This window comes from Salvelinus alpinus, chromosome 10 (assembly GCF_045679555.1).
Source record: "Salvelinus alpinus chromosome 10, SLU_Salpinus.1, whole genome shotgun sequence".
Taxonomy (NCBI): Eukaryota; Metazoa; Chordata; class Actinopteri; order Salmoniformes; family Salmonidae; genus Salvelinus; species Salvelinus alpinus.
Genome location: NC_092095.1, coordinates 50410814 through 50482902, shown reverse-complemented (window position 1 = coordinate 50482902; position 72089 = coordinate 50410814). Strand labels below are relative to the sequence as shown.

Below are 72089 nucleotides of genomic sequence, written 5' to 3'. Positions count from 1 at the left end.
TAACTGGCTATACTTAAAAGTAACATGATGATTGTGTCTATATAGTTGTACCATGATATTTGCATTGCTACTAAGTAAACCTGCAATTGATCCCCACTATTGCACCCGCTATTCCACTCCTCATCCCGAGTTGGGTTGTCATCCCAATGCCCGGCAGACCACACCCGACCCCCTGGATCCCATAGCCCCGGAGTGACCGGGATCCATCCTTCAAAAAGAACCAACCACCAAATGCATTTCCATCTCCCTCACCTCGATTTGTATTATATATAGCCATTAAATATATATATATATGTGTGTGTATATATATATACTGTTGAAATCGGAAGTTTACATACACTTAGGTTGGAGTCATTAAAACTAGTTTTTCAACCAATTTCTTGATAACAAACTATAGTTTTGGCAAGTCGGTTAGGACATCTACTTTGTGCATGACACAAATAATTTTTCCAACAATTATTTCAGACAGATTATTTCTCTTTTAATTCAGTGTATCACAATTCCAGTGGGTCAAAAGTTTACAAACACTAAGTTGACTGTGCCTAGGCCTACCTGCCTCTTTGCTTGACATCATGATAAAATCCAAAGAAATCAGCCAAGACCTCAGAAAAACAATTGTAGACCTCCACAAGTCTGGTTCATCCATGGAAGCAATTTTCCAAATGCCTGAAGGTACCACGTTCATCTGTACAAACAATAGTACGCAAGGATAAACACCATGGGACCACGCAGCCATAATACCGCTCAGGAAGGAGACGCGTTCTGTCTCCTAGAGATCAACATACTGTGGTGCGAAAATTGCAAATCAATCCCAGAACAACAGCAAAGGACCTTGTGAAGATGCTGGAGGAAACGGGTACAAAAGTATCTACATCCACAGTAAAACGAGTCCTGTATTGACATAACCTGAAAGGCCGCTCAGCAAGGAAGACGCCACTGCTCCAAAACCGCCATAAAAAAGCCAGACTACGGTTTGCAACAGCACATGGGGACAAAGATCATACTTTTTGGAGAAATGTCCTCTGTTCTGATGAAACAAAAATATAACTATTTGGCCATAATGACCATCGTTATATTTGTAGGAAAAAGGGGGAGGCTTGCAAGCCCAAGAACACCATCCCAAACGTGAAGCACGGGGGTGGCAGCATCATGTTGTGGGGGTGCTTTGCTGCAGGAGGGACTGGTGCACTTGCCATCTATTGTGTAATCATGAGGCATGAAAATTATGTGGATATATTGAAGCAACATCTCAAGACATCAGTCAGGAAGTTAAAGCTTGGTTGCAAATGGGTCTTCCAAGTGGACAATGATCCCAATGTAACGCTTGTCGTGGTTGGAATAAGAGGAGGACCAATGCGCAGCGTGGTAAGTGTCCATATTGTTTTAATACGAAATAATGAACACTGAACAAAAACAATAAAACGACAAACGAACACTCCTGTACGGTGAAACAAAACACAGAACAGAAAATATAATCACCCACAAAACACAATGAAAAACAGGCTACCTAAATATGGCTCCCAATCAGAGACAACGACTGACACCTGCCTCTGATTGAGAACCATACTAGGCCAAACACTTAGAAATAGAACAATAGAACAAAACATAGAAAAAACAACATAGAATGCCCACCACAACTCACGCTCTGACCAAACTAAAATAAAGACATAAAAAAGGAACTAAGGTCAGAACGTGACACCCAAGCATACTTCCAAAGTTGTGGCAAAATGGCTTAAGGACAACAAAGTCAACGTATTGGAGTGGCCATCACAAGCCCTGACCTCAATCTTATAGAAAATGTGTGGGCAGAATGGGACAAATTTCACCCAACTTATTGTGGGATGCTTGTGGAAGGCTACCCGAAACGTTTGACCCAAGATAAACAATTTAAAGGCAATGCTACCAAATACTAATTTGAGTGTACGTAAACTTCTGACCCTCTGGGAATATGATAAAATAAATAAAAGCTGAAATAAATCATTCTCTCTACTATTATTCTGACATCTCACATTCTTAAAATAAAGTGGTAATCCTAACTGACACAGGGACTTTTTACTAGGATTAAATGTCAGGAATTGTGAAAAACTGAGTTTAAATGTATTTGGCTAAGGTGTATGTATACTTCCAACTTATACATTTATTTTAAAAATCCTATTTCTAATTTTCCATAATTAGCTAGGATTTTTACATCTCTCCAGTCTCGCCAATACCAAAATGACATTATGGCAAGCAATTATTATATGAGCAAACAATTATTGTGAATCATCCTATATTTTCCCTGACATCTTTTACTCCCTAGCAACATTTGTGGGGTACACACACACTCATATACACTCATACACACTCAACCACCTTCCCCCACAACAACCATAGACTCACATTCTCAACAGTTGCACCATCCCAGAGCCCAACTCAAGAAAGGCATTGATTTACGAATGCATATACTGTTGCAGCTGTATGAGAAGGCCTGCAAAACTGTGCAAAAAAAAATGGGCAGAAATGGGGCGATTTTATTAACCGTTGTCACATCCTAGATGATGGAGGTCAAATATACCCTCTTCCCCTGAAACACCCAAAATCTGGTCCCCCGTATTGACCATATTCCCAAGCATCTCCATGCAGTCAGACTTCTGATTTTGTGCCACCAGAGCCACAATAATATACCTCCCTCTGAATGTGCGAGTGTGACCCCCCCATGGGTTACTGCAGCTAGTGTTGCCAGCACTGCCACTGCCTGGGTTGGGGCACCCCACCGGAATCCCTAGGTAGGTACAAGGTCGTCAAGGTTCTCATTAGCAGCTTTGAGTATTTCCTTGTATATTATGCTCTGCCTTCAGGGGGCGTTGGCTTTGCAGGCATCTAATCAACAATGGCATTATTTTGAATTAACTCTTCCAACTATTGACCTTTTTTACAACTGCCACCAGTTTGGTGCCAAAACATTAACAACAAAGACATATTGGCATAGTGAAATTAAATAAAAGTGTGTAAAAAATATATAAATGATATTTCATGCTGAAACCTTCATATTAAACACCAATGATATTCATTAAGTTGATGGTTTATATTTAGGATAATGTTTTACAGCTTTGTCAATATTGTTTATAATCTTATTTTGTTATTTTCTATATTGTCACATGATAAGGCCACACAGAGGGCCGGAGTTAATTACAGACACCTGTGAAAATCTGAAGTACCCAAAACGTCCATTAAATGTAATCTAGACAAAATCCTCCCAAAAAACCAACATTCTGGTAGTTTACTGATAAACTTTCCAGTAATATACCCTCCCTTTGCAATGTGTGTGTGTGTGTGTGTGTGTGTGTGTGTGTGTGTGTGTGTGTGTGTGTGTGTGTGTGTGTGTGTGTGTGTGTGTGTGTGTGTGTGTGTGTGTGTGTGTGTGTGTGTGTGTGTGTGTGTGTGTGTTCGTGGACATGTTTAACTATTTAACTACAAGGTCAAATGCTATTTCTAGGGGGTTTAGGGTTAAGGTTAGAATTAGTGTTAGGGTTAGAATTAAGTTAAATATTAAGGTTAGGCGCTAGGGTTAGTTGTAGGGTTAGGGTTAGGAGCTATGGTTAGGTTTAGGGTTAGGATAAAGTTTAGGTTTTTGGGTTAGGGTTAGGGTTAGGGTTAAGGTTAGGGTTAGGGTTAGGGTAAGAGTACGGGTTAGGATTAGGGTTAGGTTTAGGGTTAGGGGTTAGGGAAAAATAGGATTTTGAATGGGACTGAATTGTATGTCCCCACAAGGTTAGCTGTACAAGACTGAGTGTGTGCGTGCGTGCGTGTGTGTGCACTCGTGTGTGTATCCTGTGTACTGAAGTGGCAGACAGACAGTCATTATTGTGAGTGCTAGCCAGAATTCCAGGATGTGGGGGGCAGAGGGAGTGTGATCCTGAATTTGAACTGGGCTCAATTTAAATTGATTTGTGAGTATTCACTGAGTGCAAGTGTAGGTTACAGGGAATGGCCTTCAGAAATGTGATGTCAGATGAAGTAAAACAAGCCATGTCCCACACGTGAGGGTTAAAGGACCACGTTTGCATCCCAAATGGCCCCCTATTTCCTATATAGTACACTTCTTATGACCAGAGCCCTATGGGGGATAGGATGCACTTTGGGATCCATACCCCGAGTGTGTCCAAAAAGGTGCAGTTAGACCAGTGATATGATTAGTTAGAAGCCTACAGGTTAATAATACACTTCTTCACTGATCTGTCTTAGGGCCTGCCATTAACTCTGTGTAAATATATTTCACTGGTCTCAAAATCAAATCAAATCAAATTTTATTGGTCACATACACATGGTTAGCAGATGTTAATGTGAGTGTAGCGAAATGCTTGTGCTTTTAGTTCCGACAGTGCAGTAATATCTAACAAGTAATCTACCTAACTACCTAATACACACAAATCTAAAGGGGTGAATGAGAATATGTACATACAAATATATGGATGACCGATGGCCGAGCGGCATAGGCAAGGTGTAATAGATGGTATAAAATACAGTATATACATATGAGATGAGTAATGTAAGATATGTAAACAATATTAAAGTGGCATTGTTTAAAGTGACCAGTGATCCATTTATTAAAGTGGACAGTGATTGGGTCTCAATGTAGGCAGCAACCTTTCTGAGTTAGTGATTGCTGTTTAGCAGTCTGATGGCCTTGAGATAGAAGCTGTTTTTCAGTCTCTCGGTCCCAGCTTTGATTCATCTGTACTGACCTCGCCATCTGGATGGTAGCGGTGTGAACAGGCAGTGGCTCAGATGGTTGTTGTCCTTGATGCTCTTTTTGGCCTTCCTGTGACATTGGGTGTTGTAGGTGTCATGGAGGGCAGGTAGTTTGACCCTGGTGATGCTTTGTGCAGACCGCACCACCCTCTGGAGAGCCTTGCGGTTGAGGGCGATGCAGTTGCCGTACCAAGCTGTGATACAGCCCGACAGGATGCTCTCGATTGTGCATCTGTAAAAGTTTGTCAGGGTTTTAGTTGACAAGCCTAATTTCTTCAGCCTCCTGAGGTTGAAGAGGCGCTGTTGCTCCTTCTTTACCACACTGTCTGTGTGGGTGGACCATTTCAGTTTGTCTCTGATGTGTACGCAGAGGAACTTAAAACTCTCCACTGCTGTCCCTTCGAACTGGATGGGGGGTGCTCCCTCTGCTGTTTCCTGAAGTCCACGATCACCTCCTTTGTTTTGTTGACGTTGAGTGAGAGGTTGTTTTCCTGACACCACACTTCGAGTGCCCTCACCTCCTCCCTGTAGACTGTCTCATCGTTGTTGGTAATCAAGCCCACTTCTGTTGTGTCATCTGCAAACTTGATGAATGAGTTGGAGGCGTGCATGGCCAAGCAGTCATGGGTGAACAGGAAGTACAGGAGTAGGCAGAGCACGCACCCCTGTGGGCCCCAGTGTTGAGGGTCAACGAAGTGGAGATGTTGTTTCCTACCTTCACCACCTGGGGGCGGCTCGTCAGAAAGTCCAGGACCCAATTGCACAGGGCGGGGTTGAGACACAGGGGGTACTATGGTGTTGAATGCTGAGCTGTAGTCTATGAACAGCATTCTTCCTCTTGTCCAGACGGGATAGGGCAGTGTGCATGGTGATGGCGATTGCTTCGTCTGTGGACCTGTTGGGGCGGTATGCAAACTGAAGTGGGTCTAGGGTAGCCGGCAAGGTGGAGGTGATATGATCCTTGACTAGTCTCTCAAAGCACTTCATGATGACAGCATGAAATGACAGCGGTAGTCATTTAGTTCAGTTATCTTTGCCTTCTTGGGTACAGGAACAATGGTGGCTATCTCACACAAAAAAAAGGCGGTGAAGAGAGAAAGTTCGCTGACTGGTTCAATCACAGTAGTTAAGGTGAGGCATTCCACTGACCTATTTGCATAAATTAACTTTTCTTCGATCATCGTTTGCAGGATTTGTCCGTGCTCAAGAGGGGAAGAAAAAACTTCCTCTGCAGCATTTTTTGTCAAGCCCCGAAATCAAAGACTCAGCAGCGGTTTACAAAAATCAATAATACTTTAAATACCAAATTCTTGCCACGGGTTGTGTCCGAAATGGCAACCTATTCCCTATATATAGTGCACTACTTTTGACCAGAATCCTATGTGCCCTGGTAAAGAGTAGTGCACTACAAAGGGAATAGTGTGTCATTTGGTGCACTCTGATTCCTAATTAGGATGACAGTGTTACCCTATCCCACTCAATAATGTGTCTAAGTGTGGATACAAATGTGCGGTGGTGTGTGAGATCGTTTGGGTCTAATGAGACTGGAACATATAGTAACTAAAAGGACCAAAGGTAGGATCTGATTGATAAATATCATGGCCTCAGGTCAGGTAAAAACCACCCAAATCACTAATAATGATACTGCACATTTCGACAGCTCTGTCAGATCAGTCTCATAATATACTAGAATATAACAGACGTTGTGGGGTTAAACAATAATTACTGTAACTACCAGCCAAGTCCATCTTACTTGCTGTCTTCTTGCTAGCAATGTTATTCTCAGTATAATGGAACATGGCGTGAATCTTGTGTTGTGAGTGGGGGTGGTCGCTAAATGGCTAACTCGTTCCATGACTGGTGCTAGAGATTAGAGAATTCAGACCCATCCCCAGATCAAAGCTGAAGCTTTATCTCTGATCCCAGATCTGGGCTCAACCCTTCTCCCTAACCCTCGTCAATGAGATAGGGATCTTAAATGCTGTCTGAGTGTTCTCCTTTTATCTGGAACAGCCACTAATATTCCTCATTACTCCAGCAGTCTGGCGAGAAGAAAAAGAGAAATGGATTGGAGGGGACTGACCCTTCCGGAATTCCTTTTGAACCATTTTGCCTTTTGTTTTCAATGATTAAACAAGTCAAAGATGACATCAGGGTCAGAGATATGTGGTGTATCGTGACTGCATGATGAGCTTGGTGGTGGGCTAGAGAGCCCCGTAACAGTAGCCTGGTGGTACCTTGCTGCGGTAGCCTAGACATAGACAAAACTGCTTGACTCAGGGAAGTAGTAGGCCAGAGGAGTACAACATGCTGGCGGTGGCAAAGGAGGCGGGGAGAAGAGGTCGAAAGAAAGAACTTAACACATCTGTTCCAAATGTTTTCTTTGTGAGCGAGCTCACTCCCGGGGGACTCTGAGAGACTCTCACCTTGGCGCGTCCCAGGGGGGTGTTGGGGAGCATCACTTCGACAGGTGCAAAAGCTTGTTTCACACCACAGTGCACACCTAATAGGCATACTGGAGTTGGGTGTGTGCTGTGCTAAGCTGGACCTGAACTGATGGCAGGCAAAATGTAGTACAGTCCCCATCCCCCATTCCACTCCACACCACGGCTGAACAACAGATGGTAGCCTATGGGAACCGAACCTGCAATTCACCGTTCATCAGAGGATACAGGGCAGAGCAGGCAGGCCAGCCAGCCCATCCTTTAAAAAACCTAGATTGAAGCTCTTAAACTATAATAAACTGCAAAATTAAAAAACCCAGGCTACCTCATGGACTGGAACTGTTGTTGTTTGGCATTCAAAGAAACTAATTTGTTCTATCATAAGTAAATAATTTATTAACCATAAATAAATAAATCATTTATTATCCTCTACGAGAGCGTCTAAATTGCTACAGTCTATCTCCTACCATGACTTAAACAAACCCTTGCAACTAGGAGTAAGAAAGTAAAAAAATGTATACAATATTGCCTAAAATGGAGCGTTAAAATGGAGCATTTGCTTCCTAAGTTAGGAAAGGAAGAAAAGCCATATATCTGATGCCACTAGGCCTGTGTTTGCTGGAGCATATATAACTACTGCGAGGCTGAGCCCTGGCACCTAGCTGCTTGCCTTTGAGTGAGAAACCCATGAAAATGTAGCTATCTTCTGGGGGGAAATTTTTTTTCAAGGTGCTAAAGCATTACTAGACAGGTGTCAGGGTGGCACTCTGAGCTCAAATCTTCAACGCTAATGTCTTCAAAAACAACAAGCTGGTCTTGTGGGTCCTTTGGAGGCTGCAGCCTGTTTATCCCATGTTGGTTCCAAAATAACCCAGCAGAGGTTTGGTCGGTAATAGCTGCAATCAATAATTGAAGGTACATCTCCCTCTGTGTGAGCACCAGGCTCTGGCACACCAGCACAGAGGCAGACAACACGATTACTGACTGCGTCACAAGACTTGTTTTCTATCTGCTGCAGCGAAAGAAAGTAGGACAGAGAAAACAACAGCGATTTATGCCGTCATGGCTGTGCCGTATTTGGCATATATAGCTGATGTATCACTTATAATTTGAGCTCGCTAATTTTGGTGACGAGGGATCTCTTGTAATTAATCTCAGTTACAGGAGATACGCTCTGATAAGAAGTGATGAGTTAACTGTTCGCAAACATCAGGCTTTATGTAGTGAATATGAAACCGAGCTATCACAGGTCACTGGACCGGAGAGAGAGATATTAACTGTAATTTAACAACACTATGTCTCTATGATGAGTTGTCAAAATGAAGAACATGTGAATTGTAAACAGTTTTTTCAAACGGTACAATTTCAATGGCTGTTTGTACTACTCTGCTAACAATATAGTTGACTTACCTAAGGCACCCAGATAACTGACAATGGCTCAACCCAACATACCGTAGACCTTGTCCTTGGTAACCTGAAAGAACAATGATAGGTAAATAGAAGAGCATGTAAACGCTTAGAAAAAAAGGTTCTATCTAGAACCAAAAAGGATGAATCGGCTGTCCCCATAGGAGAACCCTTTGAAGAACCCCTTTTGAGTTCCATGTAGAACCCTTTCCACAGAGGGTTCTACATTGGGACCCAAAAGAGTTCTACCTGGAACCAAAAAGGGTTCTCCTATGGGGACACAGGCAGAACCCTTTTGGAACCCTTCTTTCTAGGAGTGTAGAACAACAATATATGTTTTTGAATTGTCTCTCCAAAGATGATGCGGGATTCTGCCTGCACTTCTCATCGGTTTGCCTGTGTTGCCGTGACTACGAGAGTATGTAGTCCAAACATGGCCGGCTTATGTAAAAGAGGATAGATAGAAGCTGTAAAAACTGGACACACACACTGTCACACATGCACGCACGCACGCACACGCGCACACACACACACACACACCCAAAGACTCTTCAGACACACAGACGCACACACACTTTTCAGCCCCCCCTCAAGGTCATCCTCAGCAATAGCTTAGCACTCATAAAAACAGAACACGTCAACTCGGATGCACCCATTTCAGCATCAGCAGCAGAGCTCTGATAATCACGGCCCTGGGTATTCTCTTATATTCTGACTGACTGTCCACCATCCATTTGCACACCATTTGTAGTCAATACGCATCCGAAGCTCACTCTACTCGAAAGACCTTTCTGAATGTCTGTGCTTCTTTAGCCAGTCAATGACAGGTGGGCGTACTTTTCCGTGACACTAATGGGTTGTGATGTTCTAAAAATGATCTACAGCTTGCATGAGTCACTCTCAGAGAAGGGGAACGAAGAAGAAAAAAAAATCTAATTTATATGGAACGCATAAACAAACTAAAATGAGAGGACTAACATTTTTTACATTTTAGTTGTTTTGCAGATGCTCTTATCCAGAGCGACATGCAGTAGTGAGTGCATACATTTTTATATTTGTTTGTACTGGTCCCCCGTGGGAATCGATCCCACAACCCTGGTGTTGCATTTGCCATCCTCTACCAACTGAGCCACACAGGACATATTAACATCCTGACTCCTATCCCCCCTCTCTGCAACAGCTGTAGTGAGAGGACTAGCTAACATCCAAATCAAATCAAATCAAATTTTATTTGTCACATACACATGGTTAGCAGATGTTAATGCGAGTGTAGCGAAATGCTTGTGCTTCTAGTTCCGACAATGCAGTAATAACCAACGAGTAATCTAACCTAACAATTCCACAACTACTACCTTATACACACTTATACAAGTGTAAAGGGATAAAGAATATGTACATAAAGATATATGAATGAGTGACGGTACAGAACGGCATAGGCAAGATGCAGTAGATGGTATCGAGTACAGTATATACATATGAGATGAGTAATGTAGGGTATGTAAACATAAAAGTGCATAGTTTAAAGTGGCTAGTGATACATGTATTACATAAAGATGGCAAGATGCAGTAGATGATATAGAGTACAGTATATACATATACATTATATTAAGTGGCATTGTTTAAAGTGGCTAGTGATACATTTTTGATCAATTTCCATTATTAAAGTGAGCTGGAGTTGTGTCAGTATGTTGGCAGCAGCCACTCGATGTTAGTGGTGACTGTTTAACAGTCTGATGGCCTTGAGATAGAAGCGGTTTTTCAGTCTCTCGGTCCCTGCTTTGATGCACCTGTACTGACCTCACCTTCTGGATGATAGCGGGGTGAACAGGCAGTGGCTCAGGTGGTTGTTGTCCTTGATGATCTTTATGGCCTTCCTGTGACATCGGGTGGTGTAGGTGTCCTGGAGGGCAGGTAGTTTGCCCCCAGTGATGCGTTGTGCAGACCTCACTACCCTCTGGAGTGCCTTACGGTTGTGAGCGGAGAAGTTGCCGTTCCAGGCGGTGATACAGCCAGACAGGATGCTCTCGATTGTGCATCTGTAGAAGTTTGTGAGTGCTTTTGGTGACAAGCCGAATTTCTTCAGCCTCCTGAGGTTGAGGAGGCGCTGCTGTGCCTTCTTCACAACGCTGTCTGTGTGGGTGGACCAATTCAGTTTGTCCGTGATGTGTACGCCGAGGAACTTAAAACTTACTACCCTCTCCACTACTGTCCCGTCGATGTGGATAGGGGGGTGCTCCCTCAGCTGTTTCCTGAAGTCCACAATCATCTCTTTTGTTTTGTTGACGTTGAGTGTGAGGTTATTTTCCTGACACCACACTCCGAGGGCCCTCACCTCCTCCCTGTAGGCCGTCTCGTCGTTGTTGGTAATCAAGCCTACCACTGTAATGTCATCCGCAAACTTGATAATTGAGTTGGAGGCGTGCATGGCCACGCAGTCGTGGGTGAACAGGGAGTACAGGAGAGGGCTCAGAACGCACCCTTGTGGGGTCCCAGTGTTGAGTATCAGCGGGGTGGAGATGTTGTTACCTACCCTCACCCACCCTCTCCGATCTCTAATTCCCTCTTTTCTATAGCAGTCATTTATCCACCAAGGCAGTCAGCCATCATGCAGTATTGAACTGTCATTTGGTAAATACAGGTTGATATACCCTGTTGGGAGAGTATTGTCTTGTATAGTTTTTAGATTTTGTATAGTTTAGTCAAATTTGATGATCCACTAATAGCTTATATAACCACTGTTTCAAGTTAATATGTACCTTTTGTGACTGTTTTCAATAAAGATGAGATTACATCCAAAAGTGCAATGGAACCCACTCTCTCCCACAGTGATGTGCAACAAGCAAGGTTTTATTCTAACCAGTTGCTCTACTACAGGAACGCCTAAAAGTGACTTTAGAGAGACAGTCAATTCCCCCAATGGGGTAGTTTTGGGAACACCACAGTAATCAATGCATTTACTTTAGGGCATGTAATCAGGTATTAAGATTCAGCTTGTAAAATGTATGTTTTATTCTATTTTAAACCCCCTCTTGCCAGCTGTAGTCTCCGGATGATTAGGACCAGAATAACTATGCTAATTGTTCAATAAGCGCACTTTGCTCCGCTTCAAAGCAGAAGATTTTTGCATAACATTTCCCTGCAAGTTCAAAGCGATCGCTATGCCGAACAAATGGCCTTGACTATGGGGGCTGGTTTAAACGACGCACCGAAGAGAGGGAGAGCGGTTGTGAGTTGGCCGTGTAAATGCGTAATTAAAACAAGGTTATCATAGAGTAGAACATTTCGTTATATATGTTGTAAAAGCCCATACTATGTGCTTTCTAACTGATCTTAATTCGGTTTTCGTGTCAAGTGTTTAAGCGCTATCTCATGTTGTATGTCAAAATATGGGAGGCCTATTAGCGCCATATTGGTGAGCAGGACTTTCATTCAAAAGCCCTGCTTTTCCATATAGTCAGGTACTTTCAATGTGTGTCACCAGACCAGTCCTTCAAACCTTTCCAGTGCGGCGGATTCCCTGGAGGGAAAGGCCTTTCCTTTCCTAAAAGGTTGTTTGAACAGAGTCCCTAAACTTAGCTGTATGTGGTGGGCCTGGCATTTTGCTGAGAAAAAAAAACGCATCCAAGATTGTACCTATAATGTTGATTGTACAGGGTCCCTAATCTATCGTTCCAGGATGACATGTCACATCAACTCCTCAACGTTCTCCTGGCCAAGTTTCAATCAGTCCAAACAGTCTTCTGTCATAGAGCATTACAACGTGCTTTCTCCGATCCCCAGAGTCTGACAGACAGACAGCTACATGAAGCAGCCCAGAAAGGAAACAGGATTTGGGACTGACAGACACGGCTGAGGCCCTACCTAAGAAGCAGTAACCCCTCCGAGGGCCGAGTGGAGTGGCAGTCAGTCGGCAAGGTCATGATAGCAAAAGGGGGCTGCGTGCCTCCCAGCACTGCATTAATCCATCCACAATGTCACCGCACTGCCTCACCGAGTCACTGCCACCTCGATCACCGCAACCCCTCCTGACATTTTCGCTGTGTGTGAAGCTCAGTTGTATCGCACATCTGTCATACATTTGATCAATTATTTGTTTGGTTTATTACTGTATCATTTCAATGAGAAGACTTGAATCGATTTTACTGAATATTGTTTCATATATATATGTCCACGTTGTCTTGGCTTTACAGACTGTGGGAAGGCAGGCTTGATCTTATTGCTAAACAAATCAGTTTCACTGAAGGTTATTTGGATGTAAAGAGAATCTAATGTTATCCAGGATTGCTTCGATTTGGGGATTTATCTTGCATTGTATAATATGTATCTGGTATAACTTTACAGTGGTTGGTGGCAAAATCGTTTGCATTTTCTGGAACAAATCAGCAATGAATGTGGTATGCGGTATGTGATCCTGGACGTGGTGGATGTGGAATGTTGTGATAAAGAGAGCCGCATACTAGACAGGTCGTTCCATGAAAAGAGTGCTTTTTTGTGTCCATAGATTTTTTGAAGTAGAAATTGTGCACCAATATGAAGTGCCATTTAATATAGACAACATGGATAATTCAATAAATCAGATTTATAATATGAGAAAACAATTCAGCATTTTGACGTCTAGGAAGATTTGAACCAATTTAACCCCAACATGTCACCTTCATTGTAAAGCCCTAGTTATTTTGTTGCTTTGACGGTCATTTCTGAAGATCATTTATTTAATGTGATTAGTGATTTTTTTACTTTATTTAACTAGGCAAGTCAGTTAAGAACAATTTCTGATTTACAATGACGGCCTACCAGTGAACAGTGGGTTAACTGCCTTGTTCAGGGGCAGAACAAGTGATTTTTAGCTTGTCAGCTCGGGATTCGATCCAACACCCTCTCGGATACCGGCCCAACGCTTTAACCACTAGGCTACCTGCTGCCCCGATTAATTTAAATCTGTCCCAAATGTTAAGGTCAACACTGTTATGTGAACTGAACTCAGCAGGGGTTCAAACTGTAGAACCTAGTTCCTACATTTCAATATAAAAATTGATTTTATCAAACAAAACTATGCTACCTTTTATCTCTGGGACCCTCAGGATGACAAAATAGAGCAAGATTACTGAATGTAAGTACAGAGGTGAATGTATCAAACCAGTTTCCGTGATAAAAGCATTTTGTTGTTGTGCACTCTCCTCAAAAAATAAAATTGTCTTTTATCAGTGTAATAGCTACTGTAAATTCAACAGTACAGTTAGATTAACACGAATTTAAGCTTTCTGCCCATATAAGACATGTCTATGTCCTGGAAAGTTGGCTGTTACTTACAACGTCATTCCAAACACATTAGCGCACGTTAGCAACAACCGTCCCGGTTTAGGGTCACCGATCCCGTAGATGTGAAGAACACTTGCTCTTTCCATGACTGACCAAGCTATGATCCCTTATTGATGTCACGTGTTAAATCCACTTCAATCCTTGACACGATTGAGAAATGGATTGTGCATGCGTGCCATTCAGGAGGGTGAATGGGCAAGACAAAAGATTTAAGTGCTTATGAACAGGGTATGGTAGTAGGTACAGTTGAAGTCGGAAGTTTACATACACTTACGTTGGAGTCATAAAAACTTGTTTTTCAACCACTCCACAAATATCTTGTAAGCAAACTATAGTTTTGGCAACTCGGTTGGGACATCTACTTTGTGAATGACACAAGTCATTTTTCCAACAACTGTTTACAGACAGATTATTTCACTTATAATTCACTGTATCACAATTCCAGTGGGTCCGAAGTTTACATACACTAAGTTCACTGTGCCTTTAAACAGCTTGGAAAATACCAGACAATTATGTCATGGCTTTAGAAGCTTCTGATAGGCTAATTGACATAATTTGAGTCATTTGGAGGAGTACCTTTGGATGTATTTCAAGGCCTACCGTCAAACTCAGGGCCTCTTTGCTTGACATCATGGGAAAATCAAAATAAATCAACCAAGACCTCAGAAAAACAATTGTAGACCTCCACAAGTCTGGTTCATCGTTGGGAGCAATTTCCAAATGCCTGAAGGTACCACATTCATCTGTACAATCAATAGTACGCAAGGATAAACACCATGGGACCACGCAGCCATCATACCGCTCAGGAAGAAGACGTGCTCTGTCTCCTAGAGATGAACGTACTTTGGTGCGAAAAGTGCAAATCAATCCCAGAACAACAGCAAAGGACCTTGTGAAGATGCTGGAGGAAACAGGTACAAAAGTATCTGTATCCACAGTAAAACGAGTCCTATATCGACATAACCTGAAAGGCCGATCAGCAAGGAAGAAGACACTGCTCCAAAACCACCATAAAAAAGCCAGACTACGGTTTGCAACTGCACATGGGGAAAAAGATCGCAATTTTTGGGGAAATGTCCTCTGGTCTGATGAAACAAAAATACAACTGTTTGGCCATAATGGCCATCGTTATGTTTGGAGGAAAAGGGGGAGGCTTGCAAGCTGAAGAACGCCATCCCAACCATGAAGCACGGGGGTACAGCATCATGTTATGGGGGTGCTTTGCTGTAGGAGGGACTGGTGCACTTCACACAATAGATGGCATCATGAGGCAGGAAAATTATGTGGATATATTGTAGAAACATCTCAAGACATCAGTCAGGAAGTTAAAGCTTGGTCGCAAATGGGTCTTCCAAATGGCCAATTACCCCAAGCATACTTCCAAAGTTGTGGCAAAATGGCTGAAGGACAACAAAGTCCAGGCATTGGAGTGGCCATCACAAAGCCCTGACCTCAACCCTATAGAAAATGTGTAGGCAGAACTGAAAAAGCACGTGCGAGCAAGGAGGCCTACAAACCTGATTCAGTCACACCAGCTCTGTCAGGAGGAATGGGCCAATATTCACCCAACTTATTGTGGGAAGCTTATGGAAGGCTACCCGAAACGTTTGACCCAAGTTAAACAATTTAAAGGCAATGCTACCAAATACTAATTGAGTGTATGTAAATTTATGACCCACTGGGAACGAGATGAAAAAAATTAAAGCTGAAATAAATCCTTCTCTCTACTATTATTCTGACATTTCACATTCTTAAAATAAAGTGCTGATCCTAACTGACCTAAGACAGGGGATTTTTACTAGGATTAAATGTCAGGAATTGTGAAAAACTGAGTTTAAATGTATTTGGCTAAGGTGTATGCAAACTTCCGACTTCAACTGTAACTGGCGCACAGGTTTGTGTCAAGATCTGCTGCTGGGTTTTTCACACTCAACAGTTCCCTGTGTGTATCAAGAATGGTCCACCACCCAAAGGACATCCAGCCAACTTGACACAACTGTGGGAAGCATTGGAGTCAACATTGGTCAGCATCCCTGTGGAACGCTTTCTGCACCTTGTAGAGTCAATGCCACGACAAATTGAGGCTGTTCTGAAGGCAAAAAGAAATAGGGATGTGTTCTTTGTACACTCACTGTAGATCTGGCTATAATGGTACGTAGCGCATCACTCTTACTTTGGTACCTCTTGCACACTCTCTCTATCTCTCAATTTCTCTCTCTCTAGCGCCCTCTCGCTCTCTCTTTCGCTCTCTTTAACTCTCTCCAGCGCCCTCATCTCTCTCTATATATCTCCCTCATCTTTCTCCATGTCTTGCTCTCTCTCTCTCTCTTCTCTCTCTATGTCTTGCTATTTCACTCCCACTTCTCTCTCACTTGCTTCAATGTTTAATGTTTAATTTAAACCATCACTGCAAAGTAAAATCAACAGGGGGCTTGCATGCTGTGTGGAGCAGTGACAGTTCCACAGTGCCCCCAACTGGTTATCTGGGGAAGTGTCTCATTGATGGACGCAGCATTACAGAAGTTTCAAAGGCAACAGGCTGTTTATTAAAGCAGACCGAGCTCAGCCATATAGCCAAAGGTGTTTTGCTATGTTTAGCTAAAATACAGAACCTCAGAAGCTATTACGTAAGCCTTCCTTTATAACACACTCCGTCCATTTCCCAGACAGCTAGCATATACATGTACTGTCAGTCAGGAACAGGGTTGGGTAGGTTACTTTCTAAATGTAATAATTTACAGTTACTAGTTACCTGTCCAACATTTTTACCAAACTCAGTAAGGTAATCTGATTACTTTCAGCTACTTTCAAATGACCTTCCTGTTAAGAGGCATTAGAAGAAGACAAAAAGGATACATCAAATGTATTTGGTGTGTCATCATAGTGGTCTCTGACTTGTTGTCAGGCTCGCTCAGGTGAAACAAACCTAAACTTGCGTCTTTTTCAATGCTGAATTGAATGACATTGAGAAAACAGAAAGGTGTCATGTGTTTTTTTAGCAAACATCCTTTCTGAATTTAAAAGCAATCCAAGAATGAATCATCTAGTTTTTTAAAAAGTATCTGTAATCGGATTACAATATTTTAGCTGGTAACATAACTGTTTACAGTTACTGTTTTCTGTAATCATATTACATGCAACGGATTACATGTAATCAATTACTCCCCGACCCTTGTCAGGAAACCACAGAGACAGACAGAGAGAAAGAGAGATCCTTTTCTTGGTCATGGTTAGAGGGAAAGAGAAAGACTGGTTAGGCTACTGCTGCGTGGAATTTTTTTGTATTTTTTTTTATTTCACCTTTATTTAACCAGGTAGGCTAGTTGAGAACAAGTTCTCATTTGCAACTGCGACCTGGCCAAGATAAAGCATAGCAGTGTGAACAGACAACACAGAGTTACACATGGAGTAAACAATAAACAAGTCAATAACATGGTAGAAAAAAAGAGAATCTATATACAATGTGTGCAAAAGGCATGAGGTAGGCAATAAATCGAATAATTACAATTTAGCAGATTAACACTGGAGTGATAAATCATCAGATGATCATGTGCAAGAAGAGATACTGGTACTGGTGTGCAAAAGAGCAGAAAAGTAAATAAATAAAAGCAGTATGGGGGGTGAGGTAGGTAAATTGGGTGGGTAGTTTACAGATGGACTATGTACAGCTGCAGCGATCGGTTAGCTGCTCGGATAGCAGATTTTTAAAGTTCTTGAGGGAGATAAAAGTCTCCAACTTCAGAGATTTTTGCAATTCGTTCCAGTCGCAGGCAGCAGAGAACTGGAAGGAAAGGCGTCCAAATGAGGTTTTAGCTTTAGGGATGATCAGTGAGATACACCTGCTGGAGCGCGTGCTGCGGGTGGGTGTAGCCATCGAGACCAGTGAACTGAGATAAGGCGGCACTTTACCTAGCATAGCCTTGTAGATGACCTGGAGCCAGTGGGTCTGACGACGAACATGTAGCGAGGGCCAGCCGACTAGGGCATACAGGTCGCAGTGGTGGGTCGTATAAGGTGCTTTAGTAACAAAACGAATGGCACTGTGATAAACTGCATCCAGTTTGCTGAGTAGAGTGTTGGAAGCTATTTTGTAGATGACATCGCCGAAGTCGAGGATCGGCAGGATAGTCAGTTTTACTAGGGTAAGTTTGGCGGCGTGAGTGAAGGAGGCTTTGTTGCGGAATAGAAAGCCGATTCTTGATTTGATTTTGGATTGGAGATGTTTGATATGAGTCTGGAAGGAGAGTTTGCAGTCTAGCCAGACACCTAGGTACTTATAGATGTCCACATATTCTAGGTCGGAACCGTCCAGGGTGGTGATGCTAGTCGGGCGTGCGGGTGCAGGCAGCGAACGGTTGAAAAGCATGCATTTGGTTTTACTAGCGTTTAAGAGCAGTTGGAGGCCACGGAAGGAGTGTTGTATGGCATTGAAGCTCGTTTGGAGGTTAGATAGCACAGTGTCCAAGGAAGGGCCGGAAGTATATAGAATGGTGTCGTCTGCGTAGAGGTGGATCAGGGAATCGCCCGCAGCAAGAGCAACATCATTGATGTATACAGAGAAAAGAGTCGGCCCGAGAATTGAACCCTGTGGTACCCCCATAGAGACTGCCAGAGGACCGGACAACATGCCCTCCGATTTGACACACTGAACTCTGTCTGCAAAGTAGTTGGTGAACCAGGCAAGGCAGTCATTAGAAAAACCGAGGCTACTGAGTCTGCCGATAAGAATATGGTGATTGACAGAGTCGAAAGCCTTGGCCAGGTCGATGAAGACGGCTGCACAGTAATGTCTTTTATCGATGGCGGTTATGATGTCGTTTAGTACCTTGAGCGTGGCTGAGGTGCACCCGTGACCGGCTCGGAAACCGGATTGCACAGCGGAGAAGGTACGGTGGGATTCGAGATGGTCAGTGATCTGTTTGTTGACTTGGCTTTCGAAGACCTTAGATAGGCAGGGCAGGATGGATATAGGTCTGTAACAGTTTGGGTCCAGGGTGTCTCCCCCTTTGAAGAGGGGGATGACCGCGGCAGCTTTCCAATCCTTGGGGATCTCAGATGATACGAAGGAGAGGTTGAACAGGCTGGTAATAGGGGGTGCGACAATGGCGGCGGACAGTTTCAGAAATAGGGGGTCCAGATTGTCAAGCCCAGCTGATTTGTATGGGTCCAGGTTTTCCAGCTCTTTCAGAACATCTGCTATCTGGATTTGGGTAAAGGAGAAGCTGGGGAGGCTTGGGCGAGTAGCAGCGGGGGGGGCGGGGCTGTTGGCCAAGGTTGGAGTCGCCAGGAAGAAGGCATGGCCAGCCATTGAGAAATGCTTGTTGAAGTCTTCGATTATCACGGATTTATCGGTGGTGACCGTGTTACCTAGCCTCAGTGCAGTGGGCAGCTGGGAGGAGGTGCTCTTGTTCTCCATGGACTTTACAGTATCCCAGAACTTTTTGGAGTTAGAGCTACAGGATGCGAATTTCTGCTTGAAAAAGCTGGCCTTTGCTTTCCTGACTGACTGCGTGTATTGGTTCCTGACTTCCCTGAACAGTTGCATATCGCGGGGGCTCTTCGATGCTATTGCAGTTCGCCACAGGATGTTTTTGTGCTGGTCGAGGGCAGTCAGGTCTGGAGTGAACCAAGGGCTATATCTGTTCTTGGTTCTGCATTTTTTGAACGGAGCATGCTTGTCTAATATGGTGAGGAAGTAACATTTAAAGAATGACCAGGCATCCTCAACTGACGGGATGAGGTCAATATCCTTCCAGGGTACCCGGGCCAGGTCGATTAGAAAGGCCTGCTCGCAGAAGTGTTTTAGGGAGCGTTTGACAGTGATGAGGGGTGGTCGTTTGACCGCAGACCCGTGGCGGATACAGGCAATGAGGCAGTGATCGCTGAGATCTTGATTGAAGACAACAGAGGTGTATTTGGAGGGCAGGTTGGTCAGGATAATGTCTATTAGGGTGCCCATGTTTACGGATTTAGGGTTGTACCTGGTGGGTTCCTTGATGATTTGTGTGAGATTGAGGGCATCAAGCTTGGATTGTAGGACTGCCGGGGTGTTAAGCATATCCCAGTTTAGGTCACCTAACAGAACAAACTCTGAAGCTAGATGGGGAGCGATCAATTCACAGATGGTGTCCAGGGCACAGCTGGGAGCTGAGGGGGGTCGGTAGCAGGCGGCAACAGTGAGAGACTTATTTCTGGAGAGATTAATTTTTAAAATTAGAAGTTCGAACTGTTTGGGCATAGACCTGGAAAGTATGACAGAACTTTGCAGGCTATCTCTGCAGTAGATTGCAACTCCTCCCCCTTTGGCAGTTCTATCTTGACGGAAAGTGTTATAGTTGGGTATGGAAATCTCAGAATTTTTGGTGGCCTTCCTAAGCCAGGATTCGGACACGGCAAGGACATCAGGATTGGCAGAGTGTGCTAAAGCGGTGAGTAAGGCAAACTTAGGGAGGAGGCTTCTGATGTTGACATGCATGAGGCCAAGGCTTTTTCGATCGCAGAAGTCAACAAATGAGGGTGACTGGGGACATGCAGGGCCTGGGTTTACCTCCACATCACCCGAGGAACAGAGGAGTAGTAGGATGAGGGTGCGGCTAAAGGCTATCAAAACTGGTCGCCTAGAGCGTTGGGGACAAAGAATAAAAGGAGCAGATTTATGGGCGTGGTAGAATAGATTCTGGGCATAATGTGCAGACAGGGGTATGGAGGGGCGCGGGTACAGCGGAGGCAAGCCCAGGCACTGGGTGATGATAAGAGAGGTTGTATCTCTGGACATGCTGGTCTCAATGGGTGAGGTCACCGCATGTGTGGGGGGTGGGACAAAGGGGGTATCAGAGGTACGGAGAGTGGAACTACAGGGTCCATTGCAAACCAAAACAATGACAATGAAAACTAGCCTGAACAACAGTATGCAAGGCATATTGATATTTGAGAGAGACATACAATAAGGCATAAAGTGATTGCAGGTCTTGATTGGGAGAGCTAGCTAAAACAACAGGTAAGATAACAGCAGCAATAACAGGGTGCTAGTCTGACACAGCAACAACAGGTAAAAATGGCGATGACTAGGCAGAGAGGGTCGGATTAACTACACACAGATCCTGAGTTAAAGCACAGAGCCGACAGATAAGACACAAATAAACAGAATGGAGTACCGTGAATTAATGGACAGTCAAGCATGCATCAGCTATGTAGCCAAGTGATCATAGTGTCCAGGGGGCAGCCGTAGATGGAGCAGAGGAGGCCTCCACTAAGCTAGCACGCGGCGTGTAAAGTTAGTAGCCCGGGGGGGTGGTCTGCTCAGACGGAGGGGGTCTGCTCAGACGTGGTTGTGTCGACAGAGAATCCAAGCCAGATGGCGATGGCGAAAGAGAGGTTGTGAATTGTAGAATAGTGTTTGCTAACTGGTGCTAGCTTCGTGGCAGTGGCAGTGGCACTAGCTCTTCAGCTAGCCGGCAGATGGGCCTAGCTCGAGGCTAGCTCAAGGCTAACTGGTGCTTGCTTCGGGACAGAGGTGTTAGCCAGTAGTAGCCACTCGGTTGCAGCTAGCTAGCTGTGATGATACGGTGTAATTGTCCAGAGCTTGCGTCAGGAATCCGGTGATGTGGTAGAGAAAAAGCAGTCCTATATGCTCTGGGTTGATATCGCGCTTGCAGCTAGCCGGCAGATGGGCCTAGCTCGAGGCTAGCTCAAGGCTAACTGGTGCTTGCTTCGGGACAGAGGTGTTAGCCAGTAGTAGCCACTCGGTTGCAGCTAGCTAGCTGTGATGATACGGTGTAATTGTCCAAAGCTTGCGTCAGGAATCCGGTGATGTGGTAGAGAAAAAGCATTCCTATATGCTCTGGGTTGATATCGCGCTGCAGCTAGCCGGCAGATGGGCCTAGCTCGAGGCTAGCTCAAGGCTAACTGGTGCTTGCTTCGGGACAGAGGTGTTAGCCAGTAGTAGCCACTCGGTTGCAGCTAGCTAGCTGTGATAATACGGTGTAATTGTCCAGAGCTTGCGTCAGGAATCCGGTGATGTGGTAGAGAAAAAGCAGTCCTATATGCTCTGGGTTGATATCGCGCTTGCAGACTGGCAGGTATCGGCCCGGTATTGAAGCTGGCTGTGTCCGAGTTAAGGGCGAAGACCGCGGCAGTGGCTAACTGACTACTAGCTAGTAGCTAGTTATCTGGCTAGCTTCTGATTGTGGTTACGGTTCTAAAGTATATAAAAAATAGCAGGTCCGTACCACATTGGGTGAGGCGGAATGTAGGAATGTATATTCAGTTCCTAGATGGAAAGTGAAATTAAAATAAATACGAAATGTATACGAAAAATACGAATACTATTTACACGGGACAAGACAGGACAAAGACACATCCGACTGCTACGCCATCTTGGATTACATACAATGTACCCCTTTTTTGTAATGATGTCAGTGCCTTTGTGGTCTAATGAGACAGGTACAGCTTGACAAAAAAGTATTTTTCACTGTTACATTTTCTGGAGATTGTATCTTATTTAAAAAAATGTAACTTATTATATGTATCTTATTTTAAATGTACCCCTTTTTTCAAACCCAGCGTCGTCTGGGTTTGGCCGGTGCAGGCCGTCATTGTAAATAAGAATTTGTTCTTAACTGACTTGCAGTTAACGCAATATATGTCACAACAGGTCTAAATACATGTGTCATGATGGTGTTATGACCATATTATGACATGGTTATGACCGTGTCATAACGTGTTATGGCGCTGGGTGTCAAGTAAAGTGTTACCCAGCTGGTAAATGCAGATGTGTATAACTAACATTATGTCCTCAAGGGTTGGTGTATAATTTCATTTCAATTCCGTTAATTTAGGAAGTGAGTTGAAACTACAATTTAAAAATATACATTCAATTCTTGAATTGTCCTTTCACTTTAACTGAATTGAAATGTAATTAACCCCAATCCCTGCATGGTGACAACTGAGTACAACGACACTAGGATCGAGCACCAGATACACCAGACACATCAAGTTGTCACTGTCTTTTCATTGACAGATGAGGACAGGATAAAAACACGTCAGACCTGCTTCAGATCTTACTCATCTTCAGCTGGCTCTGACAGCTTCCTGTATCGAGCTGTATTCTCCCGGATTACCGTCATCCCCCCCCCCCCCCGCCCCCAGAACACTTGGATATCTTTATCGTCGCACTCTCATCTGAGCAGCTCAGTTTTCTCTCTCACAGCATTTTACTCGTGTGGAGAGTAGACACTGTAGTAAGAGTAAAATGGGGAACAGTGTGAACAACATAATCACCACGTTACTTGAAACGAGATCCCCCAGAGAGAGGCCTGGAGATTGTGTTGTTCTATACTACAAAACACTCAACTGTAAATGAGATTGAGGTTACAACTCGAGTATAAGATTCTGTTTCGTTACAGAAAGCCCATGCTAATTACCGAGAGGGCAGTTTAGGTCTCTCTCTCTCCTTTACGGAGAACCAGAAAAGGAGTTTGTTTGTGCACAGTTTAACTGTATAATCAAATCAAATCAAATCAAATTTTATTAGTCACATACACATGGTTAGCAGATGTTAATGCGAGTGTAGCGAAATGCTTGTGCTTCTAGTTCCGACAATGCAGTAATAACCAACAGTAATCTAACCTAACAATTCCACACTACTACCTTACACACACACACAAGTGTAAGGGATAAAGAATATGTACATAAAGATATATGGATGAGTGGTGGTACAGAACGGCATGGCAGATGCAGTAGATGGTATAGAGTACGGTATATACATATGAGATGAGTACTGTAGGGTATGTAAACATAAAGTGGCATAGTTTAAAGTGGCTAGTGGTACATGTATTGCATAAAGATGGCAAGATGCAGTAGATGATATAGAGTACAGTATATATACATATGAGATGGGTAATGTAGGGTATGTAAACATTGTATTAAGTGGCATTGCTTAAAGTGGCTAGTGGTACATTTTTACATAATTTCCATCAATTCCCATTTTTAAAGTGGCTGGAGTTGAGTCAGTATGTTGGCAGCGGCCGCTAAATGTTAGTGGTGGCTGTTTAACAGTCTGATGGCCTTGAGATAGAAGCTGTTTTTCAGTCTCTCGGTCCCTGCTTTGATGCACCTGTACTGACCTCGCCTTCTGGATGATAGCGGGGTGAACAGGCAGTGGCTTGGGTGGTTGTTGTCCTTGATGATCTTTATGGCCTTCCTGTGACATCGGGTGGTGTAGGTGTCCTGGAGGGCAGGTAGTTTGCCCCTGGTGATGCGTTCTGCAGACCTCACTACCCTCTGGAGAGCCTTACGGTTGTGGGCGGAGCAGTTGCCGTACCAGGCGGTGATACAGCCCGACAGGATGCTCTCGATTGTGCATCTGTAGAAGTTTGTGAGTGCTTTTGGTGACAAGCCGAATTTCTTCAGCCTCCTGAGGTTGAAGAGGCGCTGCTGCGCCTTCTTCACAACGCTGTCTGTGTGGGTGGACCAGTTCAGTTTGTCCGTGATGTGTACACCGAGGAACTTAAAACTTTCCACCTTCTCCACTACTGACCCGTCGATGTGGATAGGGGGGTGCTCCCTCTGCTGTTTCCTGAAGTCCACAATCATCTCCTTTGTTTTGTTGACGTTGAGTATGAGGTTATTTTCCTGACACCACACTCCGAGGGCCCTCACCTCCTCCCTGTAGGCCGTCTCGTCGTTGTTGGTGATCAAGCCTACCACTGTAGTGTCATCCGCAAACTTGATGATTGAGTTGGAGGCGTGCATGGCCACGCAGTCGTGGGTGAACAGGGAGTACAGGAGAGGGCTCAGAACGCACCCTTGTGGGGCCCCAGTGTTGAGGATCAGCGGGGTGGAGATGTTGTTACCTACCCTCACCACCTGGGGGCGGCCCGTCAGGAAGTCCAGGACCCAGTTGCACAGGGCGGGGTCGAGACCCAGGGTCTCGAGCTTGATGACGAGTTTGGAGGGTACTATGGTGTTAAATGCTGAGCTGTAATCGATGAACAGCATTCTCACATGGGTATTCCTCTTGTCCAGATGGGTTAGGGCAGTGTGCAGTGTGGTTGCGATTGCGTCGTCTGTGGACCTATTGGGTCGGTAAGCAAATTGGAGTGGGTCTAGGGTGTCCGGTAGGGTGGAGGTGATATGGTCCTTGACTAGTCTCTCAAAGCACTTCATGATGACGGAAGTGAGTGCTACGGGGCGGTAGTCGTTTAGCTCAGTTACCTTAGCTTTCTTGGGAACAGGAACAATGGTGGCCCTCTTGAAGCATGTGGGAACAGCAGACTGGGATAAGGATTGATTGAATATGTCCGTAAACACACCAGCCAGCTGGTCTGCGCATGCTCTGAGGACGCGGCTGGGAATGCCGTCTGGGCCTGCAGCCTTGCGAGGGTTAACACGTTTAAATGTTTTACTCACCTCGGCTGCAGTGAAGGAGAGCCCGCAGGTTTTGGTAGGGGGCCGTGTCAGTGGCACTGTATTGTCCTCAAAGCGGGCAAAAAAGTTGTTTAGCCTGTCTGGGAGCAAGACATCCTGGTCCTCGACGGGGCTGGTTTTCTTTTTGTAATCCGTGATTGACTGTAGACCCTGCCACATACCTCTTGTGTCTGAGCTGTTGAATTTCGACTCGATTTTGTCTCTGTACTGAGACTTGGCCTGTTTGATTGCCTTGCGGAGAGAATAGCTACACTGTTTGTATTCGGTCATGCTTCCGGTCACCTTGCCCTGGTTAAAAGCAGTGGTTCGCGCTTTCAGTTTCACGCGAATGCTGCCGTCAATCCACGGTTTCTGGTTTGGGAATGTTTTTATCGTTGCTGTGGGTACGACATCGTCAATGCACTTCCTAATGAACTCGCTCACCGAATCAGCATATTCGTCAATATTGTTGTTGGACGCGATGCGGAACATATTCCAATCTGCGTGATCGAAGCAGTCTTGAAGCGTGGATTCAGATTGGTCGGACCAGCGTTGAACAGACCTGAGCGCGGGAGCTTGTTGTTTGAGTTTTTGTTTGTAGGCTGGAATCAACAAAATGGAGTCGTGGTCAGCTTTTCCGAAAGGGGGGCGGGGGAGGGCCTTATAAGCGTCGCGGAAATTAGTGTAACAATGGTCTAGTGTTTTTCCAGCCCTGGTAGCACAATCGATATGCTGATAGAATTTAGGGAGTTTTGTTTTTAGATTAGCCTTGTTAAAATCCCCAGCTACGATGAATGCAGCCTCAGGGTGTGTGGTTTCCAGTTTACAAAGAGTCAGATAAAGTTCGTTCAGGGCCATCGATGTGTCTGCTTGGGGGGGAATGTATACGGCTGTGATTATGATTGACGAGAATTCCCTTGGTAGATAATGCGGTCGACATTTGATTGTGAGGAGTTCTAGATCAGGTGAACAGAACGACTTGAGTTCTTGTGTGTTGTTATGATGATCACACCACTTCTCGTTAATCATAAGGCATACCCCCCCGCCCCTCTTCTTACCGGAAAGATGTTTGTTTCTGTCGGCGCGATGCATGGAGAAACCAGCTGGCTGCACCGACTCCGTTAGCGTCCCTTGAGTTAGCCATGTTTCCGTGAAGCAGAGCACGTTGCAATCCCTGATGTCTCTCTGGAATGCTACCCGTGCTCGGATTTCATCAACCTTATTGTCAAGAGACTGGACATTGGCGAGTAGTATGCTAGGGAGTGGAGCGCGATGTGCCCGTCTCCGAAGCCTGACCACGAGACCGCCACGTTTTCCCCTTTTCCGGCGACGCACAGGGTCGCCGGCTGGGATCAGATCCATTGTATTGTGTGGAAGGCAAGACACTGGATCCGTTTCGGGAAAGTCATATTCCTGGTAGGAACGATGATGAGTTGACGTTAATCGTATATTCAGTAGTTCCTCCCGACTGTATGTAATGAAACCTAAGATTACCCGGGGTACCGATGTAAGAAATAACACGTAAAAAAACAAAATACTGCATATTTTCCAAGGAACGCGAAGCGAGGCAGCCATCTCTTTCCGGCGCCTGCGTATTTTAGCCTACTAAGGGCTTGTAAGTAAGCATTTCACGGTAAGGTCTACACATGTTGTATTCGGCGCATGTGACAAATACATTTCAATTTCATTTTATTTGACTACTGTTCCCATTGTCAAACAGTTTATTACTTGGTATCTCAATGACATGGCAGCTCAATGGGAGCTGATAACCAATGCAGCTGACAAATAGATTTTGTACAAACAGGTCCATTTTATCGATGAGTGTCTCTTCCATGGGAGATTAAGGATTAAAAAAAAGAACATCAAGGCCCTACCTAACCCATAACGCTCCCTATCACTTAGAACAAGCATCAGAGGCTGAGTGGAATTCAATACTCTAGAATAAGGAAGTCACACAAAGCAGCAGGACATACACACAAGTCATGCGTCATCCTGCTCCCGTCTTAGCTTTGCAATCACATTTTGTCTCGGTGGACGCTGGTCAGTGGAAAGTCTTTCAGGGCACTGTGGGATCTACCTCTTATCAGTTAGACTTGCCACAAAATAATGGAGGGAAAAAGCTCTCTGTTTGAGATTGATAAAGGCAGGAAAACCGTTTACCCATCAAAAGCGCAGGCTTATCAGTAACGCCGGTCTCGAGGGGTCGTCTGCTCTGCACTTGTGTGCTCTGAAGAGTATATCTGTCTGTGTCTGCGTCCAAATTGGCACCATATTCTATAGACCCTGGTCAAAAGTAGTGCACTAAATAGCGAATAGGGACACTGTCTCCGGAGCCTTCTATCCCAGCTTTATGACTCTGTTTATTGATGCATCTTGGATTTTTTCATTAAAACCAGAAGTATCTTGTTTGAAGATATGCCTATCAATTCTGTTTGCTCATAGTGTTTTATGACCATCTGGCCTCAGAGACATGCTAATATTTTTCACAGACAATCTGTTTTTTCTTTGTTTGTGTGTGCGCATGCATGAGTGTGTGTGTGCATCTGTCTATCTGTGTCTGTCTGTCTGTTTGTGGGTGCCGGTGCATGCATGCAAGCGTGCATACGTGTGTTTGCCATAAGGTCAGATGGTCTCCATTTTCTCATGTCACAATACTGTGGTGCAAAGTGAAGTCTGACATTTTCTACAATACCTCAGTGTCTTTCCCCATTTCAAACACCAGCCAAACAGGTGTGGTGCTCTCTCTATGCAGCCCTGACAGCCCAGTCATGTTGTGTCTACAGAGTGACAGAAACACAGGTCGTCATTGTGTAACATGCTGCAATTTGAGTTCCTGGTAGCAGTGAGCCTGTCAGTGTTTCCAACTATGTCCTGTAGCCTATGTCACTGTGTTGGTGTTTGTCAGCAGTCTTTTGCAGACAGAGAGCAGAGGTGCCACTGCCACCCACATAGTGGGCACGGCAGGGGGAGAGGAGTGTGGAGGTGTGGTACTGTAGTAACCAAGCATACGTAAGGGAAGAACTGAGACAAAATGTTAATGATTTTGCATTGTGTTTTGATTAAAGGAACGGGTATGTTCTATTGTCTCCTGCTCTTATAGCATATGAATATCAAATCAAAATCAAATCAAATGTATTTATATAGCCCTTCTTACATCAGCTGATATCTCAAAGTGCTGTACAGAAACCCAGCCTAAAACCCCAAACAGCAAGCAATGCAGGTGTAGAATCACGGTGGCTAGGAAAAACTCCCTAGAAAGGCCAAAACCTAGGAAGAAACCTAGAGAGGAACCAGGCTATGAAGGGTGGCCAGTCCTCTTCTGGCTGTGCCGGGTGGAGATTATAACAGAACATGGCCAAGATGTTCAAATGTTCATAAATAACCAGCATGGTAAAATAATAATAATCACAGTAGTTGTCGAGGGTGCAACAGGTAAGCACCTCAGGAGTAAATGTCAGTTGGCTTTTCATGAGAGTATCTCTACCGCTCCTGCTGTCTCTAGAGAGTTGAAAACAGCAGGTCTGGGACAGGTAGCACGTCCGGTGAACAGGTCAGGGTTCCATAGCCGCAGGCAGAACAGTTGAAACTGGAGCAGCAGCACGGCCAGGTGGACTGGGGACAGCAAGGAGTCATCATGCCAGGTAGTCCTGAGGCATGGTCCTAGGGCTCAGGTCCTCCGAGAGAGAGAAAGAAAGAAAGAGAGAAAGAGAGAAAGAAAGAAAGATAGAATTAGAGAGAGCATACTTAAATTCACACAGGACAAGACAGGAGAAATACTCCAGATATAACAGACTGACCCTAGCCCCCCGACACATAAACTACTGCAGCATAAATACTGGAGGCTGAAACAGGAGGGGTCAGGAGACACTGTGGCCCCATCCGATGATACCCCCAGACAGGGCCAAACAGGCAGGATATAACCCCACCCACTTTGCCAAAGCACAGCCCCCACACCACTAGAGGGATATCTTCAACCACCAACTTACCATCCTGAGACAAGGCAGAGTATAGCCAACAAAGATCTCCGCCACGGCACAACCCGTGGAAGTTGGAATGCAGTGTGTTTGATCCGTTTTCAGTGAAGAGGCTATGTTACGCAAATGTCATCAGCCTACATTGTAAAGTGCATTTGGAAGGTCAAAAGCTAATGTGGCCAGACTTGTGGCCTGGACTTCAACCTTCAATACTAGTGCTCATCCTAAACCCTTGGTTATAAGCAAATGTTGAACTCTACGTGAGCCAGTGCAGTAAAGTCAACATCTTTACCTTCTGCAAACAGCGAGCACCCAGCACCAGTCCATTGGCAAATGTTTATTACCCATTAACCTTGAATGGTAGAAGACCTTTTGGCTGTAACGTACATATCAGCCTCCCTGCCTACTCTTAATGTATTACAAGTTAAAGGAGTTAATGATGCAAGGTGATGCTATGTATGACACACACACACACACGCGAACATGAGGGATCTGACGTTGCATATTACACATAATCACATGAATAAGATGTCTTCCGAAGCTTGAAATACACCATATGGGAATCTTTCCTTCTGACTAGAGCATATACAGTCAGAGAGAGTGCATGAAGCTTTATCCATTCTATCAGTTCCAGCCACTGGTTGCAGCAACCAATCATACCCTCAGGAGGTCTATGGGGAGATAAGAAGACAGACTGGTTTGGTACGCATTGTTTCTACAGACAGACTGGTGTGTTATGGGAGGGCAGGCAAGGTGAACTGGAGGTAGAAGTGTTGCAGGTAACTCTACCACTGTGGCCAATACAGACACACAGTTGGACACATGACAGAGTTTTGACTCAGATCAATGCTTGATTATATTGGATGAAAAGAGCAGTACATTGCTGCAGTTTCTAAATTTCCAGCTAGCATAACTAAACTAACAGATGGCTTCTTCCAGACACAACCAAGTCTGAACAATCCAGGAGACACACTCATAAGACGCTTTATCTCTCTCTCTCTCACACACACATTCACAATCACACACACAAAGACTCACACACAAAGACTCACACACATAGACTCACACACAAAGACTCACACACAAAGACTCACACACATAGACACACACATGGACTCACACACAAAGACTCACACACAAAGACTCACACACAAAGACTCACACACAAAGACTCACACACAAAGACTCACACACAAAGACTCACACGCATAGACTCACAGACTTACAGCAAGCTAGTTTAAGATGACAAATGACACAGTCGATTGGCTATATTATCAGTGACTCCAGTAGATCGGAGAGGGATTTGAGAGAGGAGGGATAATTGCAGTCATTTTAAAAACTGGTGGCTGTCCTAAAAATCCCTTTAGGAATATTATAGTTAATCTTATGGGTATTTTTGAGAGCCATCCACCACTTTCAATACAAACGCACAAGTTGTTCTTAGTGCTAGTGTTGGTCAGAGTAGGACTGCTGATCTAGGATCAGGTCCCCATGTTCATGCAATCTTATTAGTTATGAAAAACTGATCCCAAATCAGCACTCTTACTCTAAGATGATTCATATATGCAGCCCCTGCCTTTTGCTTTGGAAAAAAGCTCTGTTCCCTGCAGGATATTAGGCCCTGAAGAGTAGGGAGATCCCAGCTCTCACTAGTTACCTTAGATGCAGCTCACTACTATTGACTGTAACAGACTGTTGTCCACATGTGTTCCATCGGGTGAAGATAACTCAAACAACTACAGTTATTGGGCGAAGTGGTTCTCCTCTGCTTCCTTGTGCTTGCAGGAGTCTTTTTACAAACCTCAATCGTGACACTACGGTAGACAATTTTCCCGCTGGTTAGCACCCTTTCTAGACATGCAAGGTAGTTCCTTTACCCTATTTTTCATTTTTCCACCAGTTTTTGATCCTATAAAGTTGTATACTGTGTTTTTTTATCTATCAAATTCCTGTCCATGCTTGCGTGTATGAAGGCTACCTACTGTAACATTCCGCTCTCCATTCCAAAGCCCAGTCGAAGTGTCATCGTTGTTATACAATAGCACAGTGTGCTGTCTTGCTATGCACTGTATATTTCCAGTCCCTGAAGGGTGAAAATCACTCTACAATAGCTATGATGACAGGGTCTCTCTGTTAGCTCCAGCATGACCTCACCACGCCCTTTTTACGATGCAATCGTTGTTACATTGTTGCTTTTACTACACCAACGCAAACACACTGGGGAATACACTCATGTCTATTGTCCTCTTTCGTTCTGAGTTTGGAGTAGTATGAGGTAGAAAAGCCTGTAGGCTGTCAGAAAATAGGTCTGTCAGAGAGCCAGTAGTTTAATGTGTTGGACAAAGATGACAACTGTTCGTGTCTCATGTGCCAAGTTACCTGGGTGTTACCCTTATGCTGTTGCGGGGTATACTAAATTAATATAACTTCTTACGCTGATCTGTGGTCAGTTTAGCATTTTCCCGATTAATGCTTAAGGTTGGGATTGGGGGAGAGAAAGCTGATCTGAGCTGTGTTGATTCTTAGTGGGGTTTTTTGTGCTTTTTTCTTTGTTTGTTTTGTGTGTTTTATGTATTAGTACTATTATTGTAGAGGCCACTGAGGTTGGCCTATCATTATGACATCATCTAGAATGTTGGCATATTGATATTTGCTTAAGACCGTGCTTTTCAGAAACGCTTTCAAGAACCTCTGCTAATTCTGTTCTCCTGTCCTCCGGATCTGGTGACACCTGTATACAGCTTTGATTGTTGTCTGTGTTCTATGTTCTGTGTTCTGCGAAAAGAGCTATACAAATGAAATGAATTATTATGATTCTTCTTTGCAAATCCAGAACTGCGATGATGTCACAGATATAAATCTATCCTGGTTTACCTCCATGACATGACCTTTTAAATTGGCAAGGGATGGTGTAAACATTCCAATGTTACTGCTACCAAAACTATCTACTACTATTTGCGAACGCCTGCGAAATATTCAAACACAATTTTATTGGTCACTTGCTTCGTAAACAACAGGTGCAGACTAAGAGTGAAATGCTTACTTTTGGGCCCTTCCCAACAATGCAGAGAGATTTTTTTTATATAATAGAAAAATAATAACACAAGGAATAAATACACAATGAGTAACGATAACTTGGATATATACACAGGGTACCAGTACAGAGTCGATGAGCAGGTAGATTGAGGTAGATACAGTATGTACTGTATAGCTAGGGATAATGTCACGTTCTGACCTTTATTTCCTTTGTTTTTGTCTTTATTTAGTATGGTCAGGGCGTGAGTTGGGGTGGGCAGTCTATGTTTGTTTATCTATGTTTTTCTATTTCTGTGTTTGGCCTGATATGGTTCTCAATCAGAGGCAGGTGTTAGTCATTGTCTCTGATTGGGAACCATATTTAGGTAGCCTGTTTTGTGTTGGGTTTTGTGGGTGGTTGTTTTCTGTCTTTGTGTGTCTGCACCAGACAGTACTGTTTCGGTTTTTCACATTTGTTGTTTTTGTATTTTGAGTGTTCACCTTCATTAAACAAGATGAACAATTACCACGCTGCACCTTGGTCCTCTTCTTCTCCTCCAGACGACAACCGTTACAGATAAAGTGACTAGGCAACAGGAAAAATAATAAACAGAATACTATTTAGCCTACTCAATTTATTATTTTACTCTACTCTCTTTTTATTACTTGATATTGTTTATTTTATTTGTTACTTTGACATTTTTTTGTTGATTTTTTGCTTTGTTTGATTACACTGAGTGGACAAAACATTAAGAATACCTGCTCTTTCCATGACATAGACTGACCGGGTGAATCCAGGTGAAAGATATGATCCCTTATTGATGTCACTTGTTAAATCCACTTCAATCAGTGTAGATGAAGGGGACGAGACAGCTTAAAGAAGGATTTTTAAGCCTTGAGACATGGATTGTGTATGTGTTGCATTCAGAGGGTGACTGGGCAAGACAAAATATTTAAGTGGCATTGAACGGGGTATGGTAGTATGTGTTAGGCGCACCGGGTTGAGTGCACCAAGAACTGCAACGCTGCTGAATTTTTAACACTCAACAGTTTCCGTGTGTATCAAGAATGGTCCACCACCCAAAGGACATCCAGCCAACTTGACACAACTGTGGGAAGCATTGGAGTCAAAATAGGCCAGAATCCCTGCGGAACACTTTCGGCACCTTATAGAGTCCATGCCCCAACTATTCGAGGCTGTTCTGCGGGCAAAAGGGTGTTCCTAATGTTTTGTACATTTGTGGCCAAAAGTTTTGAGAATGACACAAATATTAATTTCCACAAAGTTTGCTGCTTCAGTGTCTTTAGATATTTTTGTCAGATGTTACTATGGAATACTGAAGTATAATTATGAGCATTTCATAAGTGTCAAAGGCTTTAATTGACAATTACATGAAGTTGATGCAAAGGGTCAATATTTGCAGTGTTGACCCTTCTTTTTCAAGACCTCTGCAATCCGCCCTGGTATGCTGTCAATTAACTTATGGGCCACATCCTGACTGATCGCAGCCCATTCTTGCATAATCAATGCTTGGAGTTTGTCAGAATTTGTGGGGTTTTGTTTGTCCACCCGCCTCTTGAGGATTGACCACAAGTTCTCAATGGGATTAAGGTCTGGGGAGTTTCCTGGCCATGGACCCAAAATGTCAATGTTTTGTTCCCCGAGCCACTTAGTTATCACTTTTGCCTTATGGCAAGGTGCTCCATCATGCTGGAAAAGGCATTGTTCGTACCAAACTGTTCCTGGACGGTTGGGAGATGTTGCTCTCGGAGGATGTGTTGGTACCATTCTTTATTCATGGCTGTGTTCTTAGGCAAACTTGTGAGTGAGCCCACTCCCTTGGCTGAGAAGCAACCCCACACATGAATGGTCTCAGGATGATTTACTGTTGGCGTGACACAGGACTGATAGTAGCGCTCACCTTGTCTTCTCCGGACAAGCTTTTTTCCGGATGCCCCAAACAATCAGAAAGGGGATTCATCAGAGAAAATGACTTTACCCCAGTCCTCAGCAGTCCAATCCCTGTACCTTTTGCAGAATATCAGTCTGTCCTTGATGTTTTTCCTGGAGAGAAGTGACTTCTTTGCTGCCCTTCTTGACACCAGGCCATCCTCCAAAAGTCTTCGCCTCACTGTGCGTGCAGATGCACTCACACCTGCCTGCTGCCATTCCTGAGCAAGCTCCGATCCTGCAGCTGAATCAACTTTAGGAGACGGTCTTGGTGCTTGCTGGACTTTCTTGTGCGCCCTGAAGCCTTCTTCACAACAATTGAACCACTCTCCTTGAAGTTCTTGATGATCCGATAAATGGTTAATTTAGTTGCCATCTTACAGGCAGCAATATCCTTGCTTGTGAAGCCCTTTTTGTGCAAAGCAATGATGACGGCACGTGTTTCCTTGCAGGTAACAATGTTTGACAGAGGAAGAATAATGATTCCAAGCACCACCCTCCTTTTGAAGCTTCCAGTCTGTTATTCGAACTAAATCAGCATGACAGAGTGATCTCCAGCCTTGTCCTCGTCAACACTCACACCTTTGTTAATGAGAGAATCACTGACATGATGTCAGCTGGTCCTTTTGTGGCAGGGCTGAAATGCAGTGGAAATGTTTTTTTGGGATTCAGTTCATTTTCATGGCAAAGAGGGACTTTGCAATGAATTGCAATTCATCTATTTTGTCCTGACCATGAAAGGGAGGTCGCGGAGGCGGACAGTCTCTAAAGTGAGTGTCAAGTTTCTGTATTTTTTTCTTTATATTTTCTATTTACTTTGTGTATTTAGTTTCTAAACTGTTAGTTAAAACTACTCCATTATATTACTAGACTAATGGTGGCATGTTCCTTATCATGGAAGCATGTTGGTAGCAGACCTGGGTTAAAATAGGCCTAGTATTTGAAATCTTTAAAAAATGTTCAAATACTTTAAGCGTTTACTTCAGCCTGTGCCAGATGGGTGGGGTTTGCACTTCTGGGACTATTTAATTAGTTCCAATGGGTCAGGCAAGCTCAATCAAGCACACATTTGAACCCAGGTCAGATTGTTTCATTCTATGTTTTTTTATTATTTTTATTATATACTCTACCCCACTACAATCAACCCATATAATTAGAATAGTTCATTATATGGATTCTATTCACTACAATTCTATATTATATCCCACTACAATTATCAACCCATAGAATTAGAATGATTCATAGGGCGGCAGGTAGCCTAGCGAAAGAAGGTGGAGGAGGACAGGGGGAGATGAGCGAGAAGACAGTGGGAACAAAATAGAAGATTATAAGGAGAGGGATCAGATCGTTCTGAAAAGCGAATGACTGATGGAAGAGAGGATGGTTGTCAGGGAAGAGAATGAGAATGTTCAGACCGAGGTGAAGGGAGAGGAGGTGGAGAAGGTGAGAGCGCAGCTAGCAAAAGAGAAGGAGATGACAGGGGGAAGGAGAAGCAGAGGGTGAGGGCCGGAGTCCATGTTGAGGAGACGGAGAGAAGAGGACGCTCTTGCAAAACTCCTTGACATAGAGAGAGGAGAGATAGAAAAGGTGATCAAAGACAAGGAGTGGATGAGGGAGGAGTTGGAGAGGAGGAAGGAGGAGTAAGAGGTGTTGGTGAAAGAGAGACAGAGACAGAGAATGGTGAGTAGGTTGGTCGAGAATGAAAGAGAAATAAAACTGTACAGTGACAGTTTCTACGTAGCATTAATGTCAGGAGTAGAACATTTTATAGCCCTAACCCAACACATAATAAATTAACTGTAACTCCTCACCTTCGACCCCAGGATTAACCTTAACCCCCAGGATTAACCGTAAACCCCCAAAACTCCAGAATGGCGCCAGAGAAGATGGCTGACGTTTTACGTGCTCCTAACCGATTGTGTTTTTATGTTTGTTTTTTTGCATTGTTTGTAACTTATTTTTTAACTTATTTTGTACATAATGTTTCTGCTACCGTCTTTTATGACCGAAAATAACTTCTGGACATCAGAACAGAGATTACTCACCACGAACTGGCAGAAGCTTTTTTTTTCCTTTAACAAGTCCGACGAGCTCGACGAGAACGACATAGTCATTTGTGTGAAGAGACGACGAAGAAAAAGAGGACGTAGGTCGGTCTGCCTTATGAGAATTTGTAGGCGATGAAATAAACCCCCCCCGCCTTCCATTCTTCTAGCTAACGTGCAATCATTGGAAAATAAAATCGACGACCTACAAGGAAGATTAAACTATCAACAGGACATTAAAAACTGTAATATCATATGCTTTACGGAGTCGTGGCTGAACGACGACATTATCAACATACAGCTGTATGGCTATACGCTGTATCGGCAGGATAGAACAGCGGCGTCTGGTAAGACATGGGGTGGTGGACTATGCATATATGTAAACAACAGCTGGTTCACGATATCTAAGGAAGTCTCAAGGTTTTGCTCGCCTGACTCTGTACCGGTACCCTCTGTATATAGTCTCGCTATTGTTATTTTACTGCTGCTCTTTAACTACTTGTTACTTTTATTTCTTATTCTTATTCATATTTTTTAAACTGCATTGTTAGTTAGGGGCTTGTAAGTAAGCATTTCACTGTACTACACCTGTTGTATTCAGCTCATGTGACTAATACAATTTGATTTGAAATGTTTTTATTTTCTTGCAGCTCTCGATGGGTTGTTCTACCCCCTTCCGCTTCGCCCTTAGGCCCCCAAGGGGACCCACCTCCAGCAGGTGTAAAACCAGCAGCCACCTACCTCTCCTCTTCTCACCTCTCCTCCTATCCTATCCCCATCTCTCCACCGCTCTCCAAATATAAACATTTATATTTACATTGAAAATGTTGTTTTGTGATTACTTTTGAAATAAATAGGTGGTCTAGATAGATCTACTGTATATTGTAGTTAGATGTTTACTAAGTTGGTCTAGATTCTAGAACTTGAGATAGCAAGCTAACAAGCTTGTGTGTTCAGAGCAGCACCAGATTTAAAAACACATATTATCTTTATGTAAATATAAAAATTAAAAATGGCTTTCTATTTCAGGAAACATCCTTGATAAATACTAAAATAGCACATTTTCCATAAGCTGTAGGTAGAATGTGGTCTAAACGGACAGTTCAGAGCTTCTGCACTGTTCTATAAACTTTAGGAAACACAATACTGTATATGGTCTATACTTGATGTGTACTGTAGGTTTCTCACTTATGGGTGGCACAAATTCCGATATGGGGAGGGGAATTGGCAGGTATATGCAATTGAGGTCGACCGATTATGATTTTTCAACGCCGATACCGATACCGATTATTCGGAGGCCCAAAAAAGCCGATACCGATTAATCGGACGATTTAAAAAAAAATATATTTGTAATAATGACAATTACAACAATACTGAATGAACACTTATTTTAACTTAATATAATACATCAATAAAATCAATTTAGCCTCAAATAAAATGAATCATGTTCAATTTGGTTTAAATAATGCAAAAACAAAGTGTTGGAGAAGAAAGTAAAAATGCAATATGTGCCATATGTGCAATATGTGCAATATGTGTAAAAAAGCTAACGTTTAAGTTCCTTGCTCAGAACATGAGAACATATGAAAGCTGGTGGTTCCTTTTAACAGGAGTCTTCAATATTCCCAGGTAAGACGTTTTAGGTTGTAGTTATTATAGGAATTATAGGACCATTTCTCTCTATACGATTTGTATTTCATATACCTTTGACTATTGGATGTTCTTATAGGCACTTTAGTATTGCCAGTGTAACAGTATAGCTTCCGTCTCTCTCCTCGCCCCTACCTGGGCTCGAACCAGGAACACATCGACAACAGCCACCCTCGAAGCAGCGTTACCCATCGCTCCACAAAAGCCGCGGCCCTTGCAGAGGGGAGGGGAAAAACCACTTCAAGTCTCAGAGCGAGTGACGTTTGAAACGCTATTAGCGCGCACCCCGCTAACTAGCTAGCCATTTCACATCGGTTACACCAGCCTAATCTCGGGAGTTGATAGGCTTGAAGTCATAAACAGCTCAATGCTTGAAGCACAGCGACGAGCTGCTGGCAAAATGCACAAAAGTGCTGTTTGAATGAATGCTTACGAGCCTGCTGGTGCCTACCATCGCTCAGTCAGACTGCTCTATCAAATCATAGACTTAATTATAACATAATAAATAACACACAGAAATACGAGCCTTAGGTCATTCCGGTTGAATCCGGAAACTATCATCTCGAAAACAAGACGTTTATTCTTTCAGTGAAATATGGAACCGTTTCATCTAACGGGTGGCATCTATAAGTCTAAATATTCCTGTTACATTGCACAACCTTCAATGTTATGTCATAATTACGAAAAATTCTGGCAAATTAGGCGGCCCAAACTGTTGCATATACACTGACTCTGCGTGCAATGAACGCAAGAGAAGTGACACAATTTCACCTGGTTAATATTGCCTGCTAACCTGGATTTCTTTTAGCAAAATATGCAGATTTAAAAATGTATACTTCTGTGTATTGATTTTAAGAAAGGCATTGATGTTTATGGTTAGGTACAGTCGTGCAACGATTGTGCTTTTTTCGCAAATGCGCTTTTGTTAAATCATCCCCCGTTTGGCGAAGTTGGCTGTCTTTGTTAGGAAGAAATAGTCTTCACAGAGTTCGCAACGAGCCAGGTTAGCAGGCAATATTCATTAAATATGCAGGTTTAAAAATATATACTTGTGTATTGATTCTAAGAAAGGCATTGATGTTTATGGTTAGGTATACATTGGAGCAAGACAGTCCTTTTTCGCGAATACGCACCACATCGATTATATGCAACACAGGACACGCTAGATAAACTAGTAATATCATCAACCATGTGTAGTTAACTAGTGATTATGATTGATTGTTTTTTATAAGATAAGTTTAATGCTAGCTAGCAACTTACCTTGGCTTCTTACTGCATTCACGTAACAGGCAGTCTCCTCGTGGAGTGCAATGTAATCAGGTGGTTAGAGCGTTGGACTAGTTAACTGTAAGGTTGCAAGATTGAATCCCCAAGCTGACAAGGTAAAAATCTGTCATTCTGCCCCTGAACAAGGCAGTTAACTCACCGTTCCTAGGCCGTCATTGAAAATAATAATGTGTTCTTAACTGACTTGCCTAGTTAAATAAAGGATAAATAAAGGTGTAAAAAAAATATATATATAATAATAATCAGCCAAATCGGTGTCCAAAAATACCGATTTCCGATTGTTATGAAAACTTCAAATCGATTAATCGGTCGACCTCTAATATGCACATTTAATAGTGTAGTATTTACTACTGATAAAAAGTGTAGTGTTTTTGCGGACATTATTGTAGTACTTACTACAGTGTTTATTTTTGCAGACAATACTGTAGTATTTACTATAGTATTCTACGGTATACTACAGTTTACTATATAATTATATAGTAAGTACTGTAGTATTTTATAGTAAACTGTAGTATTCTATAGTAAACTGTAGTATTATATATTAAACTGTAGTATTCTATAGTAAACTGTAGTATCATATATTAAACTGTAGTATTTTTTATGTGGGGAAAAAGTAGGCGCAGACACTTATGGCTCCTATATTACTTGTGGGTAGAGGTGTATCATACATAACTCGCTGTGTGTGTGTGTGTGTGTGTGTGTGTGTGTGTGTGTGTGTGTGTGTGTGTGTGTGTGTGTGTGTGTGTGTGTGTGTGTGTGTGTGTGTGTGTGTGTGTGTGTGTGTGTGTGTGTGTGTTAGCCAACCTGAGCCTGGCCCCTTAGTGTGCCATGTGTCAAGTGACAAATCATCTGAGGGCCGGAAACAGCTGTTCTAATTTGGGAATTTTGAGAGTTGGTCATTTCCTCTGAAAATTGAGAAGGCAATGAGGCACTCCACTAGTCACTCCCCACACCCCACAGCCTCTTATCCCCACCCTCCGCACTGCAGTACATGAGTAAATAATACACACCCCATTACTCAGAGCTTTCAGTTTTTACTGTGTCAAGGGTTTACAGAGAGAGTGGAGATTAGTTCGCTATCTAAAACCTTGCAATTTGAGATTAGGCTACATTTAGCTAGTGCTGTGTACTGGTACTCTTTACTGTCTGTATCAATCTAATCTCACAGTGGAAACCGTGTTTCATTTGAGTGGCATGTCTTCAAACTGTACATGTGGAAAGAACATTTACGGCCGTTTTCCAGCTGTCTGTCAAACGGGTCTCCGCCCCTTTAATCATACCATTGGTTTAATTTGCACATGGGGTGTTTAGTCATTGGTCTGTTTTTTGTCAACACAAAGCATTCCCCACTTCTCCCTTGCCCTGTCTGTGTGTTGTTGAACTGGGTGAGGTTCTACTTACGAACGAAGGAGAGAAGTAAATAATTTAAATGTCTCATATCTGTCTTGCTAGCCAACTAGCTTCCTAGGACGGAAGTTAAGCTAGCGAGACAACACGAGACCCCCTAACTACTCAAGCGGAGGCTCGTACGGAAACGGGCAGTATGAGTTTGTAGTTTGACATTAGCTAGCTAACGTTAGTCATTCATTCATTCAGACGCTAGGTGTGGGATGGTTTTCTTTTGTGTTAGCTATAGCCTGATAGCTACCCCGTTTGCTATGGCTAGCTAGCTTCTGCATTTGACAGCAGTGACCGCTCGAGCTACATCATGCGATTCCGCAAGGATACGATCGTCACCTGTTTTCTAGCTATCAAGACAAATAAGATGCTCGCTTGTCCAAGGGAAGTAGCCACATGTGATTTAAAACCGTAGTTTGTATTAGGGAATAAGGTGGACACTGATCTTGAAAATTGGCTACTGTAGCCGTCATTGGCTATCTATCCTCGGCGAAACCGGTTTGGTAAAGTGGCTAAAGTGATTGCTAGCATAGCTACATTTGGATGCATAAGGAAAATGGCATCAACAAAGGTAAAGGTTGGGATAATTAATGAAACCAACTCCATTCGTGAGAGTGCCAAGACCTGCGCGAGCAGTCCCATGTTGTTGGCCGGAGCAGCATCGTTAACATTGAACAACAGGACATACTCACTCGATGACCTGGACACCATTTCCACAGTTGGTAAGTTTAGGCAGCAAGACCGTATGTTACAGTACACACACTGGTGAAACTGGTCTGTCTATCACAGGGCTTCTCACACTATCCTGCCTATCAACTAGGCTATATAGGGCATAAGCTACTACTGGTACATGTGTGGCTCGTGCAGAACAGCACAAGCAATGAAAGCCAAGGCGACTATGTGATCAGCCATTCCATGGAATATGACATGGTGATATGCTGACCATGAAACATCATTCAACTCTTGAGTCAGAAGAGCTGTCATGACTCTGTTCGGTCTGCTACTTAATCTGTCAACCGGGAGTGGACAAGGATGTTCTCGGTTTCAGTCAAGCTCACCCATAGGTTTATTGCCCACTCTGTGGCCAATCATTGAGGGATTCATCATCCCACACGGTTGCTGGGATGGTCAACATTTTCTTGACATGGCATTAAGGGAAATATCTGTGTACATCTCAGGGATCAAGAAGGATTAATGGTTGCATTGCATACATGAAATAACCATCTTGAGAAGTGAAAGCTGAATGGAGGAAACTCTTACTTCCCTTATCAGACTTTTGCTACATTGTAACTCTTTGCACTAGTTTAGAGAGGGTGAGTATATATTTTTTTGTAAAAAGGAACTAGCTATATTAGTAAGGTGAGGTGTCAGATGTTCCTGTTGTTATTGTGAGCAGTGCCCTGTGAATGTCAAAGTTCATGTTTGGTTCTGCTCACTCTTGTCTGGGCGTGTATGTCCTTTCACTGCATGGGTAATGTGTCAGCAGACTCAGCTGTTGAACTGTGTTTTTTTTTCACCTGGGTGGAGTCCACTCTGTGGTGAGTCTAAAGCCAGAAACCAAGAATGTTAAAACAACATGCACTACTTCAAGACTGAACACAGGCTACTGATCACGAAAACCACTTAATCTTTTACAGCGCTCTCATATTTGATTCATGACGAGGCGGACACTTGGCTAATAGAGAATTCCCATCTCATTCTAAGCCCACGCGATCAGGGAAAGCATGAAGCTTGAAATCCCCCAGATAAAATCATCCAATTTGCAAAACCTTTTGTTAGATGATGATGAGAGGGATTTACTGCTTATGACAAATCAGTTACATGTCTTGACGACTGCTTTTGTCTAATGGTCATTGAAATAATGAGGCACCTGGCTCTCACGTTCGAAGCTTACAGGCATTTTGCCCATCTTTCGTGCATATGAAATGTTTTCTGGTGATGAGGCAAAAATGGTGGGTCCTAAGCCTACATCAAGATACGTGGCCGCTGGCCAAGTGCATTGAGTAGCATCAACAAGCTAGGCTCTTATTATTCCAGGTTTGGCCTTGTTCCATCGAATATGTAGTGCCTGTCAAATCAAATCAAAACACGGGCCTATCTAGTTCTGCTCCCACAAAATTAGAACAAGAAACAGTCTGTATTCTATTCAAATACATGTAGGCTAGCATCCAGCAAACCAAGAATCTGACAAAACACACCTTAGCTGTGGAAATAAGTGTCACTGTTTCTCACTCTAATTGAGTCGATTCAGGCGTGGGGCAAAAATAGGTCAGCTATTTTACCCTTCTTTTCCAAGTGAGCTAGATCTCTGGTTTGTTTCCGTGAAAAATACCTCACGTTGGTGTTAAGAGAAGCATCCATTTTGTGGCATTTGTTATCATATAGCCTAGCTGTTTTTCTTTTTTTTGGAAACACTATTCAGTATTCAGTACACCATGCAAAGTAATCAGTGCAGTATTTGGTGCGTATCACTTTGCCTCAGGCGTTGCTCTATTGGAGAGAAAAGGACAAACCAGGCTTGACCCACTTGCAGGGGAAAACCTATGTCACATGGCCAAATTAAATCATGGGACATTTCTGGTGGTAATCACTCAATATGATGAAAGTAGTATATACATGCACACAGCTAAAAATGCAACAAGAGCTACAAGATCAGCAGGAAGAAAAATTTCAGTTTGCTGCTTCCACAAGAAGATTAGGCTACTTGAGGGAGCAACACACGGTGATCGGAAAAGGACATTACCATATGTCTTTACTGTGCTGACAGGTACTAGACCTAATCTCTCTAGACAGTTGGCTTCTGCAGCAAGGCTTCCTTCTGAATACAAACAAAATATTGATTGAGCTGTTGCCTAAAAACTACGCACATGTCATTATTAGCTCATTTATAATGAGCAAGGTGCTCACTATGTTTGCCAAAAGATTTTCTTTTGCTATTTTTCGTACATTAGTAGTGTAGGCCTGAAGCCTGCTTGTTGGGAATCTCGAGATAAGTAGTACTAGGCCCACGAGGAGAGGACAAAAATCCATAGAATATCCATCTGATTGTGCTGAGTGTACAAGAACGTTTCTGCCTTGAGGCGAAATATTACACCAGCAATGTTTTCAGATATGATAGTGCAGCTGAGCTCAGAGTCAAACCTGACCATTATCTAACCTCTGTGTTATCATATGATGAGTAAAAAGACAAAGGGTTTGGGCTTTGCTTGCTTGCTCCTATTAGATTACCATGGAGACTGAGAACAGGGAAGGAAAAAGATCCCTTGTATGAGGTAAGCCCAAACGTGCTAGAAGCCAACATTCCATGACTCTATCGGGGGATTGTGAGTCCATCTCTCTGTTCTCTCTGTTTGTCTACTCCCTCTCTCCTTACTCACAGTGAAATATGACTAGGCATAGGGTGTTATTTTGTACTCCTCTTGACCAGGAGATGGGAATAGAGAAACAATTTGAGTTGTTGACCCGAAATAATGAGCTCAGACTTGTAAAAGCGTGAGAAGACAACTCAAGGAATCTTGGACAGTTCTTTCAGATTCAACCTCTTTAATTGATGGAAGGGTTGAAGACATGTCAGAGGTAATTGAATGTCAAAAACATCGCAAATATAGCATTCTGATTTCATGATCTGACTTAACCACAGATCTCTTCTTGATTATCAAATCAAATTGTATTTGTGCCGAATACAACAGGTGTGTAGACCTTACAGTGAAATGCTTTCTTTTCAAGCCCTTAACCAACAATGCAGTATTAAGAAAAATAAGTGTTAAGTAAAAAATAATTGTGGTTGATTTAATCTGATAATAATCTGAATTGAACGTTGCTCTATGACATGTGGGTGTGTGTGACAGAGAACTTAACGCCTTGTCTAATGACTGTTCTCTCTCTCTCGTTGCTTCAGGCACAGGGACCTTTGGCAGGGTGTTCCTGGTGAAAGACAAGAAGAGCAGGGCGTTCTACGCTCTGAAGGCTATGAAGATCCTCGACGTGATCCGGCTGAAGCAGGAGCAGCACGTCCACAACGAGAAGGAAGTCCTGACCGAAGTCAACCACCCCTTCCTCATCAGACTGTGAGTGTCTGATCACCTCAACACCACGTAGCATAAATGGCTATGTTTTGTTAAGTTATGCTATCATAACGTAAAGAGAAGGAAGTCCTGACCAAAGTCAACCTCCCCTTCCTCATCAGACTGTGAGTGTCTGATCACCTCAACACTACCGCCATCATCAGCCACAGATCTGTTGGAGGTGGATTTCATATACACTACCATTCAAAAGTTTAGGGTCACTTAGAAATGTCCTTGTTTTTGAAAGAAAAGCAAATAAAATGTGTCTATTTAAAATAACATCAAATTGATCAGAAATACAGTGTAGACATTGTTAATGTTGTAAATGACTATTGTAGCTGGAAACGGCAGATTTCTAATGGAATATCTACATAGGCGTACAGAGGCCCACCCCTGTTTTCCAATGGAAAGTTGTGTTAGCTAATCCAAGTTTATCATTTTAAAAGGCAACTTGATAATTAGAAAACACTTTCCACTTTCCACGCCACTTTCCACTTGTCCTCTACAACTGTTTTGACAAGGCCCATGCTACGTACTGTAAGCTGAGCAAACACTGCCCAGACTACCGTGTCGTTTAACTCTCTACATCCAACCACTGTTGCCCGACAAATAATATTTGTGTTTGAATAGAGTCACCTTGTTCAAATGTACCGGTGTGTTTATTTCCTGTTTATACCTTCCAGGTTCTGGACCCACCATGACGATTGTTTACTATACATGCTGATGGACTACGTCCCAGGCGGCGAGCTGTTCAGTTACCTCCGTAGCCGCGGGCGCTTCAGCAACACCACGGGCCTCTTCTACTCCACGGAGATCGTGTGTGCCATCGAGTACCTCCACTCCAAAGAGATCGTCTACCGAGACCTGAAGCCGGAGAATATACTGCTGGACAGCGAGGGACACATCCGCCTCACGGACTTCGGCTTCGCTAAGAAGCTCTCGGACAGGTATGATGCAACGGCGTAGAGTGCAACTTTGTTGTCCGTCGAAACGGAAATGTCTCTTTGGACTGTGTTATTATATTTCCAACCTCCCTGAGACCACACACACACACACACACACACACACACACACACACACACACACACACAGAGAAACACACCCTAGAGACTGGAAGCAGCACAGGGTCAGCCGCAGAGCAGCGTCCCGTATGAGCTGTTCGTCCCCACAGGTATCATCCCATCTGGGAGCAGGTGTACTGCACAGCCAGGACATCCTTAATTGTTAGACATTATGCCCCCTAACAAGTCATAACCAGGATATTATTAGACTGCCATGTTAATTGTGGGAGTGAATGCTGTTTGTTTTTCTGTCTCATTGTAAGACTATAACACTTTTAGGAATTGTAGCCATACAGACATATTTGCCTGATTGGTACAGTAGGGATATAGATATCCTTCCGGGAGTTGTCATATTACACGTCCATATAATATTCACAGAATGTATGGAGGGGAATCCTCGCTCTGTCTAAGACGGAATCCCAGAACATGAGGAAAGAATGCAACGCTGAGATGAAATTGCCGTTATTTTGTTTTTATATTAGCGTTACAAGCAGCTAGTCCTCTTCGGTAACCTCCGTAGGATTGGAAAGCTGCAGCACTCAGGTTAAAATAGTTTTGTATCTGCAGTGCAGTAGTGTAGTGATACTGCAGTAGCGCTAGTGTTTTGCAGGGAGCCTCGCTGTACACAAACCTGACCCACTGACATGTAAACAGAATGGACTAAGATTACATTTTCTCTGGCCGGGAGAGTAAAACAGAGTTTGAGTAGATGTGTCTCTGATGTGCAACTTGTGACCCACTTAAAGAAATGGAAGGCAAAAGAAATTGCCTCGAATGCGGCAAGAGTGTGAAAAACAAACGAATGAGCGAGCTGGCTGCCTTGCCACTGATGGTGTGTGTGTGTGTGTGTGTGTGTGTGTGTGTGTGTGTGTGTGTGTGTGTGTGTGTGTGTGTGTGTGTGTGTGTGTGTGTGTGTGTGTGTGTGTGTGTGTGTGTGTGTGTGTGTGTGTGTGTGTGTGTGTGTGTGTGTGTGTGTGTGTGTGTGTGTGTGTGTGTGTGTGTGTGTGTGTGAGTGTGAGATCAGTTTAGAAGGTGAAACATTATCACACCACACTGTTGATGCTTCCACAGTGCCACCTAGTGGCACAATAGAATGGACCGGCTTTAGGTTCTAGGATGTGTTCAGATGTTACCGGTTTATTAGACTAACTTTCCCAGTCATAGAGCAGCACTATGTCCAGAGAGTACTCTGAGTCTGAGGTAGGTACTCTATGCCTATCTGATAAAGGTTGCAATGCGACAAAAAATCTACAATTACAATGCAAGCTGCATTTTCCACATTGCAACCAAAGTGTTCCGTTCTCGTTCATTTCAAAATGTATAATAAAGATGGAAATGAAATCAGGGACCTTGAGCCTGCCCCTTAAACAGAGTATCCATTTGCATACAAATGAACCATCACCACGGCAACTGAACAAGAGTTATTTTCCAGGGGGCCATTTTTTTTATACATTTTTTTTATTCTGAACATTAAAACATCTGATAAAAATGATAATTTGTGGTGTCATATTCTGCTCCCCACTTCAGATTCTCTCCCTGGCCTGATCATAGCGATCCAGGGTTTTATATGTCCTCCATACAGTGTTAATCAGCTGTACTATTGAACCAAAGACATTGATCTACCAATAACACAACGAGAACCAATACTTCCAACAAACTAAAGCTCCGTCACTCTGTTGGATCCAAATACCACCCGATAGTACTGTGAGATCAGGCTACACACGTTGTATTAGTTATACCATATCAGTGCACATACTACTGTGAGATCAGCCTGCATAGGCTACACTACACCTGACTGAAGGACCAGTCGACTGACAACTGATACTATTGTGAGAGCAACCTCCATACAGGACACTACTATAAACGGCAGGGTGATTACTTTACAAGACTGGGGTTCTCTTTCCCTGCATGTAACAGAAGTCTCCTCTTCTAGCGTAAACTCATTGGAATGTGCAGTGTGTGCTGCGTACAGGGTGACCCTTGGGGAAACCTAGGCTTAGAAGGGTCAGTCAGTCAGACCTGATTGGCCACACAGCCAAAATACGTTGTATGTTGCATGTTCCTGTGTTCTGTTGTAGTAACGTAACATCTAGAATTGAAATAGTTCAAACTGGTATTGTTTCTCCCCCTTAAAAGAGTTAGATGCACTATTGTAAAGTGGTTGTTCCACTGGATATCATAAGGTGAATGCACCAATTTGTAAGTCGCTCTGGATAAGAGCGTCTGCTAAATGACTTAAATGTAAATGTTTCTCTTTTGTGTCTCTCTCCATCGCTCCATCCAGGACGTGGACTCTGTGTGGAACCCCGGAGTACCTGGCCCCAGAGGTCATCCAGAGCAAAGGTCATGGCCGGGCGGTGGACTGGTGGGCCCTGGGGATCCTCATCTTTGAGATGCTGGCTGGGTGAGTAGTAGTGTCCTATCCTCTGACTGAATGGGAAGGACTGGTGTTGAGCTGAACACTAGTGGCATGAGTCCTGACTGGGCAGGGGTTTAACTGAATACTGGAATGTCCCCTGACATGGCAGGGTTCAACACCAGGGGGCCCCAGTCCACCAGAGGACAAGATGACTGGGTGTTAGTAGCAGGGTTTGGGGTCAATTTCATTTATATTCAGAAAGTAAACTAACATTCCATTTCTCCTCATTGATTTTTAATAAAAAATATTGGAATCGGAATTTCAGTTTACTTCCTGAATTGAAATAGAATTGACACCTTCCTAGTGTAGTAGTATGTATGAAGAGTGGCTATCCTCTATGGACAATGGGCTCTGTCTATGAACATTGGGTAGTATCCAGCAGAATGTCTGTGGCGAGTCAATGGTGAGACAAGTGTGCTGTTATTCAGAGAGTAGACCTCGTGAGGTTACGTCACTCTGTAGTGGGCTTAATTCCAAGACCAGTCTGCCTTTTTGTTTCTGTGATGACAGAGGTGGACGGTCTTAAGGATGAAAGGAAGGTTACAGATTGAAGAAAGGTCAAAGGTAACTTATTCTGACACATTTCCACGTGTGTGATCTGTGGAGACCAAGGTTTCATAAAAACAAACTCTGGTGCCTTAAAGCTATGCTCTCTCGTCTGAGAACCCCACTCAGTCACTCATTAATTCAAGGCCTACAGAAGCACTGCTGAAATAGGTTTTCTATAGACAGGCCGTAGTTGTACCATAGCGTAACGATGCCGGGTTTGTGTTCCAAATGGCACCCTATTCCCTATGTAGTGCACTACTTTTGAACAGAATCCTGGTCAAACGCAGTGCACTACATAGGGAATAGGGTGCCATTTTGGAACAGAAACAGTCGCGCTGGGCCATTTAGCTATGGTACATCTGCGGCCTGGTGTCTATAGAAATCCTAATTCAGCAGTGCTTCTGTAGAGTACACTGGCCTTGAATTAATTAATTAAAAAATGGCTCGCTGACTGAGTGGATGTCTGCTAGCAACATATAGCATCACTCATGTGGCCGGCTGCTCTTCCGCTCCTCTTTGAAACGAGGGAACCAAGTTAAATTATTTGTTCTATATAGCCCAGCCTACACATGAGTTAAGTGCTTGCTTTTTGCTTATAATCCACATGCATTTCTGCAGGCGTCACATAGGCTACATATACTAGGCTAAATATGTAGGGCCTAGGCTATGTTTGCACTCACTGAACTGTGAGGCGATAAATGCCAAGTGCCATATTATTAAGCAATAAGGCACGAGGGGGTGTGGTATATGGCCTATATGGCCAATATACCACGGCTAAGGGCTGTTCTTAAACACGACGCAACGCGGAGTGCCTGGATACAGCCCTTAGCCGTGGTATATTGGCCATATCACAAACCCCTGAGGAGCCTTATTGCTGTTATAAACTGGTTACCAACGTAATTAAAGCAGTAAAAATAAATGTATTGTCATACCCATGGTATACGGTCTGATATACCATGGCTGTCAGCCAATCAGCATTCAGGGCTCGAACCACCCAGTTTATAATATTACATAGACAATGCGTTGGCTCATACAATCCATGGAAGCAAGCGAGAAGGGCTCTGATAGCGTACTGAACATAACACTATCACAGAGGTTCCCAACCAGGGGTACTAGGATCCCTGGGGGTACTTTGCCTATCTACAGGGGGTACTTAAGAAGACTCAGGAGACCATAGGCCTACTGGTAAAATGCACACGAGGGGGTAAATCACGTGTACTCCAGCAGAGCAAAATTCAGTTGGTGATACAGTAACAGGCAGTGGTTCCCAACCTTTTTTTTCCGATCATGTGAATTAGTCTCCCCTAGAGGGCACTAGTTTTTATAACCTCGGTACAGTACACAGGATGGGTTTGGGTGTATGTTTGTTTTGCTATGGAAATGTAGCATAGCCCTTATCCCCAGAGTGGGTCAAAAAGGAATATCTGACATTTGACTTCATATCTACGCCTTTTGAATAAAATCAAAGTTGATAGGCCTAGAATGTTTAATTTGATTAAGTATTTTTTGTATTTTACATATTGATTAAATCTATATGAATATAGAAACGTGCGACTGGACAAGAGTGGTAGTGAAGTTGTCAGTGAATCAGGGGTCTTTCTGTACGTGCCTCTTCACCTCACCCTAGTCTTTTCATGTGCCAGTGGAGAATTCAGTGGCCTTGGCTTCTAGTGAAGAAAAATGTGACCTTCTCCATAGCATTCGTCACACCGGCCTTTGAAGTGTGCGCACACACTCGGCGCTCCAGGAGACAAAAGCTCCCTTCAGAACAACACGCCCTAAAGGTTGACTGCCGCGTAACCGTTCTGTCAAAGGTCCTGTAGCTTCCGTAGTGGAAGAATGTAGAGGGGGCTTCTGAAAGTTACGTGGTGTGGTAGGTTTACACACTCAGTCATCCATCGGCCCCAGGGTCCTGACTTCTGGGAATAATCATGACGAGGTCACCTGTGCACTTAGCTCCACACACACTCAGTCCAGCCCGCCTGTATCTTACACACACACACACCGACACACATACTAACACACACCGACACACATAGACAGTCCAGTAGGCTTGTATCATCCTGTATCTAATCCTGCCTGCAGGGGGAGCCTGCTTTCCTTAATGACAACCGCCCTGTCTTTGTGTGTGGTCCTCCCTCCCTCCCACTCACATCACAACATCTTATCTGGTCAATGTAGCCTATTCCAGTTCCATGTGAACCGGAAACTGTTTTAATTTCTCAACTTATAGGCCTAACTGTTTTTCTACAATATATGGAAGATGGATATTCTTGAGAGTACTCTTGTCCATTCTTGCTGTAGCTGTGCTAGTTTAAATCTACTCCTAAACACATAGGCCTACTCCGACATACAGACGATCCTAACTCCTACTAATAAACACCTAGGCCTACTCCGACATACAGACTATCCTAACTTCTACTAATAAACACCTAGGCCTACTCCGACATACAGACGATCCTAACTCCTACTGCTAAACATGTTAGTAGTTCCCTGTTTTGATTGATCCTGTTTTCACCATGTCCTCCAACCGTTCCTCTCCCCATCCTCCCCCCTGTGGAATCTTGGCGACACCTCCGGTGTTACGTAAGCCGTAGGTTACTGTTACATAAGAGGAGCCAAGTCTCTAGGCTCTCACTATCCATCACCGGGGACCTAGACTAATCTACCGGCAGGCTGGCGGGGGTACCGGTGGGAGTGGGGTGGTAGCCTGGGGGGGTAGACTGCACTTGGCCTCCCTCCCTCTCTACCATCCAGTAAGGTGAGGACCCATCAAGACAGCAGCTCTCTGTTGATTCATCCTTTGGCTCCCCTCGTATTCTACCAACGCCCAGGCTCTTCCTCTTTTTTCCCCCCTCCCTTCTGCTCTGACATTCACTGTAGAGACATGTCCCTGCTTAAGACATTACATTCCCCTTGGCAACGAGCTTCTCTGAAGTTCACCTTTGATCGTTGGTAATATGTCTTATCTGGCTTTCGTCTGACCGTCTTACTTCAATGAATCTATGACACAATTCTCTCAGACCTTTATTTAACAATTGCTTAACACTATGGGCTACTGTATGTTTAAGCTTAAACTCTATTGGACCAGGTCCGCTACTGGAGCAGTACGGAGAACTGAAAACCACACAACTGAATAATTTCGGAAAAGAATGCCGGCTTGTATAAATAAAAATACTTACAAAAAAATGAATCACCTTGAGTAAATATTGATATGTGAAATTTGTACGATGAGCTCAATATGAATGAAATGCATCAATAGTACAATAGACTTAGATATCGGCCATACATCCTGGCTATAGTTTACTAGGGCCCACCCAACAGTTCAATAGAAATACAATTTACATGAATCCACAGAAAAACACAACCCAATTCACAAATACCGACTTATAAACCACTATGACATGGAATCAAATGTGAGTGACTGTGCCAATCAGAGTGTAGCATCTGCTTATAACAATCCCACTGCAATGTATGATGCAATGATGTCTTGCAAGAGAAATCCTACCACACCATAGTTGGCGGTGCAAATTCAGTGTTCTCCAAGGAAAAGAAATCTTCGCATGCAAATCGTCTTGTTGATGTCCTGGGTTCGGGCGGCTCGCCATCCTTGGTGGAACTGAATCCATACAACAACAAAAAAAAGCCTGACCAAATCCTGGCGTCAATCTTTCCCTCCATCCCTTCACAGCTTCTTTGTATAGATAGGTGAGTGTTAATATCCAGTTCTCTCTTTTTAGTTCAGTTTCATACAACTTCTCAACAATTTGAAACGTAGTTTTTCTTCCATGGAATGGCGGTAGTTCTTCACGTTCCATTCTAGCTCTTTTTTTATTTTATTATTATTTTTTTTTTCATGTTGGCACCAACTGGTGTATAACGTGAGGTTAGGAGAGGGACTAAGAGAATATTGAGTTTTGATAGGCTCACAATAAACTGCTCGCCATGCAGCTTCTTGCAGCAGATTTGTAATAGCTGTCAACTTAAACATAGCAAGATAGTATAATGTGTTTGATTACTGGAATCTCACTAGTAACGATAGGTTTTCTACATTAGTTGGCCTGCGTTACGTTTGGTCTGTGTTACACATCAAAACAGCCTCCAGGCCCCCATTCCACGGGCAGAGGTTTCTGACTCCTTTTTGACTGGCTCAGCTCGACAGCCCCTGTGACAAACTGGTGTGATTATCCGGCTGTCTGCTGCATGTGTAATGTATTTAGCTAGGCTGGCCTGGCCCATTATGTAACGCAGCCTGCACGGTTAATGGCTTGTCCAGGTTGGAGCAGTGCTGGGGAAGCATTCACCATTAAACCATCAGAGTCACCAGAATGCAGCTGATTTGGTCTGAGGAGCTACAGCTCTCTACTACACAGAGACACGTAGGCGAGTGTGTTCATACATGTGCGCAGACACACTACACACACACACACAGGGTCAAACGGCACACACAGGTCACCAGATGAGGTATTTAAACTGTAGGGTCACGTGTTTCACTGCTTTATGTTATCGTGTACTTTAGTGCAGCCCTTTCAATTTTCTGTTTATTTCTAGGTTTCCATCCGTCCAAAAATCGGAATAAAAATAATATGTGCATTTTACCACCACAGATGTGTTTCCATCAAATTGATTTGTTGCGGATAAAAAGCTGTGCGTGGTGACGTAGGACATATCAAAATAACTTTTGCGGTTAAATTCCCATGTACCGAAAAATAAATAGAGTTAAATGGGTTTCCATCTCATTTTCAACTCTACTGATGGTTTTGTCACAAAAAAAAAAGCGTTTTATATAGCAAATGTGCCCACTCTGGTCTTGACAGCTGGGCTCTAGTCAACGGCTCACAGATGGCGGGTAGGCAACAAAATGATGAGATTGTAATGGACAAAAAAGAGATTATTTGTCAAACATCACCACAACGTACTTCATCTGTAACCTAATAAACTGCATGTTTTTCCATGCCGTAGTGGGAGGACATTTCAACATTTTACATAATTTAGCAGACGCTCTTTAGCAGACCATCCAGAGTGACTTATAGAAGTGGGTACATACATTTTCATACTGGACCTCTGTGGGAATCGAACCCACAGCCCTGCCGTTGCAAGCGCCACGCTCTACCAACTGAGCCACACGGGACCACACAAAATATCAACGTGTGACACTAAGTTTACTTCAGTATAATGGTTGTCAATATTTGCGCATAAATGCATTTCCACTGCCATTTCTCGCCCAATCAATTTAACAGACACATCTTGTATAGCGTATTTTGCTTGGCGGACATTTAGAAAGTTTACCGACAAATTTGCCGTTTCCATCAAGCCTGTCGTGACATTTTAATCTGACGTACTTGACTCGCATAAATAGGTTGGATGGAAACCTGGCTTTTGATGCTATTTTTAACCTGGTGATTTAATTTTTTTTATTTTTTATTTTTTTGTGTTTGCCAATAGGAGCAAACCTTTTGAAGGAGTTTGCAAGTAATCACCGGTTGAGGAGAGATGACTGTTTTCTGACATGTTCTTTTATTTTTCCCTCCAGGTACCCACCGTTTTTTGATGACAATCCTTTTGGTATTTATCAGAAGATCCTCGCCGGGAAGCTGGAATTCCCGCGGCATCTGGATTTCTATGTAAAGTAGGTCGTACACACACACACACACACACACACACACACACACACACACACAGGCACACACCCAAGCACAGGGGATTGTGCGTGAAATAATGGAGGGAAAGTACCCAAAGTCTACCACTACCTCGGCACAAATGTATTCCATCATGATATACGATAAGCCATCTTATATCATTTCAACTTGAGAGGAGAATTTATGGATGTTGTTTTTCACATCACATTTCAATCAGATTTTTAGATTTAGGTCTTGGCATGCAGGAAACAAAATGTTCCTGAGATAAGTCCTTCTCCAGACTGTAATTGGAAACAACCGCATCCACCACCACACTCTCTCTACCCATAACAAACAGTGTGTTTTGGAAATGCATTATTACCAATACTCATGATTAGGACCTGACAATTGGAATTTGTCAGAGGTGCATTGTGAATACCTTTAGTTGTGAATGTGCATCTGGGAATGTACTAAATCCGATATTTAACCCATCTCTCCAGTGTGTGTGTGTGTGTGTGTGTGTGTGTGTGTGTGTGTGTGTGTGTGTGTGTGTGTGTGTGTGTGTTGTGTGTGTGAGACCGTGTGTGTGCCCGCCCGCCCGCGCACGCAGACAACGGATCTACGTGTGTGTGCTAACGGCTGCGTCACACAGCGCAACCATCCTCCCAAACGACCGGGTCAATCAGCCTCCCATGCAGCAGATGAAGAGCTAGCTACGCTGAATGTTGGGTGTGGGCCCTCACTAATGACACACCCTGCTGAGTTGGAACTCGTCCTTTTAAACCCATCACAACCGTCACACTGCTCCTCAGAACAGCTGGGGGTTGGAGTAATGTGAGGAGATTACCAGCTTTAGGAGGAGAGGGCCTGGGACGCACTCAATCAGCCCTGACACACTGTCCCAACCGGATACCTGGGAGAGGCCACACACACACACACACACACACACACACACACACACACAGTGTTACCTAACGCACATACACACACAGTCCCGCTGCTACCAAACACACACACACACACACACACACACACACACACACACACACACACACACAGTCCCACTGCTATGTAACTCACTAACAATAGAGCCCCCAAACACTTAAGCCGTCTATCTTTTGGCCACCAAAAGAATATTTTTTAATATTCCCTCCAGCTATATCACTGTCACTTTGACCCACTCCCATCCATCCATCAGAACTGATGGGTGGAACCTGAGGCAGAGTTGCGTGCCTCTGGCTCTGGCTGTGTTTGTCTGTCCATTGCAGTAACTCTTTTCTATCGCAGAGAAGATAAGACGTGTTACAGTATTACTGAACAGGTGTAAGACCAACTTATTGTAAAGTGTTATATGCCATTTTAAATATGCTGTATTTAGTAACGACACTGTACAGGGCTTTCTGCATAGAAAATAATTGGGGGGGGTGGCCAAGTGTTTTTTCAGGCCGCCTTAATCCAAACAGAAAGAAAGATACAAAGTGTTTTCAGTGTAAACTTAAACGACTAAAACCAGATATGAACTATGAAGAAAAGATAATGTACCTATGTATTTTTAAATAAGAGGACTGTCGACTAACAATCACCCAAATAAAAACGAGAGAGTCAGGGGGAAATCAAAAATTCAAAAAACAATGCATTCAGGAGTATTTTTGTCATGGCATGGGGCCCCCATTTGATTTTGTTATAATGTTTGAGTCACTCAGCATAAGTCATGGCAAAATGTGTAGATTTGCAGGAAATGCGCTTTAAAACTGCAACAAAACAAAGGATCTCCGCCACAAGGCAAAATGTGTAGAATTCCACAAAAATTGTTGGTCGGTGACTTCACCATTGGCCTTTCCCACCACCTAAGCCCCATTTTGATCCCCCAAAAAAGCCCTGCTGTGCTGTATTTCCATAGAAATGTACAGTGACATTGTTTGTCGCTTGCATATTGCATAAGATAGAATTGTCTCAGATTGGGTAATCAATTGGGGTTAAGGAAAGTTGTATTTCCCCTCGACGTTTTTATTTAACCAGGAAAAAAACATTGATGTTAGAAATGTATTTTGTGAGGGAGACCTAGCGAGAGGTCAGCAGGAAGTAGCCAGTGTGTACATACAATTACAATGGTCAGTGACATTTTCTTTTAATCATTGCTTTAAACTCTGATTAAAGTCTTTTGTAGTTCGTTCCAGGACCAAGGAGTATTATAGGAGTAGGATTGTTTCCCCATTTCAGTCCTTGGCCTAGGAACTGTAGAAGAGGGCACTGAATGAGAGCGGAGGCTGTCGGATTGTGAAGTTGTTAGTTGGGAGGGTTTAAGACGCTAAAATGCAGACTGTCGATAATCGGATAGTATATTTACGTCTGTGCTGGCATCTCGTTGGTTGTGAGATATACATCAGCTTTATTGAAAGCTCACTCTGTCAGCGCCGGCCGCATGTCATCGGAAAACTTACACTGTCATTTTAAAGACAAATTCTTCCCTAAAGTATGCCTACTCCAGCATCTTCATAGTTGTGAAAAGTTTCACTTTAAAACCTGTCCCTTTCCCTCAATTAAAAGAGAGGGAGTGAAAGAGCGAGAGCGAGAGAGATGTTTCTGTCAGGATGCACCTCACATATATACACACACACACACACACACACAGGATGTACTGCTCTGTTACCCCATGGCATCTTTATGAGTCCGTCAGGTTATCTGTTGTTCCAATGGCCAAGCTCCTCCATCTTGTTGTCAGCTTGGATTGAAACGGACTTCTTGGCTTCTGACTGAAACTGCAGACCCGCAGTAAATCTGCTGTCTGAACACACACACTGCTGTCTGGAGATGGATTGTTAGTGTGAACTCATTGTAACTCTCTCTCTGACTGTCTTTCTATTGTTTTCCAGAGATCTCATCAAGAAGTTCCTCGTCATTGACCGAGCCAGGAGGTTAGGCAATATGAAGGTGAGTTTCAAGATCAAATAATTATTGGGATTCGATTTCAGAAATGTTTATTGTCCAAGGCTATACTAAAACATTACATGAGAACAGATACACAGTACTAATTAAACAGAATTTCAAGTATTTTGTTCACTCGGCAGGTTGTGGAGTGAGTCTTTTGCAGTTTGACGTCACGCTCTCAACATTGAGACGGGAAAGGAAAAGGCCTAGGAAGTGACTGAATGTCTGCATTTGGTTCCAATTAGCTGGATACATAGAGGAAGTTGTTGTAGAGGTAGTTTGCACCGTTAAAGGGGTGGGAGGGGGTTTAGGGTGGATCACAGAAAAACGTATTTCCCCTTCCTATGCACTGTCAGTAAGTCAGTTTAGTAGTTAATCACATGGGGTGTCGGTTCATTACTTAGTCCTGCCATTTCAGCATGACTGGGCATTCTATGCAAATATGAATTATATCTTGCTGAAAAGATGCCCCCTTTGGTAGCCAGGATGTCCACTGTAGTAGTAGGAGTGAAGCCAGTATGCACAAGCCATCTGCACAGGAAATGTATAGGAGGCAACAGAGAAGCTGTGTTTGCACAGTGAGAAATGGAGTCTCCCTCCACAATGAACACGGTCTCTTGGTAACGCCATATTCCCTTTCATAGTGCACTACCTTTGAACAGGGCCCGTAGGGCTCTGGTCGAAAGTAGTGCACTATGTAGGGAATAGGGTTCCGTTTGGGACGCTGTGTCACTCAGTGGAGTGATCTGTAATTCCTCTCGCATGGAATAATTTATTTTTACACCACTGTGATGAATTGGCTCTCCGTCATAACAGGAGGGATTTTATTTTTGAACTGCACAATGCTGCCCATTCTACTAGACACTGAGCGGTCCAAAGTAGGCGCCATGCACATCTTAACTCTCATGGCGAACTGATTGTTCCTTGTTTGCTTGCCACCGTTGTGTGCAGTATGTATGTATGCCTCAGGAACACTGCAGGCCTGGTTTGTACTCATCCACCTAAGATGGAAAGACGGAGTGAAAGAAAAAAAACGTGTATTTATCTGTTTCAGACTTCTAGTCCCTGTAGTCTACCGACATTTTATGATTCATTCATTGGAATCATGTATGTATCTGGCACTGACGTTCAATCGAAGGATGATGTCTGAGTGTTTTGAATTACACTGTTCAAAGGCATAAGAGTCAATGTGGGAGTATATGAAGGCTCTTTTCAATAAAACAACTGTCGGTAAGCACAATGATTAAATAAACATAATTCCGCACACAGTCTGTTATTGACTTGTGCCTCAAAGAGTTTTCTGAGGAAAATGTGCTAGTTAGCTGACTAGCTAGCTGACTCATGGAGTGGTCTAGCCACACACTCACAGTATACAGGGTGAATCACCACAGACTCCACAAAGTGTTTAGAAAGAATGAAGTTTTTTGCTCTAATTATTATTATTTCAAACCGTTTATTCCAGACGAGAAGAACGTTATTTATCCTGATTCCAGATTGTGTCGAATAGACCGCCCACAGGCGGCTCTGATGCACAATGTCTTCTCTTGCAGAACGGAGCAGACGATGTGAAAAAGCACAGATGGTTCAAGTCTATAGACTGGGATGGTGTACCTCTGAGAAAACTGAAGGTCTGTCACACTGGCTATGTTACACACGCAATCATCCAGACACATCAATGGGAACACTCGTAAAGCATACCCTTTATTTTCAGCATATACTGTTTTCATTAAACTCACCATTTAGAGTTGATATACTTATATTTTTTTTAAACACCTGCTTTTTAGCTCTTTGATGTATTCAGCGTCACATTTTTTTGTTCCCTCAGCCACCCATAGTTCCCAAGGTGTCCCACGAAGGTGACACGTCTAACTTTGATGCCTACCCCGAGGACGAGTGGAAGAAAGATGCACCTGTGCCTGCAAAGGATTTAGAAATCTTCAAGAACTTCTGAAAAAAAAAAAGGCGGAAGTAACGGCAGAAATACTTCGAAAAACATATAGGTCTTGTAGAGAAAGACTCAAGAACTTTTAAGATCTTGGAAAAGGGGAGTCCAACTTCTAGATGTTGAAAAAATATAGAAAGACTTCTGGATCTTGCTGAATAACAGAAAGGCTGGTAAATCATCTGAGATGTCACCATTGTGTGGTCAGCAAGAGAACTTCTAAGCTTCCAAGTCCCAGAACTTTATCTTGCTTGAAGACATTGAAGTGTTCCACATTGGGTGAAAGAGCAGGACAGCATTGACCTAAAAATAACTAAAAGCATCATCATATCACCACAATATTTATCTATCATTAATTTATTTTTATTTGAAAAAGTTTTTTTTCACTTAACTAAAACCTCAATCCTCTGTCCTCAGTTTCTCTGAGCCTTCTCCTGTTATGCAAAAAAATAAAATGATGGTCCTCTTTGAACCAAAGGACATTGTTACTGAAATGAATATGTTTAAAATGCAATAATCAGGAATTTTATATTTTGTTGGGCCAAAAAGGTTCCAGTTATCTTTGTTGGAACTTGTGGTACTCAACCAACCGAGCAAAGCTTATGATCCAAAAATGATCACGCATACAGTAGACTCAGTATTGAGCTGTACAGTAAATGGAATTTAGATATGTGGTCACTATATCCTTAGTAGATTGTACAGGATATTTGTCAATGAGAAAGTAGCAAACTTGTACAGGAACGTACTACAATATCATGCCAAGCAAGCTTTGAAATATCATTTTGTTGACTGGCCGCGAGTCAAATAGGCTGTTAAACTTGTCATTTTGAGCTGTAAGTACTTGGCTAACTATCGGCCAGACCTCCGTGCATGTGTGCATCAAGGCCAGACCAGAAAACGCTTGTAAAAGGTGCCTTTGGATGTTGACATGCTGTATGTCTTCTTCTTTTCTCCTGACAAGCTAGTGGTACTTTTTCAACTTTATTCATATCACACACACTGTTTATACTTGAGCTGTGCTGTTGAAAACATTGACTGTTAATAATAATATACGTGGAATAATTGTTGTGTGGAAGAAGTGTAGCTAGTTGGTGTATGTGGAATCGGGTTTCTCCCGTCTTTTTCTTCCGTCCACTTTGTCCTATTTTGCTGTTCACGCAATAACAAAAAATGTCCCTGTATATTGACTGGTATGTCTATCTTTCTCTAGGTCTCTTTCACGTACTATAAAGAACTGTAGAATACAGATCTCCAGCTGGTTTCATGTATAGCCAAGCAGGAAGTAGTCTCAGCAAGATGCTTGGCCATCTGCTTCAGGCAGCCAATAAACTCTTGTCTTCTCTCCACCAATCATATCACTGGCCCAGTAGAAAGCACATCATGACTAGACACATCATAGTACAATCACAAACTGTCTCTCACACTTACTTAGTAACACTTAAGTCATTTGTGTCAATTTTAGTCAACTTAAATTATTTGAATTGTTCAATTCGATTGCTTGTATGTAATGTTTTATGTTGTTTTCTTAATGACCAATTATGAAACAATACTCAGTGTGAGTTTACACCAAACGGACCGAATAATTAGGACTTTTAGTCAACGCATGTATTGTTTTTTTGCATCTTTTTTGTGTATCTAGGGAATTTGTGTGTATCTAGGGATATAAGTGTGTATCTAGGGAATGTGTGTGTATCTAGGGATCTAAGTGTGTATCTAGGGAATTTGCTTTACAATCCTCAGCCTTTTGCCTTTTTTTAAGATGTTGTTTTTGTTTATGTATTAGCAAAAAGAAAACGAATATGAAAGAAGAAATAGTGTACTTTGAGGTCAATCCAAGCATATGATATTTTATACCCAATACCATTTTACCAATGCCTTTTGTCAAAGTGTATAGATTTTTTTTTATTATTATTTAACAGCCTACCTTACAAACTTTGTATGGCCTTTTCATATTGTTAATGTTGCAGGACTGTATTTAACTTCTTGAGATACTGTTTAAAAGATCCACACAACCAGGATTAAAAACACCTCCTATCCACTGACTCAACAACTGATTCTCTTTCCTATCAGAAGTGTGGTTATATTATATTGTAATGTATTAAGTGTTAACAATTTGCTAGTCTGATTGGCTAGGTAGAATTGTCTCCATATTGCTTACATCTATGTAATCGTTTCAGATGTATCAGTACTTGGGGTGGTAGGAGCCAGGGTTAGATTTGTAACTCAGCATAGGATGTGATTTTCTATTTCCACATTGGTTTTGTATGTACTGTAGGCGACATGTAAGTGATGTGACTGACGGTTGTCTGGTTAGCCAAACGCTATTAGAGTATCAAAACCTTTCAGCTTCTCTATGATTCAATAGCTCTTAGCTGGCCTTAGAAGTATTAGCTACCACTATTTCAAGTCATCAGACATTAACTTCCGGACTGTTTCCGTCGGTTGGTAATTTGTCTACAAGTTCACCGGCCTAGTCTGTATCTACCCAACATTGTAATTGAGTTGTGTGTGTGTGCATGAACACTTTAAACCGCACGGCAGTCATCGATTCTGGAGCTTCATTATCCCCTCTCTTAAAGGCTCTCATTCATCCAAATGAATCTAAAAAGGATTAATTTCAAGGAAGTCATTAGTGTTAACAGTGGAAAGTGACTCGTGTTGTCTGGACCTCCTTGTGTTGCATGACATCCAAGGCTGCTCCAGAGACGCAGAGTGGAGCAGCCTCGGTAATAACTGACTAATGAATCCCTTATGATCAGAGAGACTCCACTGAGACTCTGCGGCTGTTTTTCAAATGGCACCCTATTCCCTATATAGTGCACTACTTTTGATCAGGGCCCATAGGGTTTGGGTCAAGAGTAGTGCACTATAAAGAGAATAGGGTGCCAATTGAGAGACTGGCACTCTTTCCCTGACATCCCAGGAAAGCTGTGTGTGATCCTCAGTGAATATCACATCTTCTACCCGCTGCACAGTGCAGCTCATGTCCTGTTATTTTCTGTAATGGGCGTGTGAAGATGTTTGTACATCTGTGTTTACCATTTATGTTTCTGTGTTGTTCAGCAGATGCTAACGGTGACTCATGTTTGACTGGGGAGAGGGGATCCAGTCGACCACAGCGACTCAACCATATCACAGTCTTACCATAGACACCCACAAGGCATTGAAGGAAATGAACTCTCTCTCTGAATCATTCCTCATTACGAATGATTGAGAATAAGTTAATTGAATTAAACCCTTACAAAAACGATTACATTCAGAAAATGTAAATTCAAGCCTTAGGACAATAAGTCCTGTGAGGTACCTCTGCTCTGTCATTGATACAATGCTAGAGCTCTAACAACACACTTTAGTGTTAACCTCTCACCTCCGGGCGGTCGTAAACAGGAGCCCCGCCTGGACACCTGACCACCAAGTAAAAGACTAGAGTCTCCTCAGAGCATTCCCCACCCACCCCTTAATGACAAGCAGAGGTCCTTTCTGATGACACTTTAAACACTGTTGTTATGTCAGATTGTCAACGGCACCTGTCATCAGTTTAGCATTGCCTTGTGACACTACCTTGTTGAGAGGTTCTAACAAGTACATGTACCCTCCTCAACGCTGTACTTGAGTTAACCACTGAATGAACGCATCAAGAAGACTAGGTCTTGTGTCTCTGGTGTTAACAGCCTACAGGCGGTGCACTCACTATGACTTAGCCGGCAGTTTAGGATGGCTGCTAGGTCTCCTATTGGTGGATGAATGCAGAGTCAGCCAGTTGTGAAAGAATACCTGAGACGGAGGACTGAGCTAGCAAATGACCTTAATTACAGGGGTCTTTTAGTGGGAGCACGGAGCAGGAACCACTTTAATTTGAGAGGGAGCGTATGTCTGGGCCAATAGCCGAGCGGTTAATGGCCTAAGAAGGGTCTGAATTTGAATTACATGACATATGTTCCCTACAAGCAAGGTAGTATCACTATTCAGAGGTTGGTGGATAAAAAAAAACTGAACAAAAATATAAACTCAACATGCAACAATTTCTAAGATTTTCATGAGTTACAGTTCATATAAGGAATTCAGTCAATTGAAATAAATAAATTAGGCCCTAATCTATGGATTTCACATGACTGGGCATACAACTATGCATCTGTTGGTGACAGATACCTTAAAAAAAAAAGTAGGGGCGTGGATCAGAAAACCAGTCAGTATCTGGTGTGACTACCATTTGCCTCATGCAGCGCGACGCATCTCCTTCTCATAGAGTTGATCAGGCTGTGCGAAGTTGCTGGATATGGGCAGGAACTGGAACACGCTGTCGTACGCGTTGATCCAGAGCAACCCAAACATGCTCAGTGAGTGACATGTCTGGTGAGTATGCAGGCCGTTGATGAACTGGGACATTTTCAGCTTCCAGGAATTGTGTACTTATCCTTGCGACATGGGGCCGTGCATTATAATGCTGAAACATGAGGTGATGACGGTGGATGAATGGCACGACAACGGGCCTCAGGATCTCGTCACGGTATCTCTGTGCATTCAAATTGCCATCGATAAAATACAATTGTGTTCATTGTCTTATGCCTGCCCACACCATAACCCCACCGCCAGCATGGGGCACTCTGTTCACAACGTTGACATCTGCAAAGCTCGCCCACACAACACCATACACGTAGTCTGCGGTTGTGAGGCTGGTTGGACATACTGACAAATATTCTAAAACGACGTTGGAAGCGGCTTATGCTAGAGAAATGAGCATTAAATTCTCTGGCAACAGCTCTGGTGGACATTCCTGTAGTCAGCATGCCAATTGCACGCTCCCTCAAAACTTCAGACATCTGTGGTATTGTGTTGTGTGACAAAACTGCACATTTTAGAGTGGCCTTTTATTGTCCACAGCACAAGGTGCACCTGTGTAATGATCATGCTGTTTAATCTGCTTCTTGATATGCCACACCTGTCAGGTGGGTGGATTATCTTTGCAAAGGAGAAATGCTCACTAACAAGGATGTAAACAAATTTGTGGGAATGGAACATTTCTGGGATTATTTACTTCAGCTCATGAAACATGAGACAAACACTTTACATGTTGCGTTTATATTTTTGTTCAGTAGATACACATTTAGTTTTTTGCTTGCTGCATAGTTTGAAATCTTACCATATTTAGTGGCATTTTATTTACTCTCACCAAGTTTGTTCCTATCCTAATAAAGTGAGAGAGGGGTAGAGGAGGTAGAGAGCATATGTGTAAGTTTGAACTATTTTGCCCTAACTCTTTCACTTGTAAATGGATACATATGCTTCACAAAAAAATCATCCATCAACATAACAGCTGAACAGCTGAATGTGATTGTGTTTCACAAAGTCTTGTCCCTAAGATACGTCCTCTGATGCTGAAGGCCCATATTGGAGCGCTTCACAAGGGCGCTAAATCATTCACAACTCCAAATACCTCGAATCTCAATGTGTTTTGAAATATTAGCATGTAATACCAGCACAGTTATCCTTATTAGTTGAGGTCTACTTTCATAGTTTTGATTGGTTATTTTTTATCAGTTCTTACGTTAGACGGTGCTCAGACAGCGGCTGTAGAAATGTTTGATTGTTCATACATGCTTGTTGCGAGTTAAAGCTGTGTAGTTTTTTAAACTATTGACACACTAAATAAGAAGTTTTGGCTGCCGCCCTGGCATCGGTGCAATGTTTAAATGTCAAGCATGATTTGGAATCATCTCCAAGATACATCTTTCTGGCACAGAGGAAGGAAACATTAAACAGAGCCTGATGGCTGGAAGACAGCAGTGAAATGTATAATCCCTCAGGCAAGGAACAGGTCCAAACACAGCCTGCCTGGCCGCTCTTCTGCCTACTGTCTTCTCCCTCTCCCCGCTGTCTCTCTCAAGCTAAGCTAACATATGGAATTGTTTTAATAGGATCATACCATGGATAATTTAGTTGTTTTGATTTTGGATCATTTAGCTACTGTTTGATTTTGAATTTTAGGATCCCTTTAGGCATCCCCAAAATATATAAAAACATTATTTGATAAAATATTGAATTTAGCCTTTTTTTTTATGTATTTATTTATTTCACCTTTATTTAACCAGGTAGGCTAGTTGAGAACAAGTTCTCATTTACAACTGTGACCTGGCCAAGATAAAGCAAAGCAGTGCAACACAAACAACAACACAGAGTTACACATGGAATGAACAAACATACAGTCAATAATACAATAGAAAAGGTTTATATACAGTGTGTGGAAGTGAGGTAGGATAAGGGAGGTGAGGCATTAAATAGGCCATAGTGGCTAAATAAATACAATATAGTAATTAAACACTGGAGTGACACAGTTGAAGTCGGAAGTTTACATACACTTAGGTTGGAGTCATTAAAATTCGATTTTCAACCACTCCACAAATTTCTTGTTAAAAAACTGTACTTTTTGCAAGTTGGTTAGGACATCTACTTTGTGCATGACACAAGTAATTTTTTCAACAATTGTTTCCAGACAGATTATTTCACTAATAATTCACTGTATCACAATTCCAGTGGGTCAGAAGTTTACATACACTAAGTTGACTGTGACTTTAAACAGCTCGGAAAATTCCAGAAATAGATGTCATGGCTTTAGAAGCTTCTGATAGACTAACTAACATAATTTGAGTCAATTGGAGGTGTACCTGTGGATTTATTTCAAGGCCTACCTTCAAACTCAGTGCCTCTTTGCTTGACATCATGGGAAAATCTATAGAAATCAGCCAATACCTCAGAAAAAGAATTGTAGACCTCCACAAGTCTGGTTCACCCTTGGGAGAAATGTCCAAATGTTTGAAGGTACCACGTTCATCTGTACAAACAATAATACGCAAGTATAAACACCATGGGAACATGCAGCAGTCATACCGCTCAGGAAGGAGATGCGTTCTGTATCCTGGAGATGAACATACTTTGGTGCGAAAAGTGCAAATCAATCCCAGAACAACAGCAAAGGACCTTGTGAAGATGCTGGAGGAAACAGGTACAAAGGTATCTATATGAAAGAATTAAAAGCTGAAATAAATAATTCTCTGTACTATTATTCTGACATTTCACATTCTTAAAACAAAGTGGTGATCCTAACTGACCTAAGACAGGATTTACTAGGATTAAATGTCAGGAATTGTGAAAAACTGAGTTTAAATGTATTTGGCTAAGGTGTATGTAAACTTCCGACTTCAACTGTAGATGTGCAGAAGGTGAGTGTGCAAGTAGAGATACTGGGGTGCAAAGGAGCAAAATAAGTGACAGTATGGGGATGAAGTAGTTGGATGGGCTATTTACAAATGGGCTATGTACAGGTGCAGTGATCTGTGAGCTGCTCTGACAGCTGGTGCTTAAAGTTAGTGAATGACATATGAGTCTCCAGCTTCAGAGATTTTTGCAGTTTATTCCAGTCATTGGCGGCAGAGATCTGGAAGGAAAGGCGGCCAAAGGGGGAATTGGCTTTGGGGGTGACCAGTGAAATATACCTGCTGGAGCGCGTGCTACGGGTGGGTGCTGCTATGGTGACCAGTGAGCTGAGATAAGGCGGGGCTTTACCCAGCAAAGCCAGTGGGTTTGATGATAAATATGAAGCGAGGGCCAGCCAACGAGAGCATACAGGTCGCAGTGGTGGGTAGTATATGGGGCCATGGTGACAAAACGGATGGCACTGTGATAGACTGCATCCAATTTGCTGAGTAGAGTGTTGGAGGATATTTTGTAAATGACATCGCTGAAGTCAAGGATCGGTAGGATAGTCAGTTTTACGAGGGTATGTTTTGCAGCATGAGTGAAGGATGCTTTGTTGCGAAATAGGAAGCCGATTATAGATTTAATTTTGGATTGGAGATGCTTAATGTGAGTCTGGAAGGAGAGTTTACAGTCTAACCAGACACCTAGGTACCGTCCAGAGTAGTGATGCCGGACGGGCGGGCAGGTATGGGCAGCGATCGGTTGAAGCGCATGTGTTTAGTTTTACTTGCATTTAAGAGCAGTTGGAGGCCATGGAAGGAGAGTTGTAGGGCATTGAAGCTCGTCTGGAGGTTAGCTAACACAGTGTCCAAAGAAGGGCCAGAAGTATACAGAAGGGTGTCGTCTGCGGAGAGGTGGATCAGAGAATCACCAGCAGCAAGAGTGACATCATTGATGTATACAGAGAAAAGAGTCGGGCCGAGAATTGAACCCTGTGGCACCCCATAGAGACTGCCAGAGGTCCGGATACACTGAACTTTGTCTGAGAAGTAGTTGGTGAACCAGGCGAGGCAGTCATTTGAGAAACCAAGGTGTTGAGTCTGCCAATAAGAATGTGGTGATTGACAGTCGAAAGCCTTGGCCAGGTCGATGAATACAGCTGCACAGTATTGTCTCTTATCGATGGAGGTTATGATATCGTTTAGGACCTTGAGCGTGGCTGCGGTGCACCCATGACCAGCTCGGGAAAACCAGATTGCATAGCGGAGAAGGTACGGTGGTATTCGAAATGGTCGGTGATCTGTTTGTTAACTTGGCTTTCGAAGACCTTAGAAAGGCAGGGTAGGATAGATATAGGTCTGTAGCAGTTTGGGTCTAGAGTGTCTCCCCCTTTGAAGAGGGGGATGACCACGGCAGCTTTCCAATCTTTGGGGATCCCAGACGATACGTATGAGAGGTTGAACAGGCTAGTAATAAGGGTTGCAACAATTTTGGCGGATAATTTTAGAAAGAGAGGGTCCAGATTGTCTAGCCCGGCTGATTTGTAGGCGTCCAGATTTTGCCGCTCTTTCAGAACATCAGCTATTTGGATTTGGGTGAAGGAGAAATGGGGGAGGCTTTGGTAAGTTGCTGTGGGGGGTGCAGGGCTGTTGACCGGGGTATGGGGTAGCCAGATGGAAAGCATGGCCAGCCATAGAAAAATGCTTATTGAAATTCTCAATTATCGTGCATTTAAAGGTGGTGACAGTGTTTCCTAGCCTCAGTGCAGTGGGCAGCTGGGAGGAGGTGCTCTTATTCTCCATGGATTTTACAGTGTCAGAGTTTGTGCTACAGGATGCAAATTTCTGTTTGAAAAAGCTAGCCTTTGCTTTCCTAACTGCCTCTGTATATTGGTTCCTAACTTCCCTGAAAAGTTGCATATCGTGGGGGCTATTTGATGCTAATGCAGTACGCCACAGGATGTTTTTGTGCTGGTCAAGGGCAGTCAGGTCTGGAGTGAACCAAGGGCTATATCTGTTCCTGGTTCTACATTTTGGGGCATGGAATGGGGCATTCTTATTTAAGATGGTGAGGAAATAACTTTTAAAGAATAACCAGGCATCCTCTACTGATGGAATGAGGTCAATATCCTTCCAGAATACCCGGGCCAGGTCGATTAGAAAGGCCTGCTCGCTGAAGTGTTTTAGGGAGCGTTTGACAGTGATGAGGGGTGGTCGTTTGACCGCAGACCCATTACGGACGCAGGCAATGAGGCAGTGATCGCTGAGATCCTTGTTGAAGACAGCAGAGGTGTATTTGGAGGGCAGGTTGGTTAGTATGATATCTATGAGGGTGCCCGTGTTTACGGATTTGGGGTTGTACCTGGTAGGTTCATTGATAATTTGTGTGAGATTGAGGGCATCAAGCTTAGATTGTAGGATGGCCGGGGTGTTAAGGATGTCCCAGGTTAGGTCACCAAACAGCACGAGCTCTGAAGATAGATGGGGGGCAATCAATTCACATATGGTGTCCAGGGCACAGCTGCGGGCAGAAGATGGTCTAAAGCAAGCGGCAACAGTGAGACTTGTTTCTGGAAAGGTGGATTTTTAAAAGTAGAAGCTCAAATTGTTTGGGCACAGACCTGGAAGGTAAGACAGAACTCTGCAGGCTATCTCTGCAGTAGATTGCAACTCCGCCCCCTTTGGCAGGTTTATCTTGTCGGAAAATGTTATAGTTAGGGATGGAAATTTCAGGGTTTTTGGTGGTCTTCCTAAGCCAGGATACAGACTCGGCTAGGACATCCGGGTTGGCAGAGTGTGCTAAAGCAGTGAATAAAACAAACTTAGGGAGGAGGCTTCTAATGTTAACATGCATGAAACCAAGAATTTTACGCTTACAGAAGTCAACAAATGAGAGCGCCTGGGGAATGGGAGTGGAACTAGGCACTGCAGGGCCTGGTTTAACCTCTACATCACCAGAGGAACAGAGTAGGAGTAGGATAAGGGTACGGCTAAAGGCTATAAGAACTGGTTGTCTAGTACGTTCGGAACAGAGAGTAAAAGGAGCAGGTTTCTGGGCACGGTAGAATAGATTCAAGGCATAATGTACAGACAAAGGTATGGTAGGATGTGAATACAGTGGAGGTAAACCTATGCATTGAGTGACTATGAGAGAGATATTGTCTCTAGAAACATAATTTAAACCAGGTGAGGTCACTGCATGTGTGGGAGGTGGAACTAAAGGGTTAGCTTAGGCGTATTGAGCAGGGCTAGAGACTCTACAGTGAAATAAGGCAATAATCACTAACCAAAACAGCAATGGACCAGGCATATTGACATTAGGGAGAGGCATGCGTAGCCGAGTGATCATAGGGGTCCAGTGAGTAGCTCGGCGGGCTGGAGACACGGCGATTCAGACAGCTAGTGGGCCGGGGCTAGCAAGCTAGCAGAAGGGCCTAAGAGGGACATCGCAACGGAAGAAGTCTGTTGTAGCCCCCTCGTGCTGTTATGTCGGAAGACCAGTCGTGATGGATCAGCAGGGCTCCGTGTGGTAAAAGGGACCAGGCCAATTGGCAAAATAGTAGTAGTAGTAGTATAATAGCCAAAGAATTTGTCCGATGGGCCTCTTCAGCTAACAGTTCGATATGCTCTGGACAGCTAGCGGGCCGCGGCTAGCAGATGGGAATTCAGAGGACGTCGCGATGGAGGAGCCAGTTGGAGAAAAAAAACTCGGACAGATTACGTCGGTAGTCCAGTCGTGATGGATCGGCGGGGCTCCATGTCGGCAGTAAAAGATGTCCATGCCAATTGGCAAAATAGGTATGTAGCCCAAGGAGTGGCTGATGGACCTCTTCGGCTAGCCGGGAGATGGGCCTAGCAAAGGCTATCTCCAGGTTAATTGGTTCTTGCTTCGGGACAGAGACGTTAGCCAGGAGTGGCCACTCGGATAGCAGCTAGCTAGCTGCGATGATCCAGGTGAAAAGGTTCAGAGCTTGCGGTAGGAATCCGGAGATATGGAGAAAAATAAGTTCGATTTGCTCTGGTTTGAATCGCGCTGTGCAGACTGGCAAGAGTTGTCCGGGCTAAAGGTTAGCTGATGACCGCTAGCTAGCTGACTACTAGCTAGTAGCTAGTTAGCTGGCTAGCTGCTGTTGGGGGTTCCGGTTCAAAAGTAAAGAAAATAGCAGGTCCATACCACATTGGGTGAGGCGGATTGCAGGAGAGTATGTGGAGGTTAGGAAAAAAAATATATATATATATATATATGCGGGAAAAAAAATATTAAAAGATATATACACGACGAAAACAAAGACGCCTGACTGCTACGCCATCTTGGAAATGTAGTACTATAGCCCATAGAAACACACTGAATAACACATTCATAAATGGGGAAAAAAGACAGTGAAAAAAAATATATCATAAGGAATAAGGTTTTGAAGTGTCTGTCCTATGTCTAGGAGATATAAAAAAGCTCAGGGAATACTTTTTGGACACATATTTAACCCCTTATTTTTGTTGGCACAAAACTACCTCCATACTTCCATTCGTTTGTATGGGTTACCTTCAGACGAGTTCAAAGCAGAGAGATTCATGAGAGTACCTCCTTTCCATAATGGGGTCATATTAGTTTGTAGTCCAAACCGTTCGGACGCTACAGATGTTTTCGTGAGAAGACTGATTTTCAGGATGTCTCATGATCTGACAAACACCGCTGTAGCTCGACCACCTTCCACCGCAGATGTGGAAGGCCGACATCGGCGGATGCGGTGTATTGAGACGCAGGCCCTGCAAAAATATCCCTAATTTAAACTTCAGGATTTTCATGGGAATTGTTTTTTTAATGTTACTTAGATTTAGGCAGGGGTGCGTCAATCCACTCTTAATTAATAACCAGAGACGGTAGTAAATGTACAGTCATGGCCAAAAGTTGAGAATGACACAAATATTAATTTTCAGTCTGCTGCCTCAGTTTGTATGATGGCAATTTGCATATACTCCAGAATGTTATGAAGAGTGATCAGATGAATTGCAATTCATTGCAAAGTCCCTCTTTGCCATGAAAATGAACTGAATCCCCCCAAAAAACATTTCCACTGCATTTCAGCCCTGCCACAAAACGACCAGCTGACATCATGTCAGTGATTCTCTCGTTAACACAGGTGTGAGTGTTGACGAGGACAAGGCTGGAGATCACTCCGTCATGCTGATTGAGTTCGAATAACAGACTGGAAGCTTCAAAAGGAGGGTGGTGCTTGGAATCATTGTTCTTCCTCTGCCAAACACGGTTACCTGCAAGGAAACACGTGCCGTCATCATTGCTTTGCACAAAAAGGGCTTCACAGGCAAGGATATTGCTGCCAGTAAGATTGCACCTAAATCAACCATTTATCGGATCATCAAGAACTTCAAGGAGAGTGGTTCAATTGTTGTGAAGAAGGCTTCAGGGCGCCCAAGAAAGTCCAGCAAGCGCTAGGGCCGTCTCCTAAAGTTGATTCAGCTGCGGGATCGGGGCACCACCAGTACAGAGCTTACTCAGGAAAGGCAGCGGGCAGGTGTGAGTGAATCTGCACGCACAGTGAGGCGAAGACTTTTGGAGGATCGCCTGGTGTCAAGAAGGGCAGCAAAGAAGCCACTTCTCTTCAGGAAAAACATCAGGGACAGACTGATATTCTGCAAAAGGTACAGGGATTGGACTGCCGAGGACTGGGG

At 43.3% G+C, this 72089-nt stretch overlaps 1 protein-coding gene across 1 annotated transcript; it reads left to right on the top strand.

The window, feature by feature from the left end:
* The first annotated feature begins 40588 nt into the window (after positions 1 to 40588).
* LOC139532162 (cAMP-dependent protein kinase catalytic subunit PRKX-like) lies at positions 40589 to 59259 on the top strand. Its single transcript, XM_071329385.1, has 8 exons — positions 40589 to 41349; positions 44526 to 44694; positions 45375 to 45638; positions 48037 to 48156; positions 54254 to 54349; positions 57212 to 57269; positions 58817 to 58894; positions 59092 to 59259. Exons 1-8 carry the CDS (start codon positions 41184 to 41186, stop codon positions 59215 to 59217), a joined length of 1077 nt encoding a protein of 358 aa, XP_071185486.1. The 5' UTR covers positions 40589 to 41183; the 3' UTR covers positions 59218 to 59259.
* The last annotated feature ends 12830 nt before the right edge of the window (positions 59260 to 72089 follow it).

Excerpts from the sequence above, each read along its gene's own strand:
- LOC139532162 (XM_071329385.1), top strand. The coding sequence starts at position 41,184 with ATGGCATCAACAAAGGTAAAGGTTGGGATAATTAATGAAACCAACTCC. Across the intron at positions 44,695-45,374 it reads CACCCCTTCCTCATCAGACT|GTTCTGGACCCACCATGACG; the intron begins GTGAGTGTCTGA and ends TATACCTTCCAG. Across the intron at positions 45,639-48,036 it reads GCTAAGAAGCTCTCGGACAG|GACGTGGACTCTGTGTGGAA; the intron begins GTATGATGCAAC and ends CGCTCCATCCAG.